At 44.6% G+C, this 72,089-nt stretch overlaps 1 long non-coding RNA gene across 1 annotated transcript; it reads left to right on the top strand.

Annotated features, from left to right (window-relative positions):
* The first annotated feature begins 1,862 nt into the window (after positions 1–1,862).
* On the top strand, positions 1,863–45,103 carry LOC138666408 (uncharacterized). The gene is made up of 3 exons (XR_011318572.1): positions 1,863–2,011; positions 44,552–44,854; positions 44,994–45,103. It is a non-coding gene; the product is annotated as an uncharacterized lncRNA (long non-coding RNA).
* The last annotated feature ends 26,986 nt before the right edge of the window (positions 45,104–72,089 follow it).

Below are 72,089 nucleotides of genomic sequence, written 5' to 3' on the forward strand. Positions count from 1 at the left end.
TGTTATAAGTCTCCAAAAATAATGGAAGCGACGGAGAATATCCTCCTAAAGCAAATGGATAAAGCTGCGACTCAAGGAGAAGTCATTATCATGGGGGACTTCAACAACCCTGAAATAGATTTGGGAACAGAAACCTGCAGTTCCAGCAAAGGTAATCAGTTTTTGACAACTATGAGACACAATTACCTTTCACAACTGGTTCAGGACCCAACAAGAAGGGGGGCACTGCTAGACCTAATATTAACCAACAGGCCAGACCGCATAGCAAATATAAGGGTTGGGGTCTCTTGAGGAATAGTGATCACAAAATAATAAGTTTTCATGTATCCCTTAATAAGATGTGTAGTAGAGGGATTACAAGGACACTAAACTTCAGGAGGGCAAATTTCCAACGGATGAGAGATGATCTTAGTACAATTAACTGGGGCGATATCCTGAGACATAAAAATACACAAAGAAAGTGGGAGACGTTTATTAGCATCCTGGCAAGGACCTGTGCACAATATATACCGTATGGGAATAAACATGCTAGAAATAAAAGGAAACCAATATGGCTAAATAGAGCTGGAAGGGGCGCAATAAGTGACAAAAAGAAAGCATTTAGAGAATTAAAGAAAGTAGGTAGTGAGGAGGCATTAAATAAATACAGAAAATTAAATAAATTCTATAAAAAGCAAATCAAGGCAGCAAAGATTGAGACAGAGAGACTCATTGCCAAAGAGAGTAAAAATAATCCCCAAATATTCTTTAACTACGTAAATAGTAAGAAATTAAAAAATTATAGTGTTGGCCCCCTTAAAAATAGTCTGGGTGAAATGGTGGACGAGGATGAGGAAAAAGCCAATATGCTAAATGACTTTTTTTCATCAGTATTTACACAAGAAAATCCCATGGCTGACAATATGATCAGTGGTAACAAAAATTCTCCATTAAATGTCACCTGCTTAACCCAGCAGAAAGTACGGCAACGTCTAAAAATCACTAAAATTGACAAATCTCCGGGCCCGGATGGGATCCACCACCGAGTACTGCAGGAATTAAGTAAAGTCATTGATAGACCATTATTTTTAATCTTTAAAGAGTCCATAATAACAGGGTCTGTACCACAGGACTGGCATATAGCAAATGTGGTGCCAATATTCAAAAAGGGGACAAAAACTGAACTCGGTAATTATAGGCCAGTAAGCTTAACCTCTACTGTGGGTAAAATCCTGGAGGGAATTCTAAGGGATGCTATACTGGAGTATCTGAAGAGGAATAACCTCATGACCCAGTATCAGCACGGGTTTACTAGGGACCGTTCCTGTCAGACTAATCTGATCAATTTCTTTGAAGAAGCAAGTTCCGGACTGGACCAAGGGAACCCAGTGGACGTAGTGTATATGGACTTTTCAAAAGCTTTTGATACAGTGCCACACAATAACTAATATATTGAAACTATGTATAAACATTGATAAAATGAGTAGCATCTGTAATGTCTAAAAAAATTGCAGATATACATCATATACTTTAGCCATAATTTGTATTTCAGTATGACTTTAGTTAAGAATGATGTTGTAGGCAGATATACATAAGATTTAAGGACGGAAATATGGAATGTTGGAATTCTCCCCTTTCTACTCGGCACATAGAGTGATTATTCCTTGAAGCTTCATAGAGAGGGAAAAATCCCAGAGCAGTAGAAAGGATGAGAGGGCTCCAGGAAAGTAGTCTGTGCATCCTGAGAAGGATTTGCAAGTGTAGTGAGTGTAGCCGGTCCCCTTTATTTTGTGCGAAGGAGGAGATTGCTATGGGTGCTAGCTTTGCACAGAGAAGGAAGGTTAATCCTAGTACAGTCCCCGTTACACAAGCAGTAAAGCAGCCACAGGACTCCCACTGAGTAATTAGCACTTAGAAACTCCAGATGTAAAAAGGGCCCGATAGAGGAGGGGATTTTATGGAAAATGAAGGCTAAGAAGAGAGAATGTGAGCGATGGCTGGACAGAGTGAACGCATCGTAAGAATCATGAAAGTAAGATTTTTACCTATTTTTTTCACCTAGGCAGCTTTATGAGAAGTGCGTTAACATCATTTCTATGTATTATATAGCAATGTCACAAGTAACTTGCATGTATTAGGCACAAGTGCTCTTTGGATGCTGAAATTACAGCTGCTAGTAAAATGTCTGCAATAGCGGGAACTTTACTGGAAATAAAACATTTGCATGAAGGGGAAAATGAGAACTATACATATGTCACATTAGACTTAGATCCCAAATAATTAGTCTTTCATCATGGCGGGGAGGGATGATAAGGAAAGTGTAAATGCAGTGATCACTGATTACCTTGGATATATGAGCAGGTGCCATAAAGTAAACCTGGAATTACATGCCTATAACTTGATGGATGAGGGACACGAGGTCACAATGATTAATTTGTCCTTGTTTAAGCCCCACCCATCTTCTTCCTGCTCCCACGCAGATGTCACCCTGACATTTAGATTATGTGACGTCACAATGGATATTACTTTTTAGAAAGATTAATCATTTTGCATGTGAATTTAGATTTCTGTAATGAAAAAATATAATGCATTTGTCCTGCAGTCTGACATCTACCTAGTCTACAGGTCCACACCACGGTGCAGTGTTCCTACTAAGAAAAGAGAAATTGGTTACTAAAAATATGATTTCTTCCATGTTTTTCTTCCGTCTGTAAAACTGACACGTTTCTTTTACCGGCAGAAACCTGTATGAGAGTCAATGAATAACTCACAATATTTTAATGGCTAAGCAGGGATATCTATGGTTATAATACACTTCCTGGAACCAACTTAGAACTCTGCAAGATCCTGAATTTAGATTATCATTAATCATGTATTCGCGCAGCCATTTAAATAGTCGATTTTATAAAACAACTAGGGAGACAAAAAAATTAAGGGTATTAAAGTATATTGAGCTGATGGAGGATATAATATAGCCAATAATATAGCCAATGGTTAAAAATACGTTTTGTGGGATTTTCTAATTTAATCTGAGTGCCTCTTCCAATTGTCACTGTTCCATTAATTCTGGAACAGTTTTTTCTGGGCCCGTCTGTTGTAAATTTATGTGCCCGTTATTAAAGATGCAACCTTTTTCCTTCAACCAACTGGGTGTATACCACTGAACTGTGGGTGTTAGGCTTTTCTCTACTGTGGCAAAAGTTATGTGGTATATGTCCATTTGGGAAAGGGAAAATTTGCATATTTATTACTGGGGACATAACTTTAGAAATAAAGGGCCCAGAAGAATAAGAAAATCGTTCAAGAATCAGTGGAACAGTGGCAATTGGATTTTGTACTAAATTTAAACATGAACCGTCCAAGTCAGAAGTCAGTGTATGGAGCTGGCTCAGAGGCTGAGCCCCCCATATTCCCAGCAGATGATGGCTGCGTTATCCAGCCATCATCTGTCTCTGCCTTCTGCTGAGTTCCACCTGCTACTGTTAACCAGTTAAATGTCAAGTTCTGCTGCAGTCCCATGTGCCTGTCTTTATGGTGATCCATTGAAATCCAAACTGCAGCTATCTATATATATAATTGTCTAAGGGGTACTTCCGTTTTCCTGTTGGCAATTCCGTCACGTCGCTGATTGGACTCGCCAGCTGCCTGTCATGGCTGCCACGACCAATCAGCGACGGGCACAAGGAGGGTGATTTGAACTTTTGTGTTTATTTTTTTCATATTTTTAAAACCCTTTTTTCACACTTTTCACTTTATTCAATAGTTCCTTTGGGAGACTTGATCATCCTGTTGCCTGTGCTATACATAGCAGTGCTGTGTTTGGAGAAAATCATGATCTCCTATAAATGCCAGCCCCTGGCCGGCATTCACAGGAGATTCACTATGACAAGCACGAGGGACTTCTGCAGACTCCCAGCTGTCATGGCAACCCATCGGTGCCCCACAATCATTTGACTGGAGCACCATTGAGTGGTATTTGTAAGCTGCTTACAGCTGGCGCAAATTAAATCTTGCTGTCAGTGATTGACAGTGGGATTTAACAGGTTAACAGCCACAGGTGGATCACTGCTCCACCTGCGTCTGTTAGGGCTCATACTCACATGTGAGAAACTCGGATGAGTCTCGCACGTCAATATCCGACACTGCACCTAGCACTCAGGAGCGGAGCGTGCAGCTACATGTATTGCTATGCGACCGCACGCTCTGATCTGAGTTCCGGGTGCAGTGCCCATTATTGACCTGCGAGACTCATCCGAGTTTCTAGCATGTGAGTATGAGCCCTTAAAGTCACTTGATGGCTGATTAAATCAGCCATCAAGTGCAGGGAAAAATTCGGGCTCAGCGCCAAAGACGCGCATCTAAGGCAGGGCCTTTGACGTTAATATACGTCAAATGTCATGAAAGGGTTAATATTAATATTGAACAGAATTGCAAAGCATTGGTTTGGCCCTCCTTAACAGAAGAACCCCTCAGAAAAATTACCGTAATTGCCCATCCCTGTGGTACCACTGGGTTTGTAAAATCTATCAAAATACAAAACTAAATATCCCCGATCAGTAAACACCGTAAGGGAAAACAAAATTAGAAACACCAAGATTGCAGATTTCTGGTGAGAAAAATGCAATAAAAAGCAATCACAGCATCATAGCTATCCAAAAATGGTATATGTCAAAAAATGAGGCAGCACTCCATATAGTCAGTTTTCAACTTTGCAGGATTTAATCAACCCACTGTGCAGGGCGACGTTTCGGCTCAGACTGAGCCTTTCTCAAGCCTTGAGAAAGGCTCAGTCTGAGCCGAAACGTCGCCCTGCACAGTGGGTTGATTAAATCCTGCAAAGTTGAAAACTGACTATATGGAGTGCTGCCTCATTTTTTGACTTATATCGATTTATTTGGATACATGGACTGCTATCCTGGGGCCCTGCACCTGAAGATAAGTTGACATTGTGCTGTTCCCTTTTTTTCCTATATCCAAAAATGGTATGAATAAAAATTTTGACTTGTGCCTCAAGAAACAAGCCTTCATACAGCTCTACTGATGCAAATACATTTTTTTTTTTACAAATTTCCACATTTCTTTTTCATACATTAACATAATAATAAAAAAATAAACAATTTGCCCCGCCGTAACTCTACTGAGCTGGAGAATAATTTTGCCAGGTAATTTCTACTATACAATGAACATCATAAAAATAAAATCCCAAAACAATGTCGGAATTGCATTTTTTGGGGGGGCAATTTGCTATTTTTTTCTGCTTTCCAGTACACTGTACGATTGTATGGTAAAATGAATGAATGAAAAATGTCATATACAAGTACAAATTGTCCCATAAAATACAAGCCCTGATATTGACTGGAAAATAAAAAAAAGTTATGGTTCTTTGAAGAAGAATAGTAAAAAACAAAAACGCAAAAATGAAAATTGGCTGTATCAAGTGGCGACATCCAAGTCATCAGAACTAGGTAGAAAACTTGCTGATCATGAGCAGTGTATGATCAGCAAGTTCCTCTGTAAGTGCAGAGCTGATAGTTTATACAGCATGGGGATGCTGCTGTACAATATGCAATATACAAGTGATCAGCCTGTAAAAAATGATAGCTCCATAGTGGGACAAAATAAATAATAACAAAATCAAAAGATATTGTATCCTTAAATAAATATTTGTATGAAAAAAAACCCCCAAAAAATAACAGTACACATATTTAGTATTGCCGTGTCTGCAACAACCTGACTTATAAAACTGTCCCACTAGTTAACCCCTTTAGTAAACACCATAAAAAAACAAGGCAAAAAACAATGCTTTATCATCGTACTGTCAAACAAAAGTAGAATAAAACGCAATCAAAATGACAGATATGAATAAACATGGTACCGCTGAAAATGTCTTCTTGTCCTGCAAAAATCAAGCTGCCATACAGCTCCTGCAGCAAAAAAGCAAAAAAGTTATAGCTCTCAGAATAAAGTGATGCAAAAATTATTATTTTTCTATAAATAGTTTTTATTGTGTAAAAGCGCCAAAACATAAAAACATTGTATAAATAAGGTATTGCTGTAATCATACTAACCCGCAAAATAAAACTGCCTTATTAATTTTACCACACATGGAATGAGGTAAACCACCCCCCCAAAAAAACATTTTCCTGAATTTCAGATTTTTGTTCATTCTCCCTCCCAAAAATCAGAATAGAAAGCAATCAAAAAATGACAACTCGTCCAACAAAAAACAAGCCCCACTTGACCCTGTGGGCCTAAATATGGAAAAATTGTAGCTCTCAAAATATGATGATGCAAAATCTAATTTTAGCAATAAAAAGCATCTTTTAGTGTGTGCTAGCAGTCAAAGATAAAAATCCGATATAAATCTGGTATCGCTGTAATCGCAGCGACGGAAGAATAAAGTCGCCTAATCACTTATACCGCACGAGGAACAGCATAAAAAATAAATAAAACCAATTCTTTACATACTGTTCATTTTTTCATTCTGCCTCCCAACGGTTGCAGTATTTCTTGGTGCACATTTATCCTGCGCTCTGCGTTGAGCGCCTACACTGAGGTTTCCGTATAAATCTCTGAAATACGTGATTCAGACAGAACCTCTGGCAGAAGATTCCGTATAATGAGGGATGTGGATGTCGTCTAACCTGTGATACGGCGGTGTCCATCTTTTCAGGACTGCATAAAAGTGCTGAAAAGGACACCGCTGAGCAGAGGTCAGATGGAGTCCAGAGTAACTTTGCTGTCTCATTATAGTGAATGGATCCCACTGGGGTTTCATCTGAATCATGTCACTTAGAGATTTAGATGGAAACTCCAAAGTAAGTGCTCAGCGTAGAGCGCCAGATATATGTGATCCCTAACGTTATGACATCACGCCTGCCTTTTTAGAAAACACCAGTGATTGTCTTACCGCTGTGTCCAACATATCGTCCTCCCTCTATCTGAAACTGAACCTGTCAAAAACTGAAGTCCTTGTGTTTCCTCCCTCTACTAACCTACCTGTGCCCGACATTGCCATTTCCATGTGTGTGATTCTACCATTAAAATCTCTGAATCAAGTATGATCCCAAGACAGCATGCCTGCTGTCTTGGGATCATACTTGATTCAGAGATTTCATTCATCCCCCACATCCGATCATTAGCTTGCTCCTGTTATCTGCACCTCAAAAACATTTTTAGAATTCGACCCTTCCTTACTTTAGACTCTGCAAAAACTCTCTTATTCATTCTCGTCTGGACTATTGTAACTCTCTGCTAATTGGTCTCCCTCTTACCAAACTGTCCCCTCTCCAATCTGTCAGGATCATATTCCTGACCTACCATTACACCGATGCCTCTACCTTGTGCCAGTCTTTACACTGGTTACCTTCCACTCCAGAATTCAGTATAAACTTATTACCCTCACCCGCAAAGCACTCCATGGCTCAGCACCACCCTGCATCTCTTCCCTTGTTTCAGTCTACCACCCTACCCATGCCCTCCGTTCTGCTAATGACCTGAAGTTAACATCTCCAATAATCAGAACCTCCCACTCCTGTCTCCAAGACATTTCATGTGCTGCGCCAATTTTTGGGAATGCACTACCCAGGTTAATTCGATTAATCCACAATACCCACAGTCTTAAGCATGCCCTAAAAAATATTTCTTCAGACTGGCCTACCGCCTCAACACATTAACCTAACTTTCCTTGTGTTGCCCATTCAAAATGTTTACCATTACCAGGTTCCTCGTAACCTGACTTATAAAACTGTCCCACTAGTTAACCCCTTTAGTAAACACCATAAAAAAACAAGGCAAAAAACAATGCTTTATCATCGTACTGTCAAACAAAAGTAGAATAAAACGCAATCAAAATGACAGATATGAATAAACATGGTACCGCTGAAAATGTCTTCTTGTCCTGCAAAAATCAAGCTGCCATACAGCTCCTGCAGCAAAAAAGCAAAAAAGTTATAGCTCTCAGAATAAAGTGATGCAAAAATTATTATTTTTCTATAAATAGTTTTTATTGTGTAAAAGCGCCAAAACATAAAAACATTGTATAAATAAGGTATTGCTGTAATCATACTAACCCGCAAAATAAAACTGCCTTATTAATTTTACCACACATGGAATGAGGTAAACCACCCCCCCAAAAAAACATTTTCCTGAATTTCAGATTTTTGTTCATTCTCCCTCCCAAAAATCAGAATAGAAAGCAATCAAAAAATGACAACTCGTCCAACAAAAAACAAGCCCCACTTGACCCTGTGGGCCTAAATATGGAAAAATTGTAGCTCTCAAAATATGATGATGCAAAATCTAATTTTAGCAATAAAAAGCATCTTTTAGTGTGTGCTAGCAGTCAAAGATAAAAATCCGATATAAATCTGGTATCGCTGTAATCGCAGCGACGGAAGAATAAAGTCGCCTAATCACTTATACCGCACGAGGAACAGCATAAAAAATAAATAAAACCAATTCTTTACATACTGTTCATTTTTTCATTCTGCCTCCCAACGGTTGCAGTATTTCTTGGTGCACATTTATCCTGCGCTCTGCGTTGAGCGCCTACACTGAGGTTTCCGTATAAATCTCTGAAATACGTGATTCAGACAGAACCTCTGGCAGAAGATTCCGTATAATGAGGGATGTGGATGTCGTCTAACCTGTGATACGGCGGTGTCCATCTTTTCAGGACTGCATAAAAGTGCTGAAAAGGACACCGCTGAGCAGAGGTCAGGTGGAGTCCAGAGTAACTTTGCTGTCTCATTATAGTGAATGGATCCCACTGGGGTTTCATCTGAATCATGTCACTTAGAGATTTAGATGGAAACTCCAAAGTAAGTGCTCAGCGTAGAGCGCCAGATATATGTGATCCCTAACGTTATGACATCACGCCTGCCTTTTTAGAAAACACCAGTGATTGTCTTACCGCTGTCTCCAACATATCGTCCTCCCTCTATCTGAAACTGAACCTGTCAAAAACTGAAGTCCTTGTGTTTCCTCCCTCTACTAACCTACCTGTGCCCGACATTGCCATTTCCATGTGTGTGATTCTACCATTAAAATCTCTGAATCAAGTATGATCCCAAGACAGCATGCCTGCTGTCTTGGGATCATACTTGATTCAGAGATTTCATTCATCCCCCACATCCGATCATTAGCTTGCTCCTGTTATCTGCACCTCAAAAACATTTTTAAAATTCGACCCTTCCTTACTTTAGACTCTGCAAAAACTCTCTTATTCATTCTCGTCTGGACTATTGTAACTCTCTGCTAATTGGTCTCCCTCTTACCAAACTGTCCCCTCTCCAATCTGTCAGGATCATATTCCTGACCTACCATTACACCGATGCCTCTACCTTGTGCCAGTCTTTACACTGGTTACCTTCCACTCCAGAATTCAGTATAAACTTATTACCCTCACCCGCAAAGCACTCCATGGCTCAGCACCACCCTGCATCTCTTCCCTTGTTTCAGTCTACCACCCTACCCATGCCCTCCGTTCTGCTAATGACCTGAAGTTAACATCTCCAATAATCAGAACCTCCCACTCCTGTCTCCAAGACATTTCATGTGCTGCGCCAATTTTTGGGAATGCACTACCCAGGTTAATTCGATTAATCCACAATACCCACAGTCTTAAGCATGCCCTAAAAAATATTTCTTCAGACTGGCCTACCGCCTCAACACATTAACCTAACTTTCCTTGTGTTGCCCATTCAAAATGTTTACCATTACCAGGTTCCTCGTATCATGCTCTCACATGCTTTATGCATTTAATAGTCCTCTGTGTCTGTACTGTTACATACTTAGGCTGATAACTGTTTCATGCAGCATTACATGAACACCTGATTTCTTACACTATAGCTGGTCCGAACAATGGAAGCAATTCTTACCATCCACCTTTCGTGTCGCCCCTATTTCCTTATAGATAGTAAGCTTGTGAGCAGGGCCCTCATTCCTCTCGGTATCTTTTTTGATCTATGTGTTTATTGCTATGCTGTAATGTACAAGTCCCTTCTAAAATGTAAAGTGCTGCGGAATATTTTGGCGCTATACAAATAAAATTATTATTATTATTATGTAAAATGTTCCCAATAAAAGTTTCATCTCTATCCACAAAAAAAGCACTCACTCAGGTCTGTCATCTGAACAGAAATATAAGGGGCTTACTCGTTACTGGTAGTACAAAGGCTCTAGAAAAGTAAAATGGCTTTGTAACCCTTCAAAAGAAATTCAGCAAATTCTGTGCTCCAAAATCCAAATGCTCACCTCCCTTATGAGCTCCACAGTGTACCTAAAGCACATATAGCGTCCACATGTTTAAAATATCTGAAGTGATGAGAGACTGCCTATCTTACGGGTGCATGCCTCCAGATGCACGGGCTGGGCATACCTGGTCACTACAGCATACTGGCCACTACAATGGCCAGTAGAAATTGTGCGACAAATTTTGGTGCCATTTTTACCCACTTCTTGAGTGAAAATGCAAAATCTAAAACTAAATTTGGATAGTAAAAGTATAGTTTTTTTTCTTCACTACTCAATGGTATAACATTCTGTCACACACCTGTGGTGTCAATATGATCACTGCATGCCGAGATGAATTCATTGAGAGGTGTAGTTTGTAAAATGGGGTCACTTTTTGGGTTTCTGCTGTTCTGGCACCTCATGGGCTCTCCCAGTGGGTCATGGCACCTGCAAACCCTAACCCAAAATCGGGCACTCCTTGCCTTCTGAGCTTTGCAGTGTGCCTGAACAGTATTTCCCAATTACATGTAGGGTATTGCGTACTCAAGAAAAAATGGACCTCAGTTTGTTGTAAAAAAATTTTCCTGTTAGACCTTAGAAAAATGAAAAACTTTTGGTTAAAACAACATTTTTGTGAGGAAAATGTGATTTTATTATTTTCATGGCACAACGTTATAAACTTCTGTGAAGCACTTGGTTCAAGGTGCTCACCACTCATCTAAATACATTCCTTAAAGGGTGTAGTTTCAAAAATAGGGTCACCTGTGGGGGGTTTCCACTGTTTAGGCACATAAGGGGCTCTCCAAATGGGACATTACGTTCGCTAATGAATCCTGGAAATTTTACATTCAAAAAGTCAAATGACACTCCTTCCCTTCTGAGCCCTGCTGTGTGCCCAAACAGTAGTTTCCTCCCTCATATTGGGTATAAGCGTACTCAGGAGAAATTGCACAACAAATTGTATGGTGCAATTTCTCCTGTTATGGTTATGAAAATGCAATATTTGGGGCTAAAAACATATTTGTGGGGAAATTTAGATTTTTTTTTATTTTTATGGCTCAACATTATAAACTTCTGTGAAGCACCTGGGGGTTCAATGTGCTCACCACACATCGAGATCAGTTCCAAGAGGGATATGGTTTCCAAAATGCTGTCACTTTTGGGGGAGTTTCATTGTTTAGGCATATCAGAGGCTCTCCAAACGCGACATGGTGTCTGCCAATTGTTCCAGCAAATTTTACATTCAAAAAGTCAAATAGTGCTCCTTCCCCTTCCGAGCTCTCCTGTGTGCCAAAACAGTGGTTTTTCTCTCATATGGGGTATTGGCATGCTCAGGAGAAATCACACAACAAATTTTGGAGTCCATTTATTCCTGTTACCGTTGTCAAGTTTTGTCAAGATAAAAAAAAATTGGATCTAAAGTCAATTTTTTGTGAAAAAAAGTCAAATGTTAATATTTTTTCCCAAAAAATTCCTGTGAAGCACTTGAAGGGTTAATAAACTTCTCGAATCTGGTTTTGAGCACCTTGCAGGGTGCAGTTTTTAGAGGTGTCACTTTTGGGTACCCTCTATCATATAGACCCCTCAAAGTGACTTCAAATGTGATGTGGTCCCTTTTAACCCTTATAACTTCCTAACAAAAAAATGTGGGTTCCAAAATTGTGCTGATGTAAAGTAGACCTGTGGGAAATGTTATTTATTAACTATACTGTGTGACAAAACTCTGTGATTTCAGAGCTTGAAAATTCAAAGTTTGAGAATTGTGACATTTTCCAATTTTCTGTTTTGTTTTTTTTACGAATAAACGCAAGTCATACCGAAGAAATTTTACCACTATCATGAAGTATGTTATGTCACGAAAAAATAATCTCAGAGTCACCGGGATCCGTTGAAGTGTTCCAGAGTTATTACCTCATAAAGTCACAGTGGTCAGAATTGTAAAAATTGTCCCGGTCATTAACGTGCAAACTACCTTCGGGGGTAAAGGGGTTAAGGGCATGTTTTCAGCTTTATTTCTAAATAAAGATGCTTATTACTAACATATAAGACAGCTGTGTCATGTTGCGTCTAAGTAGACATTCTCCTTCAAAATGAACAATTAAAAAAAATAGCCAGCACCACTACACAAAAAATCTTGCATACCTTATTTGTATTAAATAAAACCCAGAAAAACCATACCTGCAGCAAGTCAGACATAAAACAGACAACAAAAAATGGCCTATTCCTGTTAACAGTTAAGGATTTACTACAAAGTATTAATCTATAAAATTCTGTGACACACCTGTGGTGTCAATATGATCACTGCACCCCTAGATGAATTTATTGAGAGGTGTAGTTTGTAAAATGGGCTCACCTATGAGGGGATCTGCTGTTCTGGCACCTCAGGAGCTCAACCAGTGGGTCATGGCACCCACAAACCATAACAGTGGAATCTGAACTATAATATGGTGCACCTTTCCTTCTGAGCTTTTCCCTGTGCCTGAAAAGTATTTTCCGATTACATGTAGGGTATTGCCGCACTCAGGAGAATTTTTTTAATACAAACTGAGGTCCATTTTTTCCTATTAGCACTTGCAAAAATTAAAAACTTGGAACCAAAACAACATTTTAGTGGGCATAAAGTAATTATTCTTTCTTCACCGCCCAGTGGTATAGAATTCTGTGAGACACATGTGGGGTCAATATGATCACCGCACCCCTAGATGAATTCATTGTGGGTGTAGTTTGGAAACTGAGGTCATATAAATCTTGCTGTTCTGACACCTCATGGGTTCTTCCAAAGTGACATGGCACCCTTAAAGCATTCCTTCAAAACGTGAACGTGAATATGGTGCTTCTTCCATTCTGTGCTTTGTACTGTATATCAAAAGTTGTTTTTGACCACATATGGGGTATCTGTGCACTCAGGGGAAATTGCACAACAAATGTCAAGGTCCACTTTCTCCTGCTATCATTGTGAAAATGGAAAAATGGGGCTAAAGCAACATTTTTGTGGGAAAAATGATTTTTTTCATTTTCACAGATCAACATTGTAAAATTCAGTGGGTTGAAGGTGCTCATCACACATCTAGATAAATTCTTTTAGGGGGTCAGGTTTCCAAAATGGGGTCACTTGCCATGTGGTTCCACTGTTTATGCACATCAGAGACTTTCAAAATGTGACATGACACCCACAGACCATTCCATCAAAGTCTGAGTTCCAAAACGTCACTCCTTCCTTTCTGAGCCCTGCCAATTGGTAGTTCCCCCCCCACATATGGGGTATCTGCATACTCAGGAGAAATTGCACAACATATTTTGGGTTCCATTTTCTCCTTGTTAATGCCAGTTCATGTTCCCACGCTCCAGAGGTCATCCCAGTTCAGGCTGTGAGGCAGCGCAGCTTCAGTGACGGCACCACTAGTTACTGAAGCTGCGCTGGCAGCATCTCCTCATTCACCAGTAGTTTTCAGCCGGGGCGGTGCATCTTGGTACCGTCCTGGTTGAAAACTGTATATACCCCAGATATGGATTACGGCATGCAACAAAAAACGGACAGGTATAGGTATATTGTTGGCTTTTTATTTTATTTTTTATTACAGGAGATCAAGGGCATCGCATGGATTTTACCTTGTATATACGTTTATTTCCATGTAGCAGGTGGCAGCTGCCAATCAAACTAGGCAGCTGGGCAAATATGAAGTGCTAAGCATCAGTGCAATCTAATTTTTAATCTCATGAGCAAAATAACAGTACTTTGTGACATGAACACTCTGTGAGATATACAGTCACACAGTTCAATATGTGTATTTTTTCAATTCTTTTTTGTATTTTTTTAACACAATTCTCCCATTTACAACATACAAAAAATACAAGAAATGCAAAGTACCTACATAGCATCCTGAAAAAATAACAGCATCAGCAGGCTTTAAAATTGGTGTAGCGTGTACAGATGTCCAATTTGCCAAATTAAACAGGTATGGGAAAACAGTTTGAGATACTATGGCAGGTAGACGGTACCACAGTTAAATGTTTGGAATTTTTTAAAGTTCTCTTTTGTGTTATTTAGAACACATTTATTTCACTCTTCCCAAAAACGGACTGATCAAAAAATGCTACTTTCATCGCCCACTTAAAAAACAATGGCAACACACTATTAGTGTAGCAAATATATGTTAAATTAGACCAATATATAAGAAGTGCAAAAACTCAATAGTTTGTGATGCGCACCCTTTGTGTAACAGACACTGAGTTTTTAGTAGACTTTTTTTAGCTATTGTTGGTATCCTTCAGCATGGAAAATGAAAAAAATAATTTGTAACTCAAATGCTGAAGCTGCTGCATTATCTTCATCCAATACATAAAGAATTGGGAATCTTGTACTCCAGCCTGGCGTAGCATGCGAATAAGCTTACCTAGTCTTAATTAATCCGTCCCTATGTGTAGAATTTGTTCACTGTTTATGGCCTTCTCTCCCTGTCTCTAGTGCCCTCACACTATTCATATTCTCTCCACATTGGCTGCTGCATTCACTGCTTCTGCTTTTTTACAGGCTATGATAGTCTCTCCTGATAGGATGCGTTGTTCCATGTGATGTCATTGCTGCAAGGCATTATGTGGAAGCGTGCCTAGTTGCTGCTGACGCCATATAAGCCTTCTCTGGCTGATGCAATCCTTTGAAAAGTGCAAAATGTCAGCAGCTGTTTTAGATGATTCGCATGAAGCAAATCTCAAATTGTTTGAATTCAGCAAATTTCAAAAAATTCAACACAAATTTGATTTGCTATCTATCTATCCCATATCTATCTATCTATCTATCTATCTATCTATCTATCTATCTATCTATCTATCTATCAAATTCAAATTCAAATTCAAATTCAAATGAGCTTTATTGGCAGGACTAAGTACATGTTAGCATTGCCAAAGCATATGGTAAAAATACGGGGGTGGGGGAGGGGGGGCATATAGAGGTCCAGGGAATATCAAATTCCTTTTAGAGGATAGGGAATGTTTCCAGGGTGGGGTATAGGAGTCCATGACATATCGGGCTCTTTAGTCGGGGGATAGGGATATGTCCAGTGTTGGGGTACGGGAGTCCATGACATATCAGGCTCCTCTTAGTCTGTGGCAGGCACTGACATATTCCGCTGCTACGGCCACTGCACTTTCCTCTTCCCCCAGTATTATCGGCAGTTTCTCTTCCTCCTCCTTGGAGGTGAAATCTGGGAGGAGATCAGACAGTCTCTTGAAGTGAGTGTCCCTCACTGCGGAGTATTTGGGGCACCTCAGCAGGAAGTGGGCCTCATCCTCCACGGCCTCCTGGGGGCACTGCTGGCAGAGTCTGTTCTCTCTATCTATCTATCTATCTATCTATTTATCTATCTATTATTGATCTATCTATTATCTATCTAGCTATCATCTATCTGTCTATCCCATATCTATCTATCTATCTATCTATCTATCTGTCTATCCCATATCTATATTTCTGTCTATCTATCTAGCTTTCTGGCGCTCTATCTATCTATCTATCTATCTATCTATCTATCTATCTATCTATCTATCTATCCATTATCTATCTATCTATCTATCTATCTATCTATCTATCTATCTATCTATCTATCTATCTATCTATCCCATATCTATCTGTTATCAATCTATCTTATATCTATCTATCTATCTATCTATCTATCTATCTATCTATCTATCTATCTATCTATCTATCTATCTATGTATCATTGATCTATCTATCTATAAGATGTATTACACTGAATGTGTACCACTGCTGGTAATAAGATTTTTTTATGCTTAAAGTATTGTAAATGATTGCAACACAAGCAATACCACCATGGGGAGGTGGCATATATTACAAGCTATTCTATGACTCATACATCAATTGCCAACATATCTTGAATTAGTCACATCATGTCTGAACTGTTAGCATGGATAATGGTTTTCAAACCAATGTAGCAAATTGTGCATACGTTTCTGCTTGTTATCAGTGCGGCAGGAGTCTGTGTCCTGGGTAAAACGGGGCTTGATTGCTGTGTGTTTCATCGCTTCTGACACTTCTTCTTGCATTATGCTGCTGTAATTGTTTTTCCTACCCCCACTCTTTCTATAAGTCGTTGTTCCCTGTCCCTCTTATTTTCGTAATGATTTTTCTTATTGAACTTGTCATAATTTTGAGATGTTTCTGGGCAGAGCTAATGGTTAACTCTGTCTTAATTTAATGCTTGTATACAACAGATACCGCAGAACTTTACAATTCCGAGGGTACAAGGAAAAGCTGATTGTATGGTCCCATATGATGCGATCTTTTATAATAAATAATGGTATTTATGTGAAAACTGCAAGAACAGATCACCAGCCAGTATATATATCTCTTGAAGAGATGGGTTTTCAGGTTCCGTCTGAAGGATCCAAATGTGGTTGATAGTCGGACGTGTTGGGGAAGAGATATATACTTATATATAGATAAATATATATATATATATATATATATATATATACACAGTGTGACTGAGTGTATGGATTGGGGAACAAAGAGATGAAAGGGACAAGGTTCTAAGGGAATTCCAGAAACGGAGAAGTGGTGTGATAGATTTTCTACGAAGATGTGTTTTAAAGGCACTCTTAAAATTGTGAACACTGGAAATTAGCCCACATCAATAATAATAATTTTATTTCTATATGCCCAACATATTCTGCAGCACTTTACAGTTCAGAGAGGTAATTTACAAACATAAGATATTATAGAATAACACATAAATTCAACACATAGCAAAAGAAGTGAGGGCCCTGCTAGCAAGCTTACAATCTGTGAAGAAATAGGGGAGACACAAAAGGTTAAAAGTGCTATTGTATGGTGGATTCATCAATATAATAAATAGAGGCTTTCAAATAAAGATGCATGAACTGGTCACCAGCCAGTATCTGTATAAGCAGAGATAATAAATGCTACCGAGTGCATGGATGATGTGGAGATGGATGAAAGGAGGGACTAGATTCTCAGAAAAAGATTCGAAGAGAAAACAAGAAATAGTTACAATAGTGTGGTGAAGTAAAAGGCCAGAATAAAAAATGTGTTTTTAGGGCCTGATTAAAATTGTAGATATTGGGACATAACTGGATTGTCCAGGAGAGTGCATTCCAGAGAACTGGCGCAGCATGAGATAAGTCCTGGAGATGGGAGTGGGAGGTTCGTAGTGTAGAGGTTGCTAGTCTTAGGTCATTAGCAAAATGGAGAACATGGGTTGGATGGTAGACAGTAATAATGGGAGATGTAGGGTGGTGCAGAACTGTGCAGAACTTTGTGAGTTATAGTGTAAGCTTATATTAGGAGATAATAAAAAATAAAAAAATCGCAGTATTCTCACCTACCGGTGTCCCACGCAGCGATGCTCCTGGTAGCTAGCGTTCCTAGTAATTCATTGCGAAATCTTGCAAGAAGCCGCGATCTCACGAGACTGCGACTTCTCGTGAGATTTTGCAATGTATTACTAGGAACGCTAGCTGCCGGGAGCATCGGTGATGCTGCGCGGGACTTCGGTAGGTGAAAATATTGCGATTTTTTATTTTTTTTTATTATTTTTAACATGATATCTTGTTACTATTGATGCTGCATAGGCAGCATCAATAGTAAAAAGAGAAAGAGAGTGAGCGAGAGAGAATTTCCCTGAAGGGAAATTCTTCCACGCATGCTCAGTTTCTCAGTTTGAAAAGACGGGACCCGTCACTGGATTCCTGCATTTCACAGTCAGCGACAGCTGACCGATTTTCCGACGTTCAGAAAAAACGTTCCTCTGAACGTTTTCTCTGCCTGATAGACCTTTTTTTACGTATGATCCAGTGCACGACGGATGAAACGGATGGCCATCTGTCACAATCCGTCGCTAATACAAGTCTATGAGAAAATGCATTCTCGAAAATCGACGGATTGTGATGGGAGCTGAAAGACGGAAGTGTGAAAGAGGCCTTAGCTGCTCTCCTGAGTTTGTTTACACTCCAGACACTTGTGGCTTCTGATGTGTCCTGCCCCATTTTCTTGCTTGTTTTCAGTAAACCCCATTGTCCAGGTCCACTCTTCTACGCCATCTCCCGCAGTACATGTATTTTCTCTGAGATGCAGCATAGTGGATCTATCTCACGGGTGAGCTGTAACAGTATGAAGTCACCACAGCCCTCTCACAGTCTGATGGCACCACAGCACCCAAAATAGTTTTCATAGCCCCTAAAGCACCCCACAAATTTAAGCCCTCCAAACACAGTATGATACCCCCAACAGACCCTATACACAAATTTAAAGCCTACACAGCCCCTCCACTCACAGTATGACATCCTGGCTGCCCTCGGGCATGGTATGATGTTCCCACAACTCCCCACACAACTCCCCACACTCAGAATGATATCTCCACAGACTCCCAACAGTATGATGCTTCCACAGCCCCTCAGACAATATGATGGTCCTCACAGTCCCCCAGACAAAATGAGACCTACATCCACCCACAAAATATCATGGCCCCTTCAGCCACACAAACTAATTAATAAAATGTTAAAAAATACTCGCCTAACTCCATTCCCTGACCCACTGTGCACAATCTAGTGACATCATTGTGTCTGCTCTGAGACTGAAACAATGTGAATGGTGGATCCCTGTTCCATCATTGTGGTCAATGGTATCATCATCATGAAAATTCAGATGCCTTTGAATACTAAGTGGGAGGGCCCAACCCACAACAGCTATGTGGTCTGCAGATATTTGCAGTGTGCCACTGTATACCAATCATATTATTTGTATATTGATACCAAGTCATTGTGTGATTGGATGGTTTATTGTAGTGATGCCCAACAGATATTAGAGGAACTACATACCGTATATACTCGAGTATAAGCCGAGATTTTCAGCCCATTTTTTGGGGCTGAAAGTCCCCCTCTCGGCTTATACTCGAGTCATATACCCGGGTGTCAGCAGGGGAGGGGGAGCGGGGGCTGTGTAATCATACTTACCTGCTCCCAGCGCGGTCCCTGCAGTCCCTGGCTTCTCCGGCGCTGCAGATTCTTCCTGCACTGAGCGGTCACATGGCACCGCTCATTACAGAAATGAATAGGCAGCTCCACCCCCATAGGGGAGGAGCCGCATATTCATTGCTGTAAATGATCGGTGCCATGTGACCGCTCAATTACAGGAAGAAGCTGCAGCGCCGGAGAAGCCAGGGACTGCAGGGACCGCGCCGCAGCAGGTAAGGGGAGCGCAGCGCTATAATTACCTGCTCCTCGCTCCGGCTCCGTCTGCAGCGTCCTCTGGCAGTGACGCTCAGGTTAGAGGGCGCTGTGACGTAGTCAGTGCGCGCCCTCTGCTGAGCGTCAGTGCTGGAGACGGAGCCGCAGAGGAGCAGGTAATTATTGAAAGCGCCGGCGTCCTGAGAAGAGAGGTGAGTATGTGATTTTTTTTTTTTATGGCAGCACCAGCAGCATTCTAAGGAGCACCTATGGGGCCATAAAGGTGCAGAGCATATAAGGGGCACAGCATTATAAGGAGCACCTATGGGGCCATAAAGGTGCAGAGCATATAAGGGGCACAGCATTATAAGGAGCACCTATGGGGCCATAAAGGTGCAGAGCATATATGGGGCACAGCATTATAAGGAGCATCTATGGGGCCATAAAGGTGCAGAGCATATAAGGGGCACAGCATTATAAGGAGCACCTATGGGGCCATAAAGGTGCAGAGCATATAAGGGGCACAGCATTATAAGGAGCACCTATGGGGCCATAAAGGTGCAGAGCATATAAGGGGCACAGCATTATAAGGAGCACCTATGGGGCCATAAAGGTGCAGAGCATATAAGGGGCACAGCATTATAAGGAGCATCTATGGGGCCATAAAGGTGCAGAGCATATAAGGGGCACAGCATTATAAGGAGCACCTATGGGGCCATAAAGGTGCAGAGCATATAAGGGGCACAGCATTATAAGGAGCACCTATGGGGCCATAAAGGTGCAGAGCATATAAGGGGCACAGCATTATAAGGAGCACCTATGGGGCCATAAAGGTGCAGAGCATATATGGGGCACAGCATTATAAGGAGCACCTATGGGGCCATAAAGGTGCAGAGCATATATGGGGCACAGCATTATAAGGAGCACCTATGGGGCCATAAAGGTGCAGAGCATATATGGGGCACAGCATTATAAGGAGCACCTATGGGGCCATAAAGGTGCAGAGCATAAATGGGGCACAGCATTATAAGGAGCACCTATGGGGCCATAAAGGTGCAGAGCATATATGGGGCACAGCATTATAAGGAGCACCTATGGGGCCATAATCAAAGGTGCAGAGCATATATGGCACAGCATTATAAGGAGCATCTATGAGGCCATAATCAAAGGTGCAGAGCATATATGGCACAGCATTATAAGGAGCATCTATGGGGCCATAATCAACGGTGCAGAGCATTCTATATAGCACAGTTGTATATGGAGCATCTATGGGGCAATAATGAACGGTATGGAGCATCTATTTTTATTTTTGAAATTCACCGGTAAATGCTGCATTTTCTACCCTAGGCTTATACTCGAGTCAATAAGTTTTCCCAGTTTTTTGTGGCAAAATTAGGGGGGTCGGCTTATACTCGGGTCGACTTATACTCGAGTATATACGGTAATACCCACATCATGTACTTAATGTCTATAGCAAGGCAAATTCATATAGGACAGTTGCCTTCCAAAAGCAATGCATCTTATCATTATGTTTATCACATGGCCCAACTTTCCTATTTGAAAAACAAAATTAATTGGGTTGACCACTGGTTTATACAATAGAAGTGATTTAAAGTTAATATTTTTAAGGGACCAGTGGAAATCAATGCTTTTCTCTAGGGCCCTGAAGACTGCAATATTTTACCACTTTCCTCTCTACCTCTTTAAATTGATTAATTATCTTTGATTCCACATTCAGCTGTTTAAATGCAATATCAATAAACGAGAAAGCATCCTGCAGTTCATTCACTCACGTTATTTATTAGTTTGGGGGTCTAAAGTAGTACTTATTTTCGGCTTTTATGCTTTTTTTATAATCTGGAATACCGACTGAATGTTTCATATTAAGGGCTGACTTTAACTTATTTTGGCCTGTTTTTTTCTTTACTTTTTATTATAAAGAATAATTTATAGCAAACAAAATTCTTGATGCATTTTAATAATTTTATTTTAACCGATGAGTGCCTATATAGGCAGTATATGTCTTGATCTTAAGAAGTGCTTAGCTTTATATGCATAACTTTGCTTTATCTAAGATTTACGGAGACCAGCAAAAACTATGGCAATGACTTTATCATAACTTTATTGTGGAATGTGAGAAAGGAAAAAGCTGGCACTCCTTTCCTTTCTCACATTCCACAATATTTGTTTCTTTTTACTGTCACCCGAGATTCCTGCTGCTTGAAAGACTGTCCCCAACTCATAAGTAGAGATGAGAGAGAACTAAAATGCTTGGATGTTCGTTACTTGAACCGAGCAATTCCTAATGCTCGATTGCTCGCTTTGAGTAATGAGTATAATTGGAGTTAATAGGAAATCTGAGGATTTTTCTGGCAGACAAGAGGTCTGGGAGGCAGTAAAAATGTTGAAATGGATGGCAAAAGTGATGAGTGGTAGGACAACAGCATGAGGAAGACACCTGCAAGCATCTCTGATCGCTGCTGAGAACAATGGTATCACACTTTACTGCACTGTAAGAACTGAAAAAAAAAACACATTGAAAATCAACAAGAAATTGGAGTTTACATGAAAATTTCTATGAAAATTTCCCACATGTCTGCTTTACATCAGCACACTTTTGAAACGTAAATTTTTTTTGTTAGGAAGCTATAAGGGTTAAAAGTTCATCACTTATTTCTCATTTTTCCAACAAAATTTACTAAATCATTTTTTGAGGACCACATCACATATGAAGTCACTTTGAGTGGTCTATATGACATAAAATACTCAAAAGACACACCATTCTAACAACTGCACCCCTCAATGTGTTCAAAACCACATTCGAGACGTTTATTAACCCTTCAGGTGCTTCACGGGAATTAATTAAATGTGCAAGTACGTCGATACCCCATATGTGGTGGAAAGCTACTGTTTGTGCCCTACAGCAGGGCTCTGAAGGCAAGGTGCACCATTTGACTTTTGGAATGCAAAATTGGCTGGAATCAATAGTGGACGCGATGTTGTGTTTAGAAAGCCCCTGATCTGCCTAAACACAAGTGCCTAATCTAAATTCCCCAACAATTGACCCTATTTTGGAAACTAGACCCCTCAAGAAATTTATCTAAATGTCTGGTGAGCACCTTGAACCTCCAGGGGCTTCACAGAATTTTATAATGTTGAGCTGTCAAAATAAAAAAAAACATTTTTACCACAAAAATGCTATTTTAGCCCCCGCTTTTCTATTTTCACAAAGGTATCAAGAGAAAATGGACCCCAAAGTTTGTTTTGCAATTTCTCCTGAGTATGCCAATACCCAGTATGTGTTGCAAAAGTACTGTATGTGAGCACGGCAGGGCTTGGATGGGATAGAGCACCGTTTGACTTCTGGAATGCAAAATTGGCAAAATTGGCTGGAATCAATAGCGGATGTCATGTCGCATTTTGAGAGCCCCTGACTTTCCTAAACAGTGAAAACCCCCCAAAAGTGACCCCATTTTGAAAACTAGACCCCTCAAAAAATGTATCTAGATGTCTGGTGAACACCTTAAACCTCCAGGGGCTTCACAGGAATTTTATGATGTTGAGCTGTCAAAATTTAATTTTTTTTTATTTTTATTACTTTTTTATTTTCACAAGGGTAGCAAGAAAAAATGGACCCCATGTGTTTGTTGTGTAATTTCTCCTGAGTATGCCAATATCCAGTATGTGGTGGAAAACTACTGTCTTGTAGCATGGCAGGGCATAGAAGGGAATGAGCACCATTTGACTTTTGGAATGCAAAATTGGCTTGAATCGATAGTGGGCGCCATGTCACGTAAGGAGAGCCCCTGATGTGACTGAACAGTGGAAACTCCCAACAAGTGACCCCATTTTGGAAACTAGACCCCTCAAGGAATTTATCTAGATGTCTGATGAGTACCTTGGACCCTCACAGAATTTTATAATGTTGAGTAGAGATGAGCGAATATTTCAATGTTCTGTTCAGATTATGATCACTGAATTTGCAATGTTTGCCAATTTATTCATTGAATATTTGCTGAACATAGTCAAATGCCATTCAAGTCAATGGGAGGAAAAAATAAACGCATGCACAACAAAAGCTGCCAAAACACATCAAATGAGTGACAGACAGCAGGAAAGTGGCATCACTTCACACAGTGCAATTTGTAGCATGGCATTGCAGCAATCAACCATGCATGAGGTATCATGGTCTGGGCCAGCATTTACTGTTTTCAATTGAACGTCACTGTAAGAGGAGGTGGGAGAGGTATCGATGTAGGCCTGCTGTGCTGGGAGGCTTGATACCACATACAACAGCTCAACCTACTTTCATGCTGAGCCACACTCAGGTGGCACAAATATCAGTTTCGTAGACTACCATTGTCAGAAAAATCTAAGGATAGTAGTAACACAGGTAGTTGACTCCATTGAAGTAGAGGCCTCATGGTATTGGAGGCCTACTGCTACAGTCAACACACATGAAGGAGATCCAACCAGGAGTGTTCACATTTTAAAAAATATTATCAGACACTGTCAAAGTGGCATCAAGTTCACCACAGTAGACATAGTATAGTAGGGACTGAAAGGTCTTCCACTACACCCAACCCAGATGGACACCCAACCAGGAGTGTTCATATTTAAAAAAATTAGAACCTGAGACCAATAATAATCTTTATTTTTATATAGTGCCAACATATTCCACAGCGCATTACAGTTTGCACACATTATCATTGCTGTCCCCGATAGGGCTCACATTCTAAATCCCTGTAACAACTCTGCTGGCATCATGGCATGGCCTCTCATTTCTCACACAATCTTACCCACTGCTCCAGGCCATGATGTGGTTTCTGTTTCATGCCAGCTGCATGTTCTATCTCTCTGCTCTATGCATGCTTCCTGTCTGTGTGCATAGGGGGCCGGCGCCTGAACTCTCTGGTTCTTATAGGAATCAGGTGCATCTGTCTAATCTGTTCCTGACCAATTACCAAGAGGCCTCCAGTATATAGTGCAGCTCCACCCAGTGGACTGGGCCTATGCAATGTGTTAGCTCAGTTACTGTTTAGCTTCTGAGTTTGCCAGGCCTTGCTCTGAGTTACTCCCTCTCTGGAGGCTTTTCTCTGTGCTATTGCCTTGATCTTGTTGTCCGCCCTCCAGGAGGCAGAATATACTGGTCCCTGTGTCTTTGTCCTTGTGTCTTGTTCCAGTGCCTTGTCTGTACTTTGTCCTATCTCGGTCTCCTTGTCTGTGGCTTCCTTCCCTGCTGTGTCTTTCCTTGTGTTCTCAGTCTGCTTACGCTCCGCACTCTTGCGGCTCTGCCTGCTCTGTTCCTTTGTGGCTTGATCTCTACTCCGCACTCTTGCGGTTCTGCTCCATTCTGCTCTGCTCTGCTCCGCTCCCGTTGCTGCACTATTCTCTTGCTGCAGCTTCTCTCCGCAATCCTTGCGGTTCCACTCTGCTTAGCTTCTGCAGTATCTCTTGCTGCAGCTCCTCTCCACATTCCTTGTGGCTCCACTCTGCTTAGCTTTTATTGCTGTGCTATCTCTTGCTGCTCTACCGCTCCTATTTGCAGCCTTGCAGTTCTCTTCCAGTCTGAACAGGTCCCAACCTGTTCCCTCTTACTTCTTTCTGCTTGTTTCCTTATCTGCACCTCTTGTGTGAACAGGTCCCTACCTGTTCCCCCATACTACATATCCGTTCCTGCACCTCTAGTGTGAACAGGTCCCTACCTGTTCCTCCAAACTACATATCTGTACCTGCACCTCCAGTGTGAACAGGCCTGTTCCTTCATATACCACATCAACCAGTCCTGTGTTTCCTTCTGTCCTAGCCAGTCCTGTGTTTCCTGCCATCGTAGCCAGTCCTGTGTTTCCTGCCATCCTAGCCAGTCCTGTGTTTCCTGCCATCCTAGCCAGTCCTGTGTTTCCTGCCGTACTTGCCAGTCCTGTGTTTCCTACCGTGTCTCTGCCAGCCCTGTGCTCTCTGCCGTGTCTCTGCCAGCCCTGTGTTCTCTGCCGTGCTAGCCTACTCGTCTGAGTTCCAGCCGTGCTCTTCTGCCAGTCCTGCCTGATGCCCGCACCAATCCTGGTGTTCCTGTGTCCCAAGTGGGATCAGCAGCCACAGCCAGACACCACCCTGGAGTAGCACCTGGCAGCTGCCTGCTGCACAAGCCTGACCTCACCATCAGAGGCTCCAATGAAAACCCAGGCAGCTGTCATAGTCACGCCCCTTCCAGGGTAGTCTGGTTTGTGGCACAGTGGGGCCACAAACCCCCGAGCTCATGCCCACCAGACAGGGCGTGAGCGTGACAATTCACTATCAGTATGTCTTTGGAATGTGGGAGGAAACCCACACAAACACAGGGAGAACATACAAACTGCTTGCAGATGTTGTCTTTGGTGGGATTTGAACCCAGGACCTCAGTGCTGCAATGCTAACCCCTGAGCCACCATGCTACCCTCCCCAAAGTGGCATAACATTCACGAGAGTACAAATAGTATAATTGGGACCGACGCGTCTTCCACTACAGGCAAACCAGCAGATGTAGACCAACCATGACTGTTCATATTTCTACAAATTTGTGTTAACATCTGCAGCAGCAGCAACAGCAGGCACAGAAGGCACACTAAAGATATCACAGAGTGCAGTTACGTGACATTTATGCAGCAATATCACCTAGCCTCTACAGTCTGTGATTGGGGTGCAAAAGTCCTTGGAGATTCATGACTTGTTCATCATGATGAACATTAGGCAGTCTACACTTTCAGGGGACAGCCGGCTGCGCTTATCCATCAGGATTCCACTAGCAGTGCTGAAGACACATTCTTAGAGAGTGCTGGCTGCCAGGCACGACAAAACCTCCAAGGCATGTGAGGTGAGCTCAGGGCACTCATCTGTTTTGGAAGACCAAATTGTAAGAGGAATCAAACCCTCCCTGATGGTATTGATATTCAGTTCTAGTTCTAGATACTCCAGCACCACCCTCTCTATTCGTTCACCACATGTAAGACTTGGAGTCTGTTGTGCTGGTGCAGGAGCTGATGTAAAAAAAAGTGTCAAAAGACTCCACGAAATTGCTTCTTCCGCTTACACTACTGCTGCTAATCTTTTGGCATTGATGAATTGATGTGCCTGAGGTTGGAATTCTATAGCTGTGATGCGAATTGTGTGTTTCACTGCTGTTTTGGGGAAAAGCACTCTTAAGGTTATGTAAAAGCTTGCGTCGATACTCCAGCATTTGCGGGTCCCTTTCCAGGGCAGAAAGCATCTGGGAAAATGTGGTTTTATAACATGGATTTAACATAGTGGCAACTCAGTAGTCAGCACTATTTGCAATCATACAGTAAGTATACGGGGATCATGTTGCAGATAGTCCAGCAAGCAGGCACTCATATGTCGGACTCTACCATTTGGTCCAAGCCCATGCTGTGTTGGTGGCTGGGTAACACTGATGCTTCTTTCCTCCATCCCCTCCTGCCAACCATGGACAACAGAGAGGGGCGGATTATCCTCTTCATCTCCTGACAGTTGCTTGCCGATCATCTCTTCCTCCTCCATTTGTTCCTCGGATCTTGCACCATCACTAATAGTTTGACTGTTTTCATCAGCCCCCCTTGAACACAGTAATCCACCCTCCCTTGGCACCTTCCTCTGTGACGACAGTCATCAACTTTGAGGCAATGTTATCCCTTCTGCATCCTCCTCTGCTTCCTCCTCTTCTTCTGGGATCACCATCTCCTGCAAGCTACTAAAGTCTGCTCCAGCATATAGATGACCCGAAAAGTGATGCTGAAGACGTCTTCGTCAGTGCTATCCATCTTAGCAGCCTGTAGCAAAAGGGTGCAGAGGTCCTTAATCTGTGCCAACTCTGTAAGCGTCATATGTGCCACATCCGTACTGCATTGGCTCAGGCTATATGACATGACATACTGCATCAGGGCTCGTTGCTGCCACAGTCAATGCATCATGTGCAGAGTGGAATTCCACCGTGTCGACACATCGCATATCAACCTGTAAACTGGCATGGACAAAGACCTCTGTATCGATGCAAGTCGATGACCTGAGGGGCACACAGCTTTCTGCAGCAGCTCACCCAGGCCAGGATACTGGCAGAGAAAAGCTGTACCAACAGGTTGAGGACGTGAGCCATGCAAGGCACGTGTGTAAGATTGCCTCGCCGTGGGGCTGCCACCAGGTTCGCAACATTATCGGACATGGCCTTCCCTGGATGCAGGTTCAGCGGAGACAGCCATTGCTCAAACTCAGCCTGGAGAACTATCCTCAACTTTTCAGCTGTATGACCTCTATCTCCAAGGCATATCAATTTTAAAACTGCCTGACTGCGGTGAGCGCTGGCTGCACAGTACCGTGGTGGGGATTCGCTCTACACTGTTGAAATGCGTGTCTCATTAAGGCAGAGTTTGAGGGTGCAGGTGGAGGCCCTAGAGGAGATAGAGGAGGAGGCAGTAGCAGTGGAGGAAGTGTTAAATGTAGAGGTTTGTCTTGCAAGCCTTACAGATTCCAAGACTTGGGGTGCAGCACCGTCCCCCACAGCCTCCAGAGTTATTCAGTGCCAAGTCAGCAAGATGTAACATGTTGTGAATTCTGTTGTCGGGCTCCCTCCTGTGGTCATGAATGGTACTTCGGCTGGTTCTGTCCATGGACTTCCTCTGGTGGGTGTTTCTGAGTTTCCTTCCACAGGTGACGAGATTAATTCGTTAGCTGCTGCTCTATTTAACTCCACTTAGATATTTGCTCCATGCCACCTGTCTATGTTCCAGTATTGGTTTAGTTCACTCCTGGATCGTTCTATTGACCTGTCTTCCCAGCAGAAGCTAAGTTCCAGCTTGTATTTCTTTGGTTTGTTATTTTTCTGTCCAGCTTGCTATTTTTATTGTTGTCTTGCTTGCTGGAAGCTCTGGGACGCAGAGGGAGCGCCTCCGCACCGTGAGTCGGTGCGGAGGGTCTTTTTGTGCCCTCTGCGTGGTCTTTTTGTAGGTTTTTGTGCTGATCGCAAAGTAACCTTTCCTATCCTCGGTCTGTTCAGTAAGTCGGGCCTCACTTTGCTAAATCTATTTCATCTCTGTGTTTGTATTTTCATCTTACTCACAGTCATTATATGTGGGGGGCTGCCTTTTCCTTTGGGGAATTTCTCTGAGGCAAGGTAGGCTTTATTTTTCTATCTTCAGGGCTAGCTAGTTTCTTAGGCTGTGCCGAGTTGCATAGGGAGCGTTAGGCGCAATCCACGGCTATTTCTAGTGTGTTTGATAGGATTAGGGATGGCGGTCAGCAGAGTTCCAACGTCCCAGAGCTCGTCCTTTATTATCAGTAACTATCAGATCATTCCGTGTGCTCTTAACTACCAGGTCCATTATTGTCCTGACCACCAGGTCATAACAGTACAGGTGGCCCAAAGTACTAATGCATCTCAATAGAGGGATAAGAGAAGTTCTGAGACCATTTTTTTTTCTTTGCAGTGTGTTTTGTCTCTTTTTTCCCCTTTACCTCTGGGTGGTTCAGGACACTGGTGTAAACATGGACATTCAAGGTCTGTCCTCTTGGATGGATAATCTCACTACAAGGGTACAAAACATTCAAGATTTTGTGGTTCAGAATCCGATGTCTGAGCCTAGGATTCCAATTCCTGATTTGTTTTTTGGTGATAGATCTAAGTTCTTGAATTTCAAAAATAATTGTAAATAATTTCTTGCCTTGAAACCTCGCTCCTCAGGTGACCCTGTTCAACAAGTAAAGATCATTATTTCTTTGTTACGTGGTGACCCTCAAGACTGGGCATTTTCCCTTGCGCCATGAGATCCGGCATTGCGTGATGTTGATGCGTTTTTCCTGGCGCTTGGATTGCTTTATGACGAACCTAATTCAGTGGATCAGGCAGAGAAAATCTTGCTGGCTCTGTGTCAGGGTCAGGATGAAGCGGAGATATATTGTCAGAAGTTTAGAAAGTGGTCTGTGCTCACTCAGTGGAATGAATGTGCCCTGGCAGCAATCTTCAGAAAGGGTCTCTCTGAAGCCCTTAAGGATGTCATGGTGGGGTTCCCCATGCCTGCTGGTTTGAATGAGTCTATGTCCTTGGCCATTCAGATCGATCGATGCTTGCGTGAGCGTAAAGCTGTGCACCATTTGGCGGTACTATCTGAGCATGGGCCTGAGCCTATGCAATGTGATAGGACTTTGACCAGAGCTGAACGGCAAGAACACAGACGTCGGAATGGGCTATGTTTTTACTGTGGTGATTCCACTCATGTTATCTCCGTTTGTCCTAAGCGCACTAAGCGGTTCGCTAGGTCTGCCACCATTGGTACGGTACAGTCTAAATTTCTATTGTCTGTTATTCTGATTTGCTCTTTGTCATCCTATTCTGTTATGGCATTTGTGGATTCAGGCGCTGCCCTGAATTTGATGAACTTGGAGTATGCTAGGCGCTGTGGTTTTTTCTTGGAGCCCTTGCAGTATCCTATTCCATTGAGAGGAATTGATGCTACGCCTTTGGCCAAGAATAAGCCTCAGTACTGGACCCAATTGACCATGTGCATGGCTCCTGCACATCAGGAGGATATCCGCTTTCTGGTGTTGCATAATCTGCATGATGTGGTCGTTTTGGGGTTGCCATGGCTACAGGTTCATAATCCAGTATTGGACTGGAAATCTATGTCTGTGTCCAGCTGGGGTTGCCAGGGGGTACATGGTGATGTTCCATTTTTGTCTATTTCGTCATCCACCCCTTCTGAAGTTCCAGAGTTTTTGTCGGATTATCGGGATGTATTTGATGAGCCCAAAGCCAGTGCCCTACCTCCTCATAGGGATTGCGATTGTGCAATTAATTTGATTCCTGGTAGTAAGTTTCCTAAGGGCCGATTGTTCAATTTATCTGTGCCAGAACACGCCACTATGCGGAGTTATATAAAGGAATCCTTGGAGAAAGGCCATATTCGCCCGTCGTCATCACCATTAGGAGCAGGGTTCATTTTTGTGGCCAAGAAGGATGGTTCTTTGAGACCTTGTATTGATTACCGCCTTCTTAATAAAATTACAGTCAAATTTCAGTATCCTTTGCCGTTGCTATCTGATTTGTTTGCTCGTATTAAAGGGGCTAGTTGGTTCACCAAGATAGATCTTCGAGGGGCGTATAATCTTGTGCGTATTAAACAAGGCGATGAATGGAAAACAGCATTTAATACGCCCGAGGGCCATTTTGAGTACCTGGTTATGCCATTCGGGCTTTCCAATGCTCCATCAGTATTTCAGTCCTTTATGCATGACATCTTCCGAGAGTACCTGGATAAATTCCTGATTGTGTATTTGGATGATATTTTGGTCTTTTCGGATGATTGGGAGTCTCATGTGAAGCAGGTCAGAATGGTGTTCCAGGTCCTTCGTGCGAATTCCTTGTTTGTGAAGGGGTCAAAGTGTCTCTTTGGAGTTCAGAAGGTTTCATTTTTGGGTTTCATTTTTTCCCCTTCTACTATTGAGATGGACCCTGTTAAAGTCCAGGCCATTTATGATTGGACTCAGCCGACATCTGTGAAGAGCCTGCAGAAGGTCCTGGGCTTTGCTAATTTTTATCGGCGCTTCATCGCTAATTTTTCTACTGTTGCTAAACTGTTGACTGATTTGACCAAGAAGGGTGCTGATGTGGTCAATTGGTCTTCTGCAGCTGTAGAGGCTTTTCAGGAATTGAAGCGTCGGTTTTCTTCTGCCCCTGTGTTGTGCCAGCCAGATGTTTCGCTCCCGTTTCAGGTTGAGGTTGATGCTTCTGAGATTGGAGCAGGGGCTGTTTTGCCGCAAAGAAGTTCTGATGGCTCGGTGATGAAGCCATGTGCTTTCTTTTCTAGAAAGTTTTCCCCTGCTGAGCGTAACTATGATGTTGGTAATCGTGAGTTGTTGGCCATGAAGTGGGCATTCGAGGAGTGGCGTCATTGGCTGGAAGGAGCCAAGCATCGCGTGGTGGTCTTGACAGATCACAAGAATTTGACTTATCTTGAGTCTGCCAAACGGTTGAATCCGAGACAGGCTCGATGGTCGTGATTTTTCTCCCGTTTTGATTTTGTGGTTTCGTACCTTCCGGGCTCTAAGAATGTGAAGGTTGATGCCCTGTCAAGGAGTTTTGTGCCTGACTCTCCGGGTGTTCCTGAGCCGGCGGGTATTCTCAAAGAGGGGGTAATTTTGTCTGCCATCTCCCCTGATTTGCGGCGGGTGCTGCAAACATTTCAGGCTGATAGACCTGACCGTTGCCCAGCGGAGAAACTGTTTGTCCCTGATAGATGGACTAGTAGAGTTATCTCTGAGATTCATTGTTCAGTGTTGGCTGGGCATCCTGGAATCTTTGGTACCAGAGATTTGGTGGCTAGATCCTTCTGGTGGCCGTCTTTGTCACGGGATGTGCGTTCTTTTGTGCAGTCCTGTGGGACTTGTGCTCGGGCTAAGCCCTGCTGTTCTCATGCCAGTGGGTTGCTTTTGCCCTTGCCGGTCCCGAAGAGGCCCTGGACGCATATTTCTATGGATTTTATTTCGGATCTCCCCATCTCTCAAAAGATGTCGGTCATTTGGGTGGTTTGTGATCGCTTTTCTAAGATGGTCCATTTGGTACCTTTGTCTAAATTGCCTTCCTCCTCTGATTTGGTGCCATTATTTTTCCAGCATGTGGTTCGTTTACATGGTATCCCGGAGAACATCTTTTCTGACTGAGGTTCCCAGTTTGTTTCGAGGTTTTGTCGATCCTTTTGTGCTAGGATGGGCATTGATTTGTCTTTTTCCTCGGCTTTCCATCCTCAGACAAATGGCCAAACCGAACGAACTAATCAAACTTTGGAAACATATCTGAGATGCTTTGTTTCTGCTGATCAGGATGATTGGGTGTCCTTTTTTCCGTTGGCTGAGTTCGCCCTTAATAATCGGGCCAGCTCGGCTACTTTGGTTTCGCCGTTTTTCTGCAATTCTGGTTTCCATCCTCGTTTCTCTTCAGGGCAGGTTGAGTCTTCGGACTGTCCTGGTGTAGATACTGTGGTGGATAGGTTGCAGGAGATTTGGACTCATGTGGTGGACAATTTGACATTGTTCCAGGAGAAGGCTCAACGTTTCGCTAACCGCCGGCGCTGTGTGGGTCCCCGACTTCGTGTTGGGGATTTGGTTTGGTTGTCGTCTCGTTATGTTCCTATGAAGGTTTCCTCTCCTAAGTTTAAGTCTCGTTTCATTGGTCCGTATAAGATTTCTGAGGTTATCAATCCTGTGTCATTTCGTTTGGCCCTTCCTGCTTCTTTTGCCATCCATAATGTGTTCCATAGGTCTTTATTGCGGAGATACGTGGCGCCTGTGGTTCCATCCGTTGATCCTCCTGCCCCGGTGTTAGTTGAGGGGGAGTTGGAGTATGTGGTGGAGAAGATTTTGGATTCTCGTGTTTCGAGACGGAAACTCCAGTACCTGGTCAAGTGGAAGGGTTATGGTCAGGAAGATAATTCCTGGGTTTTTGCCTCTGATGTTCATGCTGCCGATCTGGTTCGTGCCTTTCATTTGGCACCTCCTGGTCGGCCTGGGGGCTCTGGTGAGGGTTCGGTGACCCCTCCTCAAGGGGGGGGTACTGTTGTGAATTCTGTTGTCGGGCTCCCTCCTGTGGTCATGAATGGTACTTTGTCTGGTTCTGTCCATGATATAGGTACTTGCTCCATGCCACCTGTCTATGTTCCAGTATTGGTTTAGTTCACTCCTGGATCGTTCTATTGACCTGTCTTCCCAGCAGAAGCTAAGTTCCAGCTTGTATTTCTTTGGTTTGTTATTTTTCTGTCCAGCTTGCTATTTTTATTGTTGTCTTGCTTGCTGGAAGCTCTGGGACGCAGAGGGAGCGCTTCCGCACCGTGAGTCGGTGCGGAGGGTCTTTTTGCGCCCTCTGCGTTGTCTTTTTGTAGGTTTTTGTGCTGATTGCAAAGTAACCTTTCCTATCCTCGGTCTGTTCAGTAAGTCGGGCCTCACTTTGCTAAATCTCTTTCATCTCTGTGTTTGTGTTTTCTTCTTACTCACAGTCATTATATGTGGGGGGCTGCCTTTTCCTTTGGGGAATTTCTCTGAGGCAAGGTAGGCTTTATTTCTCTATCTTCAGGGCTAGCTAGTTTCTTAGGCTGTGCCGAGTTGCATAGGGAGCGTTAGGCGCAATCCACGGCTATTTCTAGTGTGTTTGATAGGATTAGGGATTGCGGTCAGCAGAGTTCCCACATCCCAGAGCTCATCCTTTATTATCAGTAACTATCAGGTCATTCCGTGTGCTCTTAACCACCAGGTCCATTATTGTCCTGACCACCAGGTCATAACAGTAACGCCCTTGGCCATGCTTACTTGTCCAATTGTCTGTGGTGAAATGCACCATGGTAGGAATAGATTTATTCAAGGAACAGGTGATGTTGTCTGCGACATGTTGGTGTAAAGCAGGTACAGCTTGCTTAGAAAAATAATGCAGACTGGGTAATTGATACTTGGGGGCTGCGACTGCCATCAGCTTTCAAAAATCATCTGTAACTACCAAGCAGAAAGGCAGCATTTCTGTGGCCAACAAATTGCAAATGGTGGAGTTCAACCTCTTAGCTTTGACATGCGTAGGAGGAAGCAATCTTGTACATGACCACAACTGTGGTACCAAGGGCTGGCTGCAGTGCTGAGAGAGGACAGAGTACAGTGAAACGGACAAACTGCTGGAACGTGAGGGAGGCTGTTATGAACTGGTGGTTTAGGAGCAACATGGGATGAGCTCTGAAGGAAGTGGTACCTGTACTGACTGCAGTCCCTAAGCTCAGCACAACACTAGAAGTAGCCGTGGTTGCTCCTGATACTCCCTAGGCACCTCGTCACAGCCTGAGAACTAACTACCCCTAAAGATAGAAGCAGGAAAACTATCTTGCCTCAGCGAAAATCCCCAAAGGATAGATAGCCCCCCACAAGTAATGACTGTGAGTGGAGAGGGAAAAGACATACACAGAATGAAACCAGGATGTAGCACAGGAGGCCAGTCTAGCTAGATAGATAGGACAGGATGGAATACTGTGCGGTCAGTTTAAAACACTACAAAAAATCCACACAGAGTTTACAAAAATCTCCACACCTGACTAAAGGTGTGGAGGGTAAATCTGCTTCCCAGAGCTTCCAGCTTCACTGAATTAATTCATACTGACAAGCTGGACAAAACATAGAAAGCACAGAACGGATAAGTCCACAACCGGTGGACAGAAAAGAGCAAGCAAGGACTTAACTTTGCTGAACTGGTCAGGCTAACAGGGAAATCCAAAAGAGATGTGAATCCAACCAGGAACCATTGACAAGTGGCACTGGCTGAAGGGAAGAGCCAGGCAAAAATAGCCGAGCAGAAAGACAGTCAGTGGAAGCAGCTGCAGACTGCTAAATCCAAGGAGCAGCCATACCACTTAAAACCACCGGAGGGAGCCCAAGAGCAGAACTCACAAAAGTGCCACTTACAACCACCGGAGGGAGCCCAAGAGCGGAATTCACAACAGGAGGTGCAGTGTTGTGAATTCTGTGGCCAAGCTCCCTCCTGTGGACGTGAGTGGTACTGCGGCTGGTTCTGTCTATAAGCTTCCTTTGGTGGATGAGAGTGGTGCTGCGGCTTCTGAGTTTCCTTCCTCAGGTGGTGAGGTTAAGTCGTTAGGTGCTGCTCTATTTAACTCCACCTGGTGCTTTGATCCTGGCCTCCAGTCAATGTTCTAGTATTGGTCTTGCTTCCTCCTGGATCGTTCCTGTGGCCTGTCTCCCAGCATAAGCTAAGTTGTGCTTATGTTATTTTTGTTTGCTATATTTTCTGTCCAGCTTGCTATATTGTTTTTTTCTTGCTTGCTGGAAGCTCTGAGACGCAGAGGGAGCACCTCCGTACCATTAGTCGGTGCGGAGGGTCTTTTTGCCCCTCTGCGTGGTTGTTTGTAGGTTTTTGTGTTGACCGCAAAGCTATCTTTCCTATCCTCGGTCTATTCAGTAAGTCGGGCCTCACTTTGCTAAATCTATTTCATCTCTGTGTTTGTAATTCATCTTTACTCACAGTCATTATATGTGGGGGGCTGCCTATTCCTTTGGGGAATTTCTCTGAGGCAAGGTAGGCTTATTTTTCTATCTTCAGGGCTAGTTAGTTTCTCAGGCTGTGCCGAGTTGCATAGGGAGCGTTAGGCGCAATCCATGGCTACCTCTAGTGTGGTGTGATAGGATTAGGGATTGCGGTCAGCAGTTTCCACGTCTCAGAGCTTGTCCTATGTTTTTGGTAAATGTCAGGTCACTTTGTGTGCTCTGAACTTCAATGTCCATTGTGGTTCTGAATTACCTGTTCATAACAGTGCAGGCAGAGATGTTACTGTGGATTGAGAAAGCTGTGGTGTGCTCGTTCTCTGAGATCAGTCAAAAACAGCAGGCATGTCGGATTCTGTTAAGCTGACGGTGGCCTCTCAGTCAGCGTCACTGGAGCGGGTAAAGAACCTGAGGTTCTGTGGTCAAAGACCTGCATCTCAATCGTTGGCACGGTAATACAGGAGGAGAAAGAAACAGCAGATGCGATTGATGGTGCTGCTGATGGTTGTTGAGGTCCGCATTTTAATGCAGTGGGATTTCCAAAGTATCGCATGTTGATTGCGCATGTGAAGGTTCATATATGTAGTACTCAAATTATGTACTTTTTACCTCTACTTAGTTTTTTATTTTTCCAAAGTTGGCAGATTACGTGAGTTGGCTCATCCTTTTCAGTGTCAAAAAAGGCCCAGGCTAGGCAACCCTTGCCACACCTTGAACACTAAGCCTAATCCCCCTTCCACCACGGCCTCGCTACTTCCCAGTCATGTAATTTACAATGACAGACTGGTACAGAGGGGAGAGGACTCTGTCCTTATGGACTTACATTCTATGGGATAATGCGTAAGCGACAGAAGGTCGGGGGTGCAGCAGCTCTGGTGGTGGTGAGGTGGCAGCTCTAGTGGTGGTGAGGCGGCAGCTCTGGTGGTGGTGAGGAGGCAGCTCAGGTGGTGGTGAGGTGGCAGCTCTGGTGGTGGTGAAGCGGCAGCTCTGGTGGTGGTGAGGCGGCAGCTCTGGTGGTGGTGAGGCGGCAGCTCTGGTGGTGGTGAGGCGTCAGCTCGGGTGGTGATGAGGCAGCAGAATGTTTGTTGTAGGCTGTCGACTTACCTGAAGAGATGGGTTTTCAGGTTCCGTCTGAAGGATCTGAGGGTGATGGATAATTGGACATGTTGAGGCATGGAATTCCAGAGGATGGGGGATATTCAGGAGAAATCTTGAAGGCGGTTGTGTGAGAAACGAATAAGTGTGGTGGAGAGTAGGAGGTCTTGGGAGGATCGAAGATTGCGTGAGGTAAGATATTGGGAGATTAGTTAAGAGATACTGTATAGGGAGGGGACAGGTTGTGGATGGCTTTGTAGATCAGTGTCAGTAGTTTGAACTTTATTCGTTGGGGAATTGGGAGCCAGTGGAGGGATTTGCAGAGGGGAGAAGCCGGGAAGTAGCGAGGAGGGAGGTGGATTAGGCGGGCACCAGAGTTGAGGACAGACTGGAGTGGTGCAAGAGAGTTATTGGGGAGGCTACAGAGGAGGGTGTTGCAGTAGTCGAGGTGGGAGATGATGAGGGCATGCACAAGAGTTTTAGTAGATTGTGGGCTGAGGAAGAGACGGATTCTAGCAATATTTTTGAGTTGAAGGTGACAGGAGGTGGCAAGAGTTTGGATGTGCGGTTTGAAGGACAGGGCAGAGTCAAAAGTATCCCCGAGGCAGCGGATTTCAGGTGTGGGAGAGAGTGTAATGCCATTTACCACAATAGATAGATCAGGTAGGGGGGATACGCGAGATGGGGGAAAGTTGATGAGTTTGGTTTTGTCTACATTGAGTTTTAGGAATCGAGAGGTGAAGAAGGATGATATGGCTGATTGGCACTCCAGGATTCTAGGCAGCAGAGAGGTGATATCTGGGCCAGAGAGGTAGATCTGAGTGTCGTCTGCAAACAGGTGGTACTGGAAACCATGGGTCTTTATGAGTTGTCCTAGGCCAAGGGTATAGATGGAAAAAAGTAGTGGCCCAGAACAGAGCCTTGAGGTATTCCACCAGAGAGAGGGTGGGATGAGAGGTAGTGTGGGAGTGGGAAATGCTAAATGTGTGGTCGGAAAGGTATGGGGCAATCCAGGACAGGGTAAGGTCTTTGATGCCAAGGGAAGAAAGAATTCGTAGCAGTAGGCAGCGGTTGACTGTGTCAAAGGCAGAGGACAGGTCACAAAGGAGGAAGATGGAGAACTGTCAGCTTTTGCTGTAAGTCATTAGTAATTTTGGTCAGGGCAGTTTTGGAGGAGTGGTGGGGGCGGAGGCCAGATTGGAGATTGTCAAAGAAAGAGTTAGATGAGAGGTGGGAGGAAAGTTGAGCATGGACATGCTGCTCAAGGAGGTTTGAAGCAAACAGGAGCAGTGATATGGGGTGATAGCTGGGCATAGTAGTTGAGTCAAGATTAGTTTTTTTGAGGATGGGTGTGATGGTGGCATGCTTGAAGGCAGAGGGGAAGGTACCAGAAGATAGCTATAGGTTGAAGAGATGGGATAGGGCTGGAAAGAGCATGTTACTGAGATTGGGGAGCAGGTGGGAAGGGATGGGGTTGAGTGCATAGGTGTTGAGGTGTGATTTGGAAAGGAGGTGAGTGAGCTCTCCTTCATTGTTGTTGGAGAGGGAGGTTATTATTGAAGGGCAGAAGTCTGGTATATGGAGTGGTTGAAGTGGTGGAACAGTAATGGTTTGCCTTGTTTGATCGATTTTGTTTTTGAAGTAGGTGGCAAAGTCCTCAGTAGAGATGAGGGGAGTTGGAGGTGGCAGTGGTGGGCGGAGGAGAGGTTAAATGTGCTGAACAGTTGTTTTAGGTTGTAGGATAATGAATATACAAGGTTTGTGAAATAGGTCTGTTTAACCGAGGTGAGGGCTAATTTGAAGGCAAATGTAGCTTGTTTGAAAGCAGTGAAGTCATCTGGCAGGCGTGTTTTCTTCCAACGCTGCTCCGTGACCCTGGATGCTTGTCAAAGTTTTTTAGTGAGATTGTTGTGCCAGGGTTGCCTATTGATTTGTTGCACTTTGTCATGCATGAGAGGGGCGACTGAGTTTATGGTTGATGTGAGGGTGGAGTTATAGAAAGCAGTGGCGCTGTCCGTGTGGTGGAGTGAAGATATGGAGGACAGGGGTAGAAGAGAGTCTGAGAGTCTGTGAATGTCTAGGTGTGCCAGGTTTCTGCGAGGATATTGTGGTGGCTGGACATGGGGGGCGGGTGAGGAGGAGAAGGATGAGAAGGTGAGTAGATGGTGGTCAGATAGGGGGAAGGGAGAGGTTGTGAGATTAGATAAGGAACAGAGGTGGGTGAAGATGAGGGCTAGTGTATGTTTGTCTGTGTGGGTGGCTGAGGAGAACCACTGAGTAAGTCAAAAGGATGAAGTAAAGGCCAGGAGCTTGGAGGCTGCTGGCTGTCGGGTGTCAGTAGGGATATTAAAGTCACCCATTATGATGGTGGGGATGTCAGCAGAGAGAAAGTGAAGAAGCCAGGTGGAGAATTGGTCAATGAAGGCAGTGACTGAGCGCAGTGGTCGGTATATGACAACCATTTGGAGATTAGAGAGAGAGTAGATATGGACAGAGTGAACCTCGAAAGAAGGGATGATTAGGGAGGGTGGGGGTTGGATTGGGTTGAAAGAGCAGTTTATAGAAAGAAGGAAACCCACTCCTCCGCCATGTCTGTTGCCAGAGCGAGGAGTGTGGGTAAATTGGAGGCCACCATAACTCAGTGCAGCAGGGGAGGCCGTGTCATTGGGTGCCAACCAGGTCTCAGTGAGGGCCAGGAAGGAAAGTGTTATGGACCTGGTTGTTAGGAGCACCCGAAATGACCTGATGGTTAAACCGATACAGGACAAGCTCTGGGAAGTGGGAACTCTGCTGACCGCAATCCCTAATCATATCACACACACTAGAAATAGCCGTGGAGCGTACCTAACATGGCCTAGACGCCTCGACACAGCCTAAGAACTAGCTAGCCCTAGAGATAGAAAATAAAGCCTACCTTGCCTCAGAGAAATTTCCCCAAAGGAAATGGCAGCCCCCCACAAATATTAACTGTGAGTTAAGATGAAAGTCACAAACACAGAAATGAAACAGACAGAGGATTGGAAAGGTATCTTTGCGGTCAGCACAAAAAACTACAAAAGACCACGCAGAGTGTGCAAAAAGACCCCCGCACCGACTCATGGTGCGGAGGTGCTACTCTGCATCCCAGAGCTTCCAGCTAGCAAAGCGAAATCATGAAAGCAAGCTGGACAAGAAAACAATGAGCAGAAAATAACAATCGGGGACTTAGCTTCTTGCAGGAAGAGACAGGTCACCAGAAAGATCCAAGAGCGAACTGAACCAGTACAGGAACATTGACAGCTGGCATGGAGTAACGATCTGAGTGGAGTTAAATAGAGAAGCCAGCCTAAGAATAACCTAGGTCACCTGTGGAAGGAACCTCAGAACCAGCAACTCCACTCACAGCCACCAGAGGGAGTCCATGGACAGAACTCGCCGAAGTACCATTCATGACCACAGGAGGGAGTTCGATAACAGAATTCACAACAGGAAAGGTTGTGGGAAGTAAAGAGATTGTGGATCACATGGAGCTTGTTGCAGGCAGAGCGGGCATTCTAAAGTGCCCCAGAGAGAGGAAGCAGAGGGGTGGGGGTCAGTGGCACAGATTTTAAGTGTGAGGGATTGCGGTAGTTTCTCTTAATGTGAGAAGGATAGGGATGAGGATTAGTGGGATGTATGAGGCGTGGGGAGGGCCAAGATTGGGGAATATGTCTCCAGCAGTGAGAAGGGGCAGAGAGAGGGAAAGCAGGTGGGTGAAGGAGAGTGATTGGCTTATATTATATTTTAGTAGGAGAAGTCTGGGGTTAAGGAGCAGGTCTGCAGATGAAGCAAGGTGGGGAGATAAGAGAGAGGGGGAGAAAGTTATGTGGTTCGAGGGTGCTGGGGTTGTTGATAGCGAAGGAGAGTGAGGATTAATGGAGCAAAAATGGTGAGGGCAAATGTGAGCATGGTTAAAGAGCAGGTGAAGAAAAGAAAGGCAAGTAGAATTAGAAGACAGTGATTATTCCTACCTTTTGACCGATTTCTGGACTATTTATGGTATATTTCTGATGTTACACTTAAAAGATGTCACACTTCTAATGATGTCGCATCTGACCAAGGTCATATCTTACCAGCTCCATTCAACTTATACCATTCAAGTGTTAATGAAATTAAGCCGGTTGAGAGAGCGAGAGTGGAGTAGGAAGTGGCTGGAGGACAGTTCACAGCAGGGAACAATTAACAGATTGCAGTAACATTTGACTACCATCAAAGCTGAAGAAAGAGACAGAATGAGGTGGGATCATAGTGCTAGGTGTGAAGAGCATGGAAATATCAATATGCATTCAGTAAATTTGAAGTATGCTACATGGAACAGTCAGGGAAAGAGCAGCAGCGTACCAGTTAAAGCAGAGGAAGAGGAGTACATGGGGTTCTGGGGTGCAGTGGGTGTTCTGAATTAAGAGATAATACAGAAATATTGTATGGATGAGCAATATAATACCCCCCAAAAATTGGCAACTTGTCTTGAGTTGAGGATTGTATACCATTGAAATGTAACCAAGAACATGTAAAACTCTATGGATGAACAATATAATACCAATACATTTTTGAACAATTTTTGGAGGGTTATATACCACTGAAATTTACCCATGAATTTGTAAAACTCTATGGATGAGCAGTGTTATACAGATACATTTTTGAACAAGTTTTGGAGGGTTAGATAAAACCGAAATGCATCCAAGAAAACAGAATACTCTATGGATGAGCAATATAGCGCTGATACATTTTTGAGGAAAACATGAATATCGATCATTTATTTAGTGCTTTTGCACTTAGAGAAAATACAAAAAAATCAAAAAACACTCTCCTATAAAATGTAACTTTTAATAGATAAATTTCAAGAAGTATTGTTTCTCCTTGTGGAGAGTGACATGCCAAGCATGTCGAGATGAGGAGACTTAAAGCCGCATTGCTACTCTGGGAAATTTGCAAATTGTCTCTTCAGAGAGGAAGAGGACTAAAACTCTAGTGCCACCTGGAAGTAGCAATCCTAATGGTATGTACACATGTAGAAGTGGTCCACTGCGGATTTTTCTGCAGCAGAATTTGATAAATCCGCAGTGCAAAAACACTGCGCTTTTACTGTGGATTTATCGTGGATTTACCGTGGATTTTGTGCTGTTTCCACTGCGGTTTTACACCTGCAGTTTTCTATTATGGAGCAGGTGTAAAACCGCTGCAGATTCTGCACAAAGAATTGACATGCTGCAGAATATAAACCACTGCGTTTCCGCGAGTTTTTTTCTGCAGCATGTGAACTGCGGATTGCGTTTCCCATAGGTTTACATTGTACTGTAAATGCATGGGAAACCGCTGCGGAAACGCTGCGGATCCACAGCAAAATCCGAAGCGCGTGCACATAGCCTTACAGTCAATGCCGCCCCACCACCCCACAGAGCCCAGGCACCACACAGAGCCCAGGCACCCCACAGAGCCCAGCAACCCAAGAGAGCCCAGGCACCTCACAGAGCCCAGCCCCCCACAGAGCCCTGGCACACCACAGAGTCCAGGCACCCCACAGAGCTCAGGCACCCCACAGAGCCCATTCACCCCACAGAGTCCAGTCACCCCACAGATCCCAGCCACCCCTCAGAGCACAGCACCACCGCACTAGCCTGGGATATGATTTCCTGGAGGCCACAGCACCAGCCTGGACCACCGAATGACCCCTGTGACCACTCCTCCATCTGTGCCGATCCCTTCCCTGGTAAGCTGAATTCAGACTGTAAGATGGACCCCCATTTGACACTTTTTTTCCTATTTTCCTTCTGAAAATTTGGGGTGCTTCTTATGATCCATTGCGTCTTGTAGTCCGAAAAATACGGTAAATAAAATGGAATGGTTGGTGATATCAACTTTCTGTTTGTGGCACATTAGTACATGGGAGGGGAAAAAACTTTTTAAGATGGGTGGTGACGATGGGGGCTATTTTGAAGTCAGTCATTTTGGATCCAACTTTATTTTTTAGAGGGTCATGTGACACATAAAACTTATTGAGAATTTCACAAGAAAAACAATGGTTTGCTTGATTTTAACATAACTATTCTTTCATGAGTTATTTACAAGCTTCTCTTTGTTTACAGCCATTGACATGTCACAGAGGTTAACAAGTGAGGAGGAAATAGAAATTGTGTTGATGTCTGGTGAACACAGTACCTGGGTCTTTGCAGCAGATTTCAATGCAAGACACCCTACGCATGAAAACTGTCACTATTCCCATGTTATTTAGATGTATCCATATAAATGGCCAACCCAAAAAAAGTTTGCTTCATCACTGAACATAATGTTCTGAGTAAACTGAGGGTCCTGTTCCAATTTTTGTTTTGCCCATTCTGCAAATTCAGCTCTGGCATCAGTCAAACATCCCTTCTGCGGATATTAGCTACTCACAAATGGCACCCTTACAAAATCCAGCTGCGGCAACATCTCAACGAGGATTACCCAGATTGGCGCACTGAATTTGCAGAATGGGCAAAACAAAAATTGGAACAGGACCCTCAGTTTACCACCGCCCATTCCCATTTTATTTAGGTGTATCCATATACATGGCCTACACTGTATAAGGTATCTGGGTGTACATGTTTGTGTGCAAGCCTGCCTGGATATCATTAGTCCTGTGGTTCCTATGTGGTCAGCAGGCTGATTATAACTGTTAACAACAATTCCCAGTATCTCCTTACCATTGTAAAGGACATTCTAGAAGTTGCACGTTTATGTGATACAAATCTGTTTGCGGCTGACTTGACATTTCAATTGATTGATGTGCTAAGCTTGGTTCTTGTATTCAAGTACTTCTTTTGGTTCTGGAGATGGATCTCTGTATGGTTTTAGTGATGGATTCATGCACTGATGATGGGAATGGTGCTGTATTTATTTGTTGTATTTATTTTATGATAATGGTTCTGGTGCTGAATTTATATATTGATGATGTTCTGGTTATGTATTCATGTGCTGACTGAGACTCCGGTGATGTATTAATTTACTGATGGTGATTTTGGTGATGCATTCGTGTACTGATAGTGGTTCTTGTGATGTATTCATGTACTGAGGGTGGTGACGTTGACAATATTTATTTACTACAAGTTCTTGTGCCATATTCATGGCTTTGCTGTTATATTAATGTACTGGTGATGATTTTGGTTTCATATTTATATATTATTGATGGCTCTGGTGATGAATACATTACTAGTACCATCATCACACTGTGAATACATTACTAGAATCACCATCAGTAGAGGAATACAACACTAAAACCATCATCAGTACAGACCAGAACCAACATCAGTTTTCTTACAAGTTATATTTGTCAAATGATGGACATAAAATCCATCATACAGTGGCTTGCAAAAACATTCACCCCCTTTGCTTTTTACATATTTTATCACTTTACAGCCTGTGTTTAAATATTTTTGTAATCCGATTTGTGTGTAATGCATCAGCACTAAATAGTCTAAGTTGGGGAAGTGAAGTGAGAAAAATATAGGCATAAATTATATTAATGGGATCAAATAACAAAAAATTGACATGTGCATATGTACCGTATTTATCCCTTTTGCTATGAAGCCTTTAAAAACTTTGGGTGCAAGCAATTACCTTCATAAGGCTGGTTTCACACTTGCGTTTTTGAACGCATGCGTTTTTAAAAAAAATGCATGGTGCAAAAACGCATGTAAACGCGTGTAAGCGCTGCGCTTTTTTGACGCATGCGTTTAAGGCATGCGTCAAAAAAACGCAGCGTTTACACGCGTTTACTTGCGTTTTTGCATGCGTTTGCGGTTTTTTTAGCATTCCCCCCCCCCCCCAAAAAAAAGAGCAAAAAAAAGGTAACCAGACACAACCAATGGGAATAGAGAGGGCGTATATGATTGTCTCTCAATATATTGACCCTGGGGGAACAGAAATTTTCACAGCTTGCTACTGTTTCCGGTGTCATGATGGATCTTTCCATGGAGAGCTTTTATTTTAACCTGTATTTCAGCTTCAAGATTTTCCTGGCCTGTGCTTTTGCTTGGGAGCAAGACCGAAACCGCCAAAGATGGAGAAGGAGACAGCGTAGGCGTTTTTGGAGGCACCCCATCATTGAAGTGCGTGAGAGCCGTGGAGCCTATCACACGCTCTATGCGGAGCTGAATGCCAACCCGGAGAAATTCCAGGATTACACGAGAATGTCACAAGAATCGTTCCGGGATTTACTGTCTCGTGTCCAAGGATCCATACGGCGACAGGACACACGGCTCCGTAGAGCGATTCCACCCGAGGAACGTCTGCTAGTGACATTACGGTACGTTCCAAAACTAAACCAATGACAGTCCAAATTTTGGTTATGACATGTATTTTATGTTTTTTTTTTTCTTTTTGTTATTTTTAAACACACCATAAAAAGAGTAGATTTTAATTTTTTTTGTTTCTTTTTCTTCTAGATTTCTTGCCACAGGAGAGAGTTTATCTTCCCTCCACTTCCAATACCGCCTTGGAATATCAACCCTGTCCGGAATCGTTGTGGACACCTGTCGTGCGTTATGGAATGTACTCCGTGAGGAGTTTATACCAGTACCCACCGTGGACATGTGGCGGGAAATTTCAGATAAATTTTTGAACGTGTGTGATTTCCCCAACTGTTTAGGGGCGGTGGATGGAAAGCACATCCGCATTATCAAACCTGCCAGAACCGGATCTGAGTTTTTTAACTACAAAAAATATTTTTTGGTAGTTCTCATGGCAATAGCGGATGTGGAGTGTCGCTTCATCGCCGTGGGCATTGGAGCTTTTGGCCGTGGCAATGATTCCCAGACTTTTAAGAGCTCAGATATGGGCCGTTGTGTGTATGGCAACAATTTTAATTTTCCCACTCCACAGCCTCTCCCCAACACTCAAGGCCCACCGCTGCTATTTGTTATGGTTGGGGATGAGGCCTTCCAGATGTGTGAAAATCTCCTGAAGCCATATTCTAGTAGGGACTTGAACCACACTAGAAGGATCTTCAACTACAGACTGACCAGGGCCAGAAGAACAGTAGAGTGCACCTTTGGCATTCTGGTTGCTAAATGGCGCATTCTTGCAACAGCCATAAATCTAAAAGTGGAAACAGTGGACGAGGTGGTCAAAGCCTGTGTGGTTCTACACAATTACCTCATTGCTAAGGAGCAACCCCACATTGAACTTGATGAACCAGTTTCACACCCACTGCCTGATTTTCAGCATCACCCGATGCGGTCAACTGCAGCCGTTGGTCTTATGCGGGACCAATTTGCGGCCTATTTTGTTTCCGATATTGGACGGGTGTCATGGCAGGAAAATGTTGTGTAAATGTCCTGTTGTATGTTTATCTTTACCAATTATTAAATACTGATACAAATTTTTCAAATTAATAAACTTGAGTGTTGGTTGTGTTGACCGTGTCTCCTATCTTTTTCCTCTCTAAACAAAGGTTGACCAAAGATGGGCAGTAGATATGTATGTATATCATATTTATTAATCCAAAACCAGGAGTGGGTGATAGATGATGAGGTAATAGTTATTATTTTAATATCATAATTGACCTCTTATATTGTTGCACTCCCTATTTTGGTTTACAAATAATGATATAAAACACTGGCCGAATACTTATAATAATGGAAACAATGTTGATTTATTGGTAACCATGTTGATTTATTGGTAATCTTGTTGACGTCATTGCGTCAAGACTGTCACGCTCCCTATAGCCATCAAGTCAAGTGTAAGAAATAATGAATTCATGATAAACATATACATGCTCATGAATTCACAATTTCTTACACCTGGCCAGGTGAGCATAGATATGTAGCGTGTGACAACCATTGTCACATCAGTGTGACAACCATTGTCACATAATTTGTTATTTATATAAGAGAATATGGTGAATATACAAGGCAGTAATCAACTCAATAGGTCAGGTGTCTTAACTTATGAGTTTTTGGACATCTGACCCGTTCAGTTGAGAACTGAACTTGATTTCCACCATTTTCTCTTTGTACAGTCACACTAGGTACAAAAAAAAGAGTATGGAAATAACTAATATTTTTTTGGCCAACTCATATCTGTATACTGAAGAAATACATATAGATGCAGTCTTGTATTTTATACTACTGGAGATATGTTTTGGCCAGAAGAATAAGTGTGTGGCGAAGTTTATTGGTGTGTATTGACAGCGGTGAAAGACACAATAAACCAAACATAATTGTTGCAAATTAAAATTTTTTTTATTGAGTGAACAAAGAAATTAAAAAATTTATTTTTTTGTACCGCGACGCGTTGTACCGTGACGGCTTGGGGTAGAGTGACGCAACCGGGGGGTATTAAGAACTGAAGCCTGGCTCACCGTGGAGGAGGCAGAGGTGGCAGGAGAAGGGGCAATAAAACTGGAAGGGTCTGGAAGTTCGGGGATGGGGCTTAACACATGAGAGGCTTGAGACACACTGGAAGGGTGAGACACAACAGACAATACAGACACATCGGTAGGTGATGGGGAGGAATACTCAGAGTTTTTTGTTTTTTATGTGTTTTTTGCGTTTTCCTTTGGGTTTTCCTGGTATGGGGATGTCTTCTTGGGCTAATAGGATGTTGAGTGTTGGCGGGAGACATGTCAGGATCCGGCTCCACAATTTCACAGTCCGTTTCCATTGTGGAGCGCTCGGCAACGCCAGAGTCCAACTGCATCGTAGTGGGGGGTAAACATAAAGCCCTGCCAGGGTCCTGGTGCAGCGTTGGGGGGGAACATAAACCCCTCCCAGGGTCCTGGTGCATCGTTGGGGGGGGGACCTAAACCCCTCCCAGGGTCCTGCTGCATTGCTGGAGGGGGGGAACATAATGCCCTCCCAGGGTCCTGGTGCATCGTTGCGGGGGAACATAAACCCCTCCCAGGGTCCTGGTGCATCGTTGGGGGGGACCTAAACCCCTCCCAGGGTCCTGCTGCATTGCTGGAGGGGGGGAACATAATGCCCTCCCAGGGTCCCGCTGCATTGCTGGTGGGGGGGAACATAAAGCCCTGGCAGGGTCCTGCTGCATCGGGGTGGGTCCTGCCCGGAAAGCCATGGCTGGGTCCTGCTGCATCGTGGGGGGGCCGGTGTGATACGTCATGCCTGGGTCCTGCTGCATGGGGGGGGGGCAGTCCTATACGCCATGCCTGGGTCCTGCTGCATCGGGGGGTGTCCTGCCCAGAAAGCAATGCCTCGGTCCTGCTGCATCGGGGGGGGGGGGGCCGGTCCGATATGCCATGCCTGGGTCCTGCTGCATCGGGAGGGGGCCGGGCCGATAAGCCACGCCAGGGTCCTGCGTCATCGTGGTGTCAGCGGAGGAGGTCCAAGCCGGAGCAGCGGTTGTCACGGTGGTGGCAGTGGGATGTCCAACAGCACTCGTCATCGTGTTGGCGCTGTAGTGGAGTACACCTGTGGATGAAATAGAGGTGGCCGTGCAGTGGTATGCAGCAGAGGTAGGAATGGTGGTTAATCGTGACAGTGACGGCACAGTTGGATATGCCGCCACTGTCTGCTGTAAATTACGACTCTGACTCTGCTGCATAGCCTGCACAAAAGCAACATTGCAGGCCTACATCCCACTCAGCTGGAGATCAGGCCTAAGGTGCTCCGACATGCCCTGCTGTATTTGGTTAAAAAAATGGTGAGCTGGCCTCTGGAGGTCGGCTTTAACTTGATCAAGGCTTTTGGCGACATCCTGGATCCGGCAATCTAACAGGTTATGGGACACATCCATTCTGTCACCTAAAGCATTGATTGCTTCGTGTAAAACCGAGCTCAAGTGCAAAAACTCGGGCATGAGTGACCTATCCAAAGCCCTCTGTCGCTGCCGGGATGAGCCCGCAAAAATGGGTGCAGTGAAAGAGGACTGCGAAAGGGGAATACCTGATGGGCCAGCTCCCTGGTCTCCAGTGAGTGTGGAAGGCCCACCTGCTGCTGCGCTGCTGGATGGCTGGGACGGGTCCGTGGCTGCCGGCTGAAGGACCGCTCCAGAACCTGTTGCGACAGTCGTGCTGTGTGTGCTGTGAAAGAAGAAAACAAAAAATTTAAACCAAAATATAACAAGACGGTACATCCTGTGGAATTTAAAATTACATATTATGTCAATGCAATACAAGCGGAAGCATGTGAGAAATACTTACGTTCTCATGAGAAGGACCGGTCTTTAAAAGGCCAGCACACGGTGGTATTTGTACAGCCGGTACCTTGCTTCGGAACCACTTGCAGCACGATTCTCTGCGCGAAGGTCCTTGTTGAAGCGGTCCTTCATGGAACGCCAACGTGTTCTTATTTTGTCCACTGTGAAATAACAATAAAATATAATGGTCAGAAAATGTACTTTTGGCCGTGCTCTCTTGACTGTGTGTGATGACAGAAACTCCAAAAAGTTACTTTCATCACACACAGTCAAGAGAGCCCGGCCAAGGTCTCTGCTGCTTCACACTGCAGTGCAATACTTACAAAATGCATTACGGACCCGTGGCGGGGCATTCTCCCAGCCATCCCACAACGTTTGGGCCACCTCACTCCACAACCGACGGAGCGTACTGTTGACTGCGTGCTGTGGATCCCGACTGTCCCACAACGGGACTCGCTCCTGGACCAGGGTGATCAGGAGGTCATTTTCGATCCGGTCATCGTCCCGTTGTGAAACCTAAAATTAAAAGAAAATCATATAACTTTACTCAATCACATTGGGGGAAAAAAATACCAGAAGATGAGAAATGGCAGGAATAGGAAAGTCAACTTTCAGAAAAGGATCATACCAGAAAAATTAAAAGAAAATCAAGGGTACAGAAAGGAAGATTCAAGAATATTACAATGAGGACAGTCTGCCTTCTATACATACCCGCTGCCGTCTTCCCACCAGACCTTGACTCCGCTGCTCCGTCCCTCTCTGTCCCTCAGTAGAAGTGCTCTATAAAAAAAAAAAAATCAAATTGTCTCATGTGTCGATGTGACAGTCAATACTTACCAAGCTGAAGGACAAAAAACTAACCTCGCTGACATGATCCACTTCTGACTGACGTGGCTCAAACTCCTCATCAGATGAAGACACCGCAGAAGACATTCTGATGCATGTTGAAAGAAAAAAAAAGGAAGAAATTAGGACATGTAGATCCAAAAAATTGAAAATAAATGCATTGGCTAGGATATACTCACATTGCTCTGGGTCTTGTCCACCAATGCGTCCGGGCAGTGTCTTTTCTTCTTTGGAGTCTGATGAGAAGCGACCAGAAACTTCCCCCAACCTTCCTTTTATCACCCTGCTGCTATGGGGGAGGCTTATCAGTGTCTAGACAATCTTATCTACAGTCTAGTCAACCTTAGCTAAAAAAACGCATGCGATTGAAAACGTGACCAAACGCGTACACAAAAAAACGCATGCATTTTCAATGTTAAATATAGGAAAAAAAACGCATGCGTTTTTTTGTGCTAAAAACGCTGCAGACAAAAACGCATGTGAAACCACCCTAAGTCACATGCTTAGTGAAAGGAAGTCCATCTGTGTGCAATCTAAGTGTCACATGGTCTGTCAGTATACACACACATTTTCTGAAAGGCCACAGAATCTGCAAAGCCATTAACCCCTTTCTGACCTCGGACGGGATAGTACGTCCGAGGTCAGAAGCCCCGCTTTGATGCAGGGCTCCGCGGTGAGCCCGCATCAAAGCCGGGACATGTCAGCTGTTTTGAACAGCTGACATGTGCCCGTAATAGGCGCGGGCAGAATCGCGATCTGCCGGCACCTATTAACTAGTTAAATGCCGCTGTCAAACGCAGACAGCGGCATTTAACTACCGCTTCCAGCCGGGCGGCCGGAAATGACGTCATTGCCGACCCCCGTCACATGATCGGGGGTCGGCGATGCGTCAGGATGGTAACCATAGAGGTCCTAGAGACCTCTATGGTTACTGATCGCCGGTAGCTGTGAGCACCACCCTGTGGTCGGCGCTCACAGCACACCTCCATTTCTGCTACATAGCAGCGATCAGCAGATCGCTGCTATGTAGCAGAGGAGATCGAGTTGTGCCTGCTTCTAGCCTCCCATGGAGGCTATTGAAGCATGGCAAAAGTAAAAAAAAAAAAGCTAAAAAAAATGTGAAAAAAATAAAAAAAATATAAAAGTTTAAATCACCCCCCTTTCGCCCCAATCAAAATAAATCAATAAAAAAAAATCAAATCTACACATATTTGGTATCGCCGCGCTCAGAATCGCCCAATCTATCAATTAAAAAAAAGCATTAACCTGATCGCTAAACGGCGTAGCGAGAAAAAAATTCGAAACGCCAGAATTACGTTTTTTAGGTCACCGCGACATTGCATTAAAATGCAATAACGGGCGATCAAAAGAACGTATCTGCGCAAAAATGGTATAATTAAAAACGTCATCTCAGCATGCAAAAAATAAGCCCTCAACCGACCCCAGATCACGAAAAATGGAGACGCTACGAGTATCGGAAAATGGCGCAATTTTTTTTTTTAGCAAAGTTTGGAATTTTTTTCACCACTTAGATAAAAAATAACCTAGTCATGTTAGGTGTCTATGAACTCGTACTGACCTGGAGAATCATAATGGCAGGTCAGTTTTAGCATTTAGTGAACCTAGCAAAAAAGCCAAACAAAAAACAAGTGTGGGATTGCACTTTTTTTGCAATTTCACAGCACTTGGAATTTTTTTCCCGTTTTCTAGTACATGACATGCTAAAACCAATGATCTCGTTCAAAAGTACAACTCATCCTGCAAAAAATAAGCAATCACATGGCCAAATTGACGGAAAAATAAAAAAGGTATGGCTCTGGGAAGGAGGGGAGTGAAAAACGAACACGGAAAAACGGAAAATCCCAAGGTCATGAAGAGGTTAAAGGGAACCTGTCACCCCGTTTTTTCAAGAAGAGCTAAAAATAGCGTTAAATAGTGGCAGAGCTGGGCTTTACATTAGTGTATTTTGGAGCCTTTATTCCTCACCTATGCTGCCGAAATACCTTTGTAAAGTCGCCGTTTTGTGCTGTCACTCACGCTGGTCAGGTCATATAGGCGTGGTGACAGCGCTGTTTCCCCCCCAGATCTCCGTTGGTGGCGTAGTGGTGTGCAGATGGAGATCGCAGCGGCCATTTTCCTGCAGCCGAGATGCGAACTCGGCTTCAGGAAAATGGCCGTCGAGATCGCCATCTGTGCACGCGCGGCATCCCACAGCCATTTTCCTGAAGCCCCGGGAAGCCGAGAAGAACCATCTGCGCACGCGCGGCCTCACAAAGATGGCCGCGCCCACCGATAAACGGCTGAATAGCGCAGATCGTGCTATTTTCCTTGAAGCTGCGCAGTGGATTCGCCACTTGGACATGCGCACACCACTACGCCACCAACGGAGATCTGGGGGAGAAACAGCGCTGTCACCACGCCCATATGACCTGACCAGCGTGAGTGACAGCCCAAAACGGCGACTTTACAAAGGTATTTCGGCAGCATAGGTGGGGAATAAAGGCTCCAAAATACACTAATGTAAAGCCCAGCTCTGCCCCTATTTAACGCTATTTTTAGCTCTTCTTGAAAAAACGGGGTGACAGGTTCCCTTTAAGCAAAAGGCACCACTAACTAAACAACACCATGAAGACTAAGGAGATCTCCAAACAAGTCAGAGACAAATGTTGTTGAACAGTACAAGTCAGGTTTGGGTTTTAAAAAAATGTACCAATCTCTGATGTTCCCCCAGAGCGCCATTAAATCCATTATCATCAAATGGAAAGAACATGGTACCACAGCAAACTTGCGAAGAGAGGGTCGCCCGGCAAAACTCTCAGCCCAGGCAAGGAGGGCATTAATCAAAAAAGCAACACTGAGACCAAAGGTAACCCTGAAGCAGCTGCAGAGATCACATAGAGCTCATGACCACTATAAGCCGTACACTCAATTGAGGTGGCTCTATTTAGAAGAGTGGGCAGAAAAAGACTTTACTTACACACAATAATGTACAGCTCATTTTGAGTTTGCCAAAAGACATGTGTAAGATTCCTCAAATGTGTGGGGAAGGTGCTGTGGTCAGATGAGACCAAAATTGAATTTTTTGGACGCAATGTTTGGTGCCAAACCAACACAGCTCATCACCCCAAGAACACCATCCCCATAGTCAGGTGTCTGGGACCCATAGACCCTAGGGGCCCACCATACAGGTAAATGCAAATACCTGTTAGTTTTTATCTTCGATATAGAGGAGCATCGACTGTAAAACACTGGTGCTCTTGCACATCTAATGCATATACTATAACTGAGATGTGCAATTATGGTGTTTTGCATTAAAGTGCTTCTTTGGTTAAAACACAGCGATCCATGGGCTTCACAGGATAGAAGATAACTTATTGATATTTTGGGTCCAACCATTGGAAACTGAACCTATCAGAAGAATGGAGAACTTTTATCCCTGACAGGACACTTTTATCCTAATTTTAAAATGGAGATGCAGGTAGGATGTTTTACCACAACTCCATTCATTCTCTTTGAGGCTTCCAGAAAAAAACAAGCTAATGGGGATAAAAGCTCCACATTCTGCCAATCGATGCAAGTCCCAGTAGTCAGACCCTCACCAATCAATAAATTATCACTTATCACATGGAGAGGTGATTACTTGTTTTCACCAGAGAACCCTGTAAGTGCATTTTCCAAGTATTTAATCACTAATGGAAATAAACAATCTTCCAATTAATATCAGAGAGAACAATTGACCCCCAAACAGAACACAATCCACTATTCCAAGAACAATAATACCACATACAAAGGAGAAATACCACCACACCGTGACTAGACCACATATTACCAGCATATAGCGACAAAAAGATTCCACATACAAGGGAGAAATACCGCCACACCGTGTTCAAGCCACATAGCAACCGAATAATGCCACATACAGAGATAAATACTGTCACACCATGACCAGACCACATATTACCACCACAGAGTGACCGAATACTACAATACTACAATACTGATCATTATTAAAAGAAAAACAATAATAACAACACTTTTATTACCCAAGGTTAAATTATACACAGGATCTCTGTATATAGTATAGTGTATAGTGTAAGTGTACAGGTAATACAGTGCCTCATCACCAATGACAATATACACAGGAGCTCTGTATATAGTGTATAGTATACAGTGATCACCAGTGACATTATGCACAGGAGCTCTGTGCATAGTGTATAGTGTACAGGTAATACAGTGATCACCAGTGACATTATACACAGGAGCCCTATATGTAGTATATAGTGTATAGTGAAAGTGTACAGTTAACACATTGACTTACCAGTGACATCTCTATTTGAAGTTCTTTATGTTTGCTTTTCTTCTTCATCTGTCACAGACCACCATCACTTCTTCCAGCCAAGACTCATCTCTGCAGAAAACAACATACAGTTACTAATAGCTGATCATTTCTAGAGCACATTAGCCACTTATTCTCTGACTTATACACTATACCAAATGAAGAAAAAAGGTGACATAGTTCCGCTCTGAACAGTTACAGCACCTTCCTTTTGTTCCCCCATGGAAAACAGTATTCTAAAGAGTAAATTATATTACAGCATTAATGTTCCCTAACTGGCCCCTACAGTAATTATTGCCACAATAAACTAATAAGGTAGGTTCCTCATTTTGGCCTCCATACAGTAATTAAGTCTCTCAACCTGGCCTCTTTAATTAATAATGTCCCAAGTAGGGCTAATATTTCACCCAACTTGGGTCCCTATGTCCCTGGGGCTGGCGCCTATGTCCCTGGTGCTGGTCCCTATGTCCCTGGTGCTGGAACCTATGTCTCTGGTGCTGGCCCTTATGTCCCTGGCCTCTATGTCCTTGGTGCTTGGACCTATGTCCCTGGTGCTGGATTCTATGTCCCTGGTGCTGGCCCCTATGTCTCTGGTCCTGGCCCCATACCCCTGGTCCCATGTCCCTGTGGTCCCATGCACCTGGTCCATGGCCCCATGCACCTGGTCGCCTGTCCTAGCTCCATGTTCTGTCCCCATGCCCATAGTCCCATGTCCTGGCCCTATGTCCCATGGTTTCATGTCCCTGGCCCCATTTCCCTGGTCCAATGTCCCATGTACTGACCCTATGCCCCTGGTCCCATGTTCCTGATCCCATGCCCTTGGTCCCATGCCCTTGGTCCCATGCCCCTAGTCTCATGTCCCTGGTCCCATATACCTGGTCTCATGTCCCTGGTCCATGGCCCTTATGTCCCTGGCCTCCTTGTCCCTGGTCAATGGCCCTCATTTCCTTTTGCCCAACTGTAATTGCTGCAAAAAGAGGCTCTACAAAGTACTGACTTTAGGGGGTGAATAGCTATGCATACTGAAGTTTTCAGTTATTGTGTCCTATTTGATTTAAAATTAAAATAAAATGTTCACAGTTGTAGGCATCTTCTTTACATTAACTGATGCAAACCCCTAAAAATAAGTGATATTCCAGATTGTGAGGTAGCAAAACACGAAAAATGGCAGGAGTGAATACTTTCACAAGCCATTGTACGTATCCCTCTATCTATAATGAGGTCTGGTTAGTTTCCTTTAGGGTGTCACAGTTCAATGAGGTGGACCACCATTCAAAAATAAACTCTTTACTGTGCGGCAACTTGAGGAGGGTTATATACAAGGGATAGCAGGTACAAAGTCTTATGAACATTTCCTTTACAACTTAAAGCATTTTCCATACAGTTTACTTCCTCAGTAGTCTACTCTAGTGAGCTTTATGTTCACTATTTTTCCCTACATCACCACAACCCAGCTTTATTACTACAGTCCTAATCAACAACTGTCCTTTATTTGTTCAGCAGTTCCATGTACTATTTTCACTACGTGCGCCCTGGAAGTCCCGCTTGGGGCCACTCACTAGTCCCACGTACTCAGTCCTTCTTTAGGTCCATTAGCTTTCAGTGTTGTAAGCTGTCTCTAGAAGGCCACTCTGTCTTTCTTTACCTTATACTCAAGATCTCACTATCCTTTTGCTTCAGTCTACTCTCACTTAGGGTGACCCAGAATGTGGCACTGTTCACCCTAGACCTTCAGGTCTGCTGATGATGCACTCTAGGTCCTATCTGTCTTCCTAGCAGGTAACAATCACTTTCCCTTACACTCTCCACTCCCACTGGGGGCTAGTTCCAACTAATAACTCTAACTGTTCCTATAGTCAAACTATAAACTACAAATATCTAATGCACATCACAATTCACATTGCACAACATAGTTCACATTACATATTATTAACACATCATATTGCACACACTTTAACAATAACATTTGTTTCTTCAAGGGCAAAACATAGGTAGCATATCCATATAATTAGAGTACATACTGATGTTATATTTAACATCAAGTTGAATAAATTTATTATTCTAAAAGGTAACATTTGACCTGGATACCAAGATATTGATGACCTCTTGTTACAAATGGGTTAAACAATCCAGACTATAAAAATTGTTGAGATTTTAATGAGCTTTTAACCAGGCTCATCAAGCTGGGCAGACACTCATTTTACTTGATGATATGTAGAACCTACAGAGCTGCCTCCTATGGTAAAGAAAGGCATTAATAAAGTAATATTCTATGCATGCCAAAGATGGGAAATTGTGTGAGCCAGTTCAGTGCGTTGCAAATTATAGAAGGAGAAAAGAAACAGAAAACACAAAGCAGATGCTGTTTCTACTTCGCTGTATTTTGAACTCATCCAACAAATTATATAGAAAAAATAATTGCCGATACAGAAAATGTTCACAGGGCTCATTAAACAGCGATGAACACTGCACTTTTGTCATAACTGCTTTTAAACTCTCTTTTCATTTCTGCAGATCTATGTCTTTTATAGAGAATGTGAATAAATTATTTGTTTTTTTGCACCTAATTTAGACATAAAATATGTAGCCATAATTATTTTCGTGCATATAGATCCGTATAACATCAGGTGGGTAGAGGAAGGAAGGGATGCTTTGTTGCAGAGCAGCTACAGAATGACAGTAAGGGTAGTTTGCATTGATAATTCCAAATTCAATGGGAAAGTCCACCTTTGATATAGCTTTGATCGGACAAGACTGTACTGTTCATTTTGGTCATCTCTCAAACTGTGAATGCAAATGTATGTAACTGAGGAAAGTGAATATGTAATGTGTTGTTATAGTTTTTTTTGTGGCAAAAATGTAGACATACTGTACATCTAAGAAGGTTTGCAATCAGGGTCGGACTGGCCCATTGGAGAACCGGAGGATTCTCCGGTGAGCCCAGGCACTGACACCTGCTGGCATACAGGGCCAGGAGCTGCCTAGGGCCCCCACTGCTCCAGGGGCCCTCAGCCAGTGGCGTATCGCTAATAATGGCACACCACACAGCTGCTATTGGGGCCCCTGGTGCCAGCAGAGCAGCAGCGAGTGACAGGAGGCAGAAACCGGCTGCTGTGGCTGAAGCCTGTCCCCACTGCTAAATAGAAATGAATATTCATGCTTACCCATGCCCACATGGGCGTGGAGAGGGGTGAATATTAATTTCACTTTAATAGCGGGCAGCATTAGCAGCAGCAGCCGGCTAACACAGCCGGCTATCAGGGCCGGCAGACCAGAGCCCCCGCCCCCCAGGGGCCCCCAGCCCACACGGCCACTATGGAGCAGTAAGTCAGGTGGGGGCCAGCGCCAGCACCACCCCCCAGTGCACGCAGCATTCAACTGTATTGGCATCAGGCAGTGTTTTTTATGCTACTTTTTTGTGCAGAAAATCCAGTGTTTAAGAGTCCAAAAAAAGTTAAACTCATGCCCACTGTGCACTTAACGATGTAGGCTGGGATCAGATGAGCGTATGCAAAATCAACCAAAAAATGATGATTTTTCATTCCTATTGTTATCCGTATGCCACCAATGTGTCCATATTTTTTTTATGTCCGTATCTCCGCTTTGTACATCTGTATGGCATCTGTTCTTTACATAGACAATTTAGAAAATAATAAAAGGCCAAATACAGTTTCCTAACTTTATGTTGTAATGTATCCGTGAAAAAGGCATGACCCATGGACGGTAACCCATATATGATCCATTTGTATGCACTGTGGTGCAGTGACCAATGTTACAGCCAGGGGGCACTGTGTGTGTGCTTCAAGATGCGCTTGGAGGCATAAATGTGATGAAACAGTGACTGGCAGAATTGTAGATGGCCGGTATGTGTGTCGCAGAGGAGGACACTCTGCGCTGTCAATCTAAAGTTATGTTGTGGTCTGGGACCTGTAGTCCCACATGTTAATGTGTAAGTTCTATTGGGAGATTGGCAGGGCTAGTTGTGTGAGATGAGCGGGACAAACTAGCCACACACACCCACACTCCCACCCAAGGGAGTGGTTACAGGTATGTAATGTGACCAGGTTGTGGGTCACATGTTCCTGTGTGGTTCCTGTGTTTGGATCTGTGTGGTCCAAGTGCAAGGCCCTGGAAGCCTGTGTTGGAAATCCTGGGAATTCCTGAATAGCACATGGTTGGGCTTTGGCACTGAGTAGTCTGTGTGCTGTAGGTCCTGCACGGTCAGTGTTGGAGGCTCCTGAGAGTGGAGTCGTCCTGGAAGCACTGTGAGACCGTCGACCTGGACGGTCAGTGTTGGAGGCTCCTGGGAGAGGAGTCGTCCTGGAAGCACTGTGAGACCATCGACCTGGACGGTCCTGTTGTGGACCTTGGACTGACGTGGAGTCAACCTGTGGAGCAGGAGCTCCTAAGAGGTAACCCCTGGTATGGGGAAAAGAACTGTGTGCGCTAACATAGGACAGTTGCTGAACTGTGCAGTCACCCAGTGACTGGAGAGATACCAGTGTGACCACTGAAGGCAATGTAAAACCGTATGTGATATGCTGATATGGCGGTATAATGAACTGTTTGAGATACGGTTTATGACGTTAATAAACCGAAATGGACTGTTTATCTGGAAAAAACGTGCCTGTCTATGGTTATTCTGCTGTCAAGCGAGTGTCCCCCAAGACACATAGTGGATGAAACGCTACAATTGGTGTTTCGAATGCGGGCAGAACGGTTCCCCAATACAGTCATCAGCTTGCTGTAACTCGGCGGGGTTACGAAGGTGACAAGCGTCTTGCTGTAACTCGGCGGGGTTACGAAGGTGAGAAGCGTCTTGCTGTGGATCGGCGGGTCCTCGAAGTCTGCGGTGGAGTGCAGCTGCAGTTGCAGCAAGAGGTTCAGCAGCAGCGGCTTGTGATTACCAGCAGGAGCTGGAGAATTGAAAAAAAAAAAGTTATTTTTTTTTCTTTTTGCAGACTCTTAAAGGGCCAGTGCGACCCAAAGAGACGTGTGTGAATTGGTGCCTGAGAGTACCATTGGGTATATCCCAGAGAAGGGGTGGTGTCCCTAATAGGGTGGTGTCCCCAAAAAGGGGGTGGTAACCCACACAGGGATGGTTGGTAAAAAAGGGGTAGAGTCTCAAAAAGGGGCGGTATCCCAAAAGAGTGTAGTTGCCCAAAAGGGGGTGGAGTACCAAAAGGGGGTAGTGAACCTAAAGGAGGCAGATTCCCAAAAGGGGGCGGTAACCCAAATAGAGGGGGTGGCAGGAAAAGAGGCGGCAGTGACTGCATCATCGAACTGTTGCCTGGGGCAATTGTACTGTGTGTCCAATCTGCTCTATGAACTACCCTCCCGGCAAGAGGTTACGTGGATGTGTACTAGAATTGAACGCAGATGTAGAAGAGGTATTTGGTCTGGTCAATTCGGGGAGCTCGGTGACTCTAGTAAGGGCTGTAGTGCATAAATTTGTAATATCTGAAAGGAAGATTGAGGTCACATGCATCCATGGGGACACTAAGATTTATTCAGTGGCCTTGGTGCAACTCGAGACGGTCAGGAGCCATTCCAGTCTGGAGGCCGCCATAGTTCCAAACTTACCTTGTCCGGTGATAGTAGGCCGGGACTGTAAGTGGTTCTCGGATTTGTGGAAGGAGGGTGTTCCTCTACAGCAGGAGGATGGAAGTCTTGCTGTTGTTGCAGGGGCATACGTTAAGTCAGAAATACATCTCAGAATTGACGGATCAGACATCGGGGTGACCAGTATGAAGGGTTCGTCTGCCCAACTTACCGACGTGATTTCACCTGACGTGTACCCCAAAATGACTGACAGTGATGTGGGAAATGAAACCTGTGAAACTGACACCCTATTAGAAAGGAACTTGAAGGTTCACCATACTGTGGGGTGTGACACAGACTCCGGGGGTGATTGTGACGTGTCCTTGTCAGTAGCAACCGCTAGGACTGAGTAAAATGGTGTGCTGACAGAAACACTGACACTTGGAAACAACAGTGCTCCACAAGGTGATGTCAGGATGGCGGGGGCAGCCATGCCAGAAAATATGACCTGTGTAAGTGGCGACTGCTGGTTCCAGGATAACCAACCAGGTGGTGGTGACTCCCATTCAGATGAGGATGCCAGCGGAAAAGAGTGCAGTATAGCTGACTCAAGTACAAGTGTGTTGTGAATTCTGTTGTCGAACTCCCTCCTGTGGTCGTGAATGGTATTTCGGCGAGTTCTGTCCATGGACTCCCTCTGGTGGCTGTGAGTGAAGCTTCTGCTTCTGAGGTTCCTTACACAGGTGACGTGGTTTATCCTTTGGTTGGCTGCTCTATTTAACTTCACTCAGATCGTTACTCCATGCCAGCTGTCAATGTTCCTGCATTGGTTCAGTTCGCTCTTGGATCTTTCTGGTGACCTGTCTTCTCCAGCAGAAGCTAAGTTCCTGATAGTTATTATTTGTTCATTGTTTCCTTGTCCAGCTGGTTATCATGATTTTGTCTTGCTAGCTGGAAGCTCTGGGATGCAGAGTGGCATCTCCGCACCGTTAGTCGGTGTGGAGGTCTTTTGCACACTCTGCGTGGTCTTTTGTAGTTTTTTGTGCTGACCGCAAAGATACCTTTCCTATCCTCTGTCTGTTTAGTAAGTCTGGCCTCCCTTTGCTGAAACCTGTTTCATTTCTGCGTTTGTGACTTTCATCTTTACTCACAGTCAATATATGTGGGGGGCTGCCTTTTCCTTTGGGGAATTTCTCTGAGGCAAGGTAGGCTTTATTTTCTCTCTCTAGGGCTAGCTAGCTCTTAGGCTGTGAAGAGGCGTCTAGGGAGAGTCAGGAACGCTCCACGGCTATTTCTAGTTCTTGTGATAGGATTAGGGCCTGCGGTCAGCAGAGCTCCCACATCCCAGAGCTTGTCCTGTGTGAATTTAACTATCAGGTCGTGCCGGGTGCTCCTAACCACCAGGTCATAACAGTACAGCTGGCCCAAAGTATTAATGCATCTCAATAGAGGGATAAGAGAAGTTCTGAGACCAGTTTTTTTTCTTTGCACTGTGTTTTGTCTTTCTTTTCCCCTAAACCTTTGGGTGGTTCAGGACACAGGTGTAGTTATGGACATTCAAGGTCTGTCCTCTTGTGTGGATCATCTCACTGCAAGGGTACAAAACATTCAAGATTTTGTGGTTCAGAATCCTATGTTAGAGCCTAGAATTCCTATTCCTGATTTATTTTCTGGGGATAGATCTAAGTTTCTGAATTTCAAAAATAATTGTAAACTGTTTCTAGCTTTGAAACCCCGCTCCTCTGGTGACCCCGTTCAACAAGTAAAAATCATTATTTCTTTGTTGCGTGGTGACCCTCAAGACTGGGCATTTTCCCTTGCGCCAGGAGATCCTGCATTGCGTGATGTTGATGCATTTTTTCTGGCACTTGGATTGCTTTATGATGAACCAAATTCAGTGGATCAGGCAGAGAAAATCTTGCTGGCTTTGTGTCAGGGTCAGGATGAAGCGGAGGTGTACTGTCAGAAGTTTAGAAAGTGGTCTGTGCTTACTCAGTGGAATGAGTGTGCCCTGGCGGCAATTTTCAGAAAGGGTCTTTCTGAAGCCCTTAAGGATGTCATGGTGGGATTTCCCACGCCTGCTGGTCTGAATGAGTCTATGTCCTTGGCCATTCAGATCGATCGGCGCTTGCGTGAGAGCAAAGCTGTGCACCATCTGGCGGTATTCTCTGAGCATAGGCCTGAGTCTATGCAGTGTGATAGGACTTTGACCAGAGCTGAACGGCAAGAACTCAGACGTCGGAATGGGCTGTGTTTTTACTGTGGTGAATCCACTCATGCTATCTCCGATTGTCCTAAGCGCACTAAGCGGTTCGCTAGGTCTGCCACCATTGGTACGGTACAGTCTAAATTTCTTTTGTCCGTTACTCTGATTTGCTCTCTGTCATCCAATTCTGTTATGGCATTTGTGGATTCAGGTGCTGCCCTGAATTTGATGGTCCATTTGGTACCCTTGTCTAAATTACCTTCCTCCTCTGATTTGGTGCCATTGTTTTTCTAGCATGTGGTTCGTTTGCATGGCATTCCAGAGAACATCGTCTCGGACAGAGGTTCCCAGTTTGTTTCGAGGTTTTGGCGGTCCTTTTGTGCTAAGATGGGCATTGATTTGTCTTTTTCTTCGGCTTTCCATCCTCAGACTAATGGCCAAACAGAACGAACTAATCAGACTTTGGTAACATATCTGAGATGCTTTGTTTCTGCTAAACAGGATGATTGGGTGTCCTTCTTGCCTTTGGCTGAGTTCGCCCTTAATAATCGGGCCAGCTCGGCTACTTTAGTTTCTCCTTTTTTCTGTAATTCTGGTTTCCATCCTTGTTTCTCTTCAGGGCAGGTTGAGTCTTCGGACTGTCCTGGTGTGGATACGCTGGTGGACAGGTTGCAGCAGATTTGGACTCATGTGGTGGACAATTTGACATTGTCCCAGGAGAAGGCTCAACGTTTCGCTAACCGCCGGCGCTGTGTTGGTCCCCGACTTCGTGTTGGGGATTTGGTTTGGTTGTCATCTCGTCATGTTCCTATGAAGGTTTCCTCTCCTAAGTTTAAGCCTCGTTTCATTGGGCCATATAAGATTTCTGAAGTTCTTAATCCTGTGTCATTTCGTTTGGACCTTCCAGCTTCTTTTGCCATCCATGATGTGTTTCATAGGTCGTTGTTGCGGAGATACGTGGCGCCTATGGTTCCATCCGTGGATCCTCCTGCCCCGGTGTTGGTCGAGGGGGAGTTGGAGTATGTGGTGGAGAAGATTTTGGATTCTCGTGTTTCGAGACGGAAACTCCAGTACCTGGTCAAGTGGAAGGGTTATGGTCAGGAAGATAATTCCTGGGTTTTTGCCTCTGATGTTCATGCTGCCGATCTAGTTCGTGCCTTTCATTTGGCTCATCCTGATCGGCCTGGGGGCTCTGGTGAGGGTTCGGTGACCCCTCCTCAAGGGGGGGTACTGTTGTGAATTCTGTTGTCGAACTCCCTCCTGTGGTCGTGAATGGTACTTCGGCGAGTTCTGTCCATGGACTCCCTCTGGTGGCTGTGAGTGAAGCTGCTGCTTCTGAGGTTCCTTACACAGGTGACGTGGTTTATCCTTTGGTTGGCTGCTCTATTTAACTCCACTCAGATCATTACTCCATGCCAGCTGTCAATGTTCCTGCATTGGTTCAGTTCGCTCTTGGATCTTTTTGGTGACCTGTCTTCTCCAGCAGAAGCTAAGTTCCTGATAGTTATTATTTGTTCATTGTTTCCTTGTCCAGCTGGTTATCATGATTTTGTCTTGCTAGCTGGAAGCTCTGGGATGCAGAGTGGCATCTCCGCACCGTTAGTCGGTGCGGAGGTCTTTTGCACACTCTACGTGGTCTTTTGTAGTTTTTTGTGCTGACCACAAAGATACCTTTCCTATCCTCTGTCTGTTTAGTAAGCCTGGCCTCCCTTTGCTGAAACCTGTTTCATTTCTGCGTTTGTGACTTTCATCTTTACTCACAGTCAATATATGTGGGGGGCTGCCTTTTCCTTTGGGGAATTTCTCTGAGGCAAGGTAGGCTTTATTTTCTCTCTCTAGGGCTAGCTAGCTCTTAGGCTGTGAAGAGGCGTCTAGGGAGAGTCAGGAACGGCTATTTCTAGTTGTTGTGATAGGATTAGGGCCTGCGGTCAGCAGAGCTCCCACATCCCAGAGCTTGTCCTGTGTGAGTTTAACTATCAGGTCGTGCCGGGTGCTCCTAACCACCAGGTCATAACACAAGTGGCAAGTCTTCCGTCCGTCACCGGAGGCGTAAAAGAGGAAAAGGGGCTGAACAAATTGCACCCTGTGAGAAGAATGTTAAAGAGGAGGTCCAGGATCTCGCTAATGAGTTATCTCAAGAGAAACAAAAGGTAACAGATTTACAGGCCGAATTAAGTCTTCTGAGACAAGCAGCTGAGCACAGGGTAGATGAGCTGGAGAAGGAAGTCTCTGAGCTCAAACATCACCTGTCAACATGGCAAAGTGTGAATAAAGCCTTACGGGAAGATGTGGAAGGGCTCAGAGAAGCATTAAGTGGTCTTCTGCAAGAGAAGGAGATGCTGGTCGAAGACTCACAGCTGCGGTACCAGAGTGGTAACGAGGTGAAGATTCCAGTGCCCATCCTGGCCAGGGATCTGGAAAAGTGTAGAGTGGATGAAGAATTGGCGCTAAAAGTGGAACAAGACAGTCATCTGGTCGTGGCAGATGTCTTGTTGGAAAGGTCCATGGCAAAACGGGAACCGTCCATCCATGAAGAAAGTGAGACCCCACTCTTCAAGTGTGTGATAGATGTACCTGAAGATGTGCAAGAAGCCTGTAATGGTGAAGGTGTGTATGATGCCTTTAAGAAGGGGGTCGAAGTGAATAGTGTGAACTGGGCCCCAGAGATGAAACAGTTGGTGATACTGTCGACTAAGGAAGTCACAGTGAAGCGGGTGGCTATCCTGAAGGATATGCACCTACAATGTCTTCACATGAAACAAAGGATCCTGTTAAGGAACAAGGAAGCAGCTCGACGTTTGGAGCATGCCAGGAAAGTGCAAAGTCGGCTGGGCTTTGTGGAAGATGTCGTTCGAGTACCCTGAAGTCTGGTGGGGAAAGTCATTGGTAGGTTTGGAAAAGTGATGCCGGACCTGGTGAATAGATCCGTTGTGGCAAGAGTCAGGATTCCAGATGTTGGCGAAGTCTAAGTATCTGGTGAAGATGAGATGGTTCCATTTGTTGTAATTGGCTCAGTAGATAGCCTTAGGAACATTCGAGTGCTCCTTGAATACCGGGTAACATATCTAAAGGAGATAGAGCAGCTAAGACTGGAACGTCTGAAGATTAATAAACAGCTGCAGAATATAAGATGGCGACCACTTCCAACCCAGGGTATGGAGGTACGAAAAGGTACCCTAAAGAATAGAGTTCAAAGTAGTGACTCCTCTGTTAACTCAGGGCTGAGTGACCGAGGTGGGAGACCTGGTAGCAGACGTTGTAGCGAAGGGTCAGACTCAGACCAGACAGTCAGCTTGACTGTAAGTGGGTTGGCCAAAAAGGGTCTGCTGACACAGAGAGATGGTGACTCAAGGGTTGAAGCCCAAGGCTGACAAACTGAACGCTGGGGGCGGGAGAGGCCTATCAAAGGTGACGTGGGTTCCCGGTATCGGAACCACGGGTTTATGTCATGTGTCCACCCCAACAGGGTTGAACAAAGGGGGGAGGTATGTGGTGCAGTGACCAATGTTACAGCCAGGGGGCGCTGTGTGTGTGCTTCAAGATGCGCTTGGAGGCATAAATGTGATGAAACAGTGACTGGCAGAATTGTAGATGGCCGGTATGTGTGTCGCAGAGGAGGACACTCTGCGCTGTCAATCTAAAGTTATGTTGTGGTCTGGGACCTGTAGTCCCACATAGAGTTGAGCGACCTTGACCTTTTTAGAGTCGAGCCGGGTTTCGCGAAACCCGACTATCTCAAAAGTCGGGTCGAGTGAAATCGGCCGATTATGACGTAAAGTCGGGATCGACCGAAACACGAAACCCAATGCAAGTCAATGGGGCAGCATAGTCGGCAGTGAGTGGGGGCCAGGAAAACACCTAGAGTGCCCATTTTAATGTCAAAACCATCCATTCTTCTTAATGAAGCTTGTCAAGGGTAATTTACCTTATAATAATTGGAAGGCATTTGAAATTGGGGGTCATTTGGCTAAAGTTGTGGTGGGTAGGGCTGGTTCAAGTAATTAGTGGGCCCAGGAAATCTGGACCACGTCACGGCAGTGGAGCAGGGAGAGGTAAGTATTTCAACTTTGCAAGTGCTGTGAACCTGAGCAAGCAGGGGGGGCCCACTCATTGGCATTGGCACTGGCACAGGGCCCCTCAAAGTACAGCGGTGTGTTTGCACGGCGGGGGCGCCTCCCACCGGCAGCAACACTTTTGCGTACCATGAGAGGCCCTGTGCCAGTGACGTCGCCAACTAGTATTCCTCCCCCCACCTGATGAAGGAACCTGCACTTTCATCTGCACCTTCCTGTTTGTCCCCGTGTAAGGTGGTATGGTATGCGGGAAGGGGGACCTGACTTTCAGCAGGGTCACAATCTTGCAGTGTAGCGTGCACGGGAAATGTTGCGTTATGGGTCAATGTACCAGCAGACTCATCTATCACTGGCTGGGCAATGGGCAGGATGAGGAGGAAACACAGATATAGGCCCAAAGAATAAAGTGGGCTAAATGCAGTTCAAAATTGGTAACACAGGACTAATCAGGGGGCATTGCAGTGGAGGACAACTGGAATGAGAGGCTGACACAGAGAGTAGGCCCAAATCAGTAAGTAGTCGAAATGCAGTTCAAAATTGGCAACAGTAGTAAACAGGCGGCACAGCTTTGTTCAGTGGAGGAGAACAGCAAGGAGTGGCAGACACCGATAGTAGGCCCCAACCCAACTAGAAGGGCAAATGCAGTCTAACATTAACAACTACTTAACGAGCGCCTGAAAACGGAATTTCAGGACAGGAAACCAGGAGAACAGCAAGGAGCGGCAGACACCGATAGTAGGCCCCAAACCAACTAGTACGCCAAATGCAGTTGTTCCGTTTAACCACAATTTAATGAGAGCCTGAAGATAGAAGTTCAGGAAAGGCAACCTGGAGAACACCTTGGAGTGGAACACACCATCTCTCTACACCCCATACCCAATTTGTAGGCCTAATGCAGCGTAGTTTCCAACAACTACTAAACAAGAGCATGATGATCGAAGCATTGGCGAGGAAACCTGGCGAACACCTTGGAGTGGAACACACCATCTCTCTACAGTGGAACACACCATCTCTCTACACCCCATACCCAATTTGTAGGCCTAATGCAGCGTAGTTTCCAACAACTACTAAACGAGAGCCGGAAGATCGAAGCAATGGAGAGGAAACCTGGGGAACACCTTGGAGTGTAACACACCATCTCTCTACACCCCATACCCAATTTGTAGGCCTAATGCAGCGTAGTTTCCAACAACTACTAAACGAGAGCCGGAAGATCGAAGCAATGGAGAGGAAACCTGGGGAACACCTTGGAGTGTAACACACCATCTCTCTACACCCCATACCCAATTTGTAGGCCTAATGCAGCGTAGTTTCCAACAACTACTAAACGAGAGCCGGAAGATCGAAGCTCAGGAAAGGCAACCTGGAGAACACCTTGGAGTGGAACACACCATCTCTCTACACCCCATACCCAATTTGTAGGCCCAATGCAGCGTAGTTTCCAACAACTACTAAACGAGAGCCGGAAGATCGAAGCAATGGAGAGGAAACCTGGGGAACACCTTGGAGTGTAACACACCATCTCTCTACACCCCATACCCAATTTGTAGGCCTAATGCAGCGTAGTTTCCAACAACTACTAAACGAGAGCCGGAAGATCGAAGCAATGGAGAGGAAACCTGGGGAACACCTTGGAGTGTAACACACCATCTCTCTACACCCCATACCCAATTTGTAGGCCTAATGCAGCGTAGTTTCCAACAACTACTAAACGAGAGCCGGAAGATCGAAGCAATGGAGAGGAAACCTGGGGAACACCTTGGAGTGTAACACACCATCTCTCTACACCCCATACCCAATTTGTAGGCCTAATGCAGCGTAGTTTCCAACAACTACTAAACGAGAGCCAGAAGATCGAAGCAATGGAGAGGAAACCTGGGGAACACCTTGGAGTGTAACACACCATCTCTCTACACCCCATACCCAATTTGTAGGCCTAATGCAGCGTAGTTTCCAACAACTACTAAACGAGAGCCGGAAGATCGAAGCTCAGGAAAGGCAACCTGGAGAACACCTTGGAGTGGAACACACCATCTCTCTACACCCCATACCCAATTTGTAGGCCCAATGCAGCGTAGTTTCCAACAACTACTAAACGAGAGCCGGAAGATCGAAGCAATGGAGAGGAAACCTGGGGAACACCTTGGAGTGTAACACACCATCTCTCTACACCCCATACCCAATTTGTAGGCCTAATGCAGCGTAGTTTCCAACAACTACTAAACGAGAGCCGGAAGATCGAAGCAATGGAGAGGAAACCTGGGGAACACCTTGGAGTGTAACACACCATCTCTCTACACCCCATACCCAATTTGTAGGCCTAATGCAGCATAGTTTCCAACAACTACTAAACGAGAGCCGGAAGATCGAAGCAATGGAGAGGAAACCTGGGGAACACCTTGGAGTGGAACACACCATCTCTCTACAGTGGAACACACCATCTCTCTACACCCCATACCCAATTTGTAGGCCTAATGCAGCGTAGTTTCCAACAACTACTAAACGAGAGCCGGAAGATCGAAGCTCAGGAAAGGCAACCTGGGGAACACCTTGGAGTGGAACACACCATCTCTCTACACCCCATACCCAATTTGTAGGCCCAATGCAGCGTAGTTTCCAACAACTACTAAACGAGAGCCGGAAGATCGAAGCTCAGGAAAGGCAACCTGGGGAACACCTTGGAGTGTAACAAACCCTCTCTCTACACCACGGAAGGGCTGATTCTTAGGAAGGAAGGCTGTCGGAAAGAAGCAGGGCGCGTCCGAGGGTGATTCTATTCTTATTAGGTATATACTCACCCTCGGACGCGCCCTGCTTCTTTATTTGTAATGAATGTTTATTTGCAATGTGGTTTTGACTTACTCTATTTTTTTGGTAAATAATGATTTTATTATTTTCATTGTTTTGCATCTTCTTGGCAATAATATAAAGAAGACGCGACAGGACAACACTCGGTGGATGCCATATCTGTGTTTAAAATTGAAAAAACCTTTCAGTTAACTACTTGCAGGAGAAAGTTATTGTAGCTGGTGGCCATTTTTAGTACTGTACCAGATTTTTGTTGTATGTGTTTGTTTTTAATGTTAAAATGTCTGCATTTGATATCTCTCCAGTATTTTCTTTTTTATAAGCAAAATACTTATTGTTATATTTTCTGATGTTGGTTCCAGGGGTACACGGGCAGCAGTGGTGTGGTCAGTGGAGGCCTAGTGGAAGGAGTGACCGCAGACAGGCATCGAAGGCCTAAAATAATAACACATGGCTGTAGGCAATTTTAAATTGGTTCCAGGGGTACACGGGCAGCAGTGGTGTGGTCAGTGGAGGCCTAGTGGAAGGAGTGACCGCAGACAGGCATCGAAGGCCTAAAATAATAACACATGGCTGTAGGCAATTTTAAATTGGTTCCAGGGGTACACGGGCAGCAGTGGTGTGTTCAGTGGAGGCCTAGTGGAAGGAGTGACCACAGACAGGCATCGAAGGCCTAAAATAATAACACATGGCTGTAGGCAATTTTAAATTGGTTACAGGGGTACACGGGCAGCAGTGGTGTGGTCAGTGGATGCCTAGTGGAAGGAGTGACCGCAGACAGGCATCGAAGGCCTAAAATAATAACACATGGCTGTAGGCAATTTTAAATTGGTTCCAGGGGTACACGGGCAGCAGTGGTGTGGTCAGTGGAGGCCTAGTGGAAGGAGTCACCGCAGACAGGCATCGAAGGCCTAAAATAATAACACATGGCTGTAGGCAATTTTAAATTGGTTCCAGGGGTACACGGGCAGCAGTGGTGTGGTCAGTGGAGGCCTAGTGGAAGGAGTCACCGCAGACAGGCATCAAAGGCCTAAAATAATAACACATGGCTGTAGGCAATTTTAAATTGGTTACAGGGGTACACGGGCAGCAGTGGTGTGGTCAGTGGAGGCCTAGTGGAAGGAGTGACCACAGACAGGCATCGAAGGCCTAAAATAATAACACATGGCTGTAGGCAATTTTAAATTGGTTACAGGGGTACACGGGCAGCAGTGGTGTGGTCAGTGGAGGCCTAGTGGAAGGAGAGACCGCAGACAGGCATCGAAGGCCTAAAATAATAACACATGGCTGTAGGCAATTTTAAATTGGTTCCAGGGGTACACGGGCAGCAGTGGTGTGGTCAGTGGAGGCCTAGTGGAAGGAGTGACCGCAGACAGGCATCGAAGGCCTAAAATAATAACACATGGCTGTAGGCAATTTTAAATTGGTTCCAGGGGTACACGGGCAGCAGTGGTGTGGTCAGTGGAGGCCTAGTGGAAGGAGTGACCACAGACAGGCATCGAAGGCCTAAAATAATAACACATGGCTGTAGGCAATTTTAAATTGGTTCCAGGGGTACACGGGCAGCAGTGGTGTGGTCAGTGGATGCCTAGTGGAAGGAGTGACCGCAGACAGGCATCGAAGGCCTAAAATAATAACACATGGCTGTAGGCAATTTTAAATTGGTTCCAGGGGTAGACGGGCAGCAGTGGTGTGGTCAGTGGAGGCCTAGTGGAAGGAGTGACCGCAGACAGGCATCGAAGGCCTAAAATAATAACACATGGCTGTAGGCAATTTTAAATTGGTTACAGGGGTACACGGGCAGCAGTGGTGTGGTCAGTGGATGCCTAGTGGAAGGAGTGACCGCAGACAGGCATCGAAGGCCTAAAATAATAACACATGGCTGTAGGCAATTTTAAATTGGTTCCAGGGGTACACGGGCAGCAGTGGTGTGGTCAGTGGAGGCCTAGTGCAAGGAGTGACCGCAGACAGGCATCGAAGGCCTAAAATAATAACACATGGCTGTAGGCAATTTTAAATTGGTTCCAGGGGTACACGGGCAGCAGTGGTGTGGTCAGTGGAGGCCTAGTGGAAGGAGTCACCGCAGACAGGCATCGAAGGCCTAAAATAATAACACATGGCTGTAGGCAATTTTAAATTGGTTCCAGGGGTACACGGGCAGCAGTGGTGTGGTCAGTGGAGGCCTAGTGGAAGGAGTCACCGCAGACAGGCATCGAAGGCCTAAAATAATAACACATGGCTGTAGGCAATTTTAAATTGGTTCCAGGGGTACACGGGCAGCAGTGGTGTGGTCAGTGGAGGCCTAGTGGAAGGAGTCACCGCAGACAGGCATCGAAGGCCTAAAATAATAACACATGGCTGTAGGCAATTTTAAATTGGTTACAGGGGTACACGGGCAGCAGTGGTGTGGTCAGTGGAGGCCTAGTGGAAGGAGTGACCACAGACAGGCATCGAAGGCCTAACATAACAAAAATGTCAATACAATGGTATTGTCAGTGGCAGGCATTGAAGGATGTCAGCGCATAGACTAAACATTGGTGGAGCTGTGAGATAATTTTGCAAGTGGTGGAGCACTGTTTGAGCTGGGGTGGGGGGAAACTGTCTTGTGGCCGGCGGTACAGGCCCAGGGCCCCTCATATTACAACGGTGTGTCTGACGTTGGGTGCGCACCACCACCGCCAGAGACACTTTATTGTACTAGGAGGGACCCAGTGGCAGTGCCGTCGACCAAAAGCGGGCTCACCCACCTCTTCAGACAAACTGCACTCTCACGGGTGCTGTCGCCAAGTGTCGATACCACGGCCCCGTGTGGGGAGTTTGGCCATTTAGTGAGGTGTAAACATGTCGTATGCTGGACAATCAGGTGCAGAAAATTACGAGATTGGAAAAGGCATTCAGAATAGTCCACAGGCAAGACCTTTTCATAGGAAAGCTAGGTGTCAGCCGGGCAAGGTGGGGCAAAAGATTTCGAAATCCAGTTGTGATTCATTTTAATGAAGGTTAGATCATCTACATTTTGGGTAGCCAGACGAGTCCTTTTTTCTGTTAGTATTGAACCTGCAGCACTGAATACTCTTCCTGATAGGACACTAGCTGCCGGGCAAGCAAGCTCCTGCAATGCATATTCTGCCAATTCTGGCCAGGTGTCTAATTTTGATGCCCAGTAATCAAATGGGAATGACGGTTGAGGGAGAACATCGATAAGGGATGAAAAATAGTTTGTAACCATACTGGACAAATGTTGTCTCCTGTCACTTTGAATTGATGCTGCAGTACCTGTCCTGTCTGCGGTCATAGCAAAATCACTCCACAACCTGGTCAGAAAACCCCTCTGGCCAACTCCACTTCTGATTTCTGCCCCTCTAACTCCTCTGGTCTGCTGGCCCCTGCAGCTCGTGTGAGAACGATCACGGGCGCTGTGTGCAGGGAATGCCAGAAGCAAACGGTCAACAAGAGTTGATTGTTTGGTTGCTAATATTAGTTCCAAGTTCTCATGTGGCATTATATTTTGCAATTTGCCTTTATAGCGAGGATCAAGGAGGCAGGCCAACCAGTAATCGTCATCATTCATCATTTT

This window comes from Ranitomeya imitator, chromosome 1 (genome assembly GCF_032444005.1).
Source record: "Ranitomeya imitator isolate aRanImi1 chromosome 1, aRanImi1.pri, whole genome shotgun sequence".
Classification (NCBI taxonomy): domain Eukaryota; kingdom Metazoa; phylum Chordata; class Amphibia; order Anura; family Dendrobatidae; genus Ranitomeya; species Ranitomeya imitator.